Below are 72089 nucleotides of genomic sequence, written 5' to 3'. Positions count from 1 at the left end.
TGCTCTTTTTTTTATGATATTTTCTTCTCCCAAACTTGAATTCAACCTTAACCTCATTTAAATAGCAAATCAAAGGACTATCTCCTAAAACATATATGAGAAGAACTTGAGAAAGAACATTTACAAATCAAAGAATTTATGACAAAGTTCAAGATCAATCCTTGAATCTTATAATGTTCCATGAAGGATGAAATTAAAAAACATGAAAATCATGAGCACAATTGAAAAATAATCTGTAATTTTATTTTAATTTTATAAAATGTTAAATTCGCTAGACGAGCCAATTTGTGTTCGTTGGAGTAGCTAATTTGTGTTAGTTGGATGAGCGGATCTCGCTAGACAAAATGTATGCATCTATAATTTTTATTTTCTATTATTTTTATGTATTTTGGGTTTTATTTTAAGATTTTTAAGTTTTCTTAAAACTAATGTGTCTATATATAGAAGTATCAAAAACTAATATAAACACTTTTGTATGATATTATATACATTTATATTCTTTAAAAGAGATTATTTTGATTAATAGATTAGAACTTTCGTTCTTATCAAAGTTTAAAATCTTTATGAAAAATCTTCACTTATCAGTCTTTTAAATTATAAGGTATATCAAGATCCTAAAACAATAAAACACTATTAAAACAAAAAAATTTAACTTATTAAACTATTACCAAAAATAATAATTATTCAATAAAATGTTAAATAATAAAATTCTAACTTTAATTTTATCATTCCAACAAAAAGTTAAATCCCTAATACAGACAATATTTTAACATTTCAACATTAAGTTTTAAATATAAGTTTATTATTAAAATTAAATTTCAAAATTCTTATCTTAGTTAGTGTTTAAGTTTCAATATGCTTAATTTATTTAAAACTCTTATACTTGTAACTTAATGAAGTTCTATGTTAGCTTTCATTTACATGAAAAGATCATGCTCTTATATATGTATGTATGTATGCACTCGTGATAAATGATTTTCATCCATTCTTGATTTCTGTTTCCAAAAATCTAAATAATTAATTTAATATAATAGATAACAAAACCTTAAGAAAATAATCTAATTAACTTTATGTTTTAAATTGATTTTCATTATTTCTTAATTAGTTGGGTTTTAAATATGTACTGTGCACTATCTTGTTGTGAAAGATACTTAACCCAAACAACATAAATGCTATTTAATGCATAATCATGGTAAGAATAAGTTTTTCGGTGAAGCAAAATTTGTAGATGACTATATCATTCAATTAATGCACAACTAATATTGTACACTAGTCTACAATATACAGATTTTCCTATTATTAACTAATCAGAAATTGTTCTATGATGTAATTATTGCAAAAATAGCAATAATTTTATTATCAACAAAATTTATAATTAGATAATAGGATATTTTCTATGATAGATACATACTCTAATCGAAATTAAAAATATATTATACAAAAGTATGTGTAGTAAACATACTGTGGAATCAAGGTGATTACTGAATAGAAGTTGTTCATAAATATCACATATTTGTTTAAGTATTTACAAAATTTATTTGCATATTAAATTCAGTCAATTTTTTTTTTAACAAAATATAAGTATGTTTTAGTAGCAATAGTTTGAGTGAAACTGAATGTTCATATAATTTCTTATTTTTAAAATTTATATATAAACTAATTTAACTTCACAAAGAGTTTATTTTTTAAGATATTTATTGAAAATTTTATGCATAAATAGACTTGATATATTTAGCTTAATAAACCTTAAAAATTTAAATATTATATATAAGGATAATGATAATTTGATAACAGTTTTTTTAACATTTTAAATCATTTATGTTTTGGTTTAAAATTTCTCACAGTCAATAATAATAATAATAATTATAAACATATAAATCACATTATAACACACGTAAATAATATTAAAATATTTTAAAAAATGTTATTAAATTATCATTTCCATATATATATAATCACGTTAAATATTGAGTAAACTTTTTCATGATTAATGATGTTACGAACTTGAACTTAATTATATTATTTTTATTATCTTAGTTAGAGGCTTTGATAGCTGAATAAAACATGAAACTATTGTTATAAATTTAAATCCTTTAATGACAGTTTAAGGTCCTCTGTCAAGAAATGCTGTATAGAGTAAGCCTTGATGATGTTCATTTCATCTTACATTTTCATATCTTTTTAAAGCAAAATCAGTAAAGTAAAATCACACTCTGAATGTAATCTTGCCATCCAAATTCATGTTACAATTCCCAAAGCAAAAGCCAAAGATATCTTAAGGGGCAATGTTGTGTAGTTGTTACGTGTGAAGGATGAAGATAAGAAAAAGAATAGAACAGGGGTCCCATTATTCCCTCCTTTTCTTTCCTTCTCCAAATCTATATAAAGCAGCAACATTTGCATCAATGTTCACCTCAACTCATCCATCAAACCCACACACCTCACCTAGTAGAAGTAACAAAAGAGCCTCCCTCTTAAAAGAATACACAGGTATAAAAAGAAGCCATTTCCCACAAACAAAAACTACCAACAAACCTACTTCTCTCTTTTCAAGCTTTAAATGAGCAAACAAGAGTGAAGGAAAGAGAGAAGCACACCATTGTTGGTTTGAGATACTCATAAATGGGGAAGGGAGAGTTTCATGGAGGGGTGTTGATGCTGTTGTTTTTCTGGGTTTGTGGTGTCACAGCCTCTGTCACTTACGACCACAAAGCCATTGTGATTGATGGAAAGAGGAGAATTTTGATCTCTGGCTCCATTCACTACCCAAGAAGCACTCCTCAAGTACACACTCCACTCCAAATTTTCATCTTGGCTGCATCAAAATTTGTTTTTTCAACCGTTTCTTGCATCTGTTTCACTTTCATTTTTCCATTTTCCATTCACCCATGCATCTTAAATCATGTTCGTCATTGCAGATGTGGCCAGACCTCATTCAGAAGGCCAAAGATGGAGGCCTTGATGTCATTCAGACCTATGTTTTTTGGAATGGTCATGAACCTTCTCCGGGAAAAGTAATGCAAATACATTTCCTTAATTTATTGTTTCTTCATGGCTTTTTCCTATTCCGTATTCCTTAAACCACAGTTCGAGTTCTTGTTGAGAGAGATGCTCACATTTAGTATCTGACCTGATAAAAAATTGGTTATGAAAGGGAATACTTGTGATTGTTGTTTTTACTGATCAGAAAGTTAGAAGTGGAAAATTCTAATTAACCTTTTATACAATTTTGAAAACCTGCAGTACTATTTCGAAGATAGGTATGACTTGGTTAGGTTCGTGAAGCTAGCGCAGCAAGCAGGCCTCTATGTTCATCTCCGCATTGGTCCCTACATATGTGCTGAATGGAACTTTGGGTAATGATTTTAATGATGTGAATGTACACCTTCTTATGAGAAGGGAAAATTCCTTGGTTTAAAGAAGGAAAATAATGATTCTTAGGAATCACTCAAAGGTCACATGCTCTGTTTTCTGTTCAGGGGATTTCCTGTCTGGCTCAAGTATGTTCCTGGAATTGCTTTCAGAACAGACAACGAACCGTTCAAGGTTGGTGTTTTTATTTTGGAACCTCACCAGTTTTAATAATTTGCTTATTCCTATTGGTTGATTAAAAGCGGTTTAACGAATTATTAAATCATATGACCAACCGTCCAAACTTTTGTCATGTTATGTGCAGGCTGCAATGCAAAAATTCACAGCGAAGATTGTTAGCTTGATGAAAGAAGAGAGGTTGTTTCAATCCCAGGGTGGTCCAATAATTTTGTCACAGGTAAATACAAGACTATGTTTGTATATAATTTTTTGTATTGTTGGTTTTTTCATTTTTTTACTGAAAAGTTTTTGAGCCAATTAGAATAAAGGTAGTGCTTAATTTGGTATTTTATAATTGAACTGACAGATTGAAAACGAGTATGGTCCTGTGGAATGGGAAATTGGTGCTCCTGGAAAATCTTATACGAAGTGGGCTGCTCAAATGGCTGTTGGTCTAGACACTGGTGTTCCATGGGTTATGTGCAAGCAAGAAGATGCTCCTGATCCTGTTGTAAGTTACTCTTTCTTCATCCTAAAAAACGTTTTCGTGTGTGTGGAGTTGGATTTCAAGATGACTTTTTGACTTTTTCTCTCACGTGATTCTTATTCTATTCTGCTAAATTTGAGTGACCCATTTAAAAATGGTGGTGGGGTTTATAAACACTTTTATGGCTGCTTTGATTGGGATAAGGTTGCTGCTTTTACCATACCATGATATTTTTGCTATTCTCTCATAAACCCATTTGACCCTTTTCTCTGTTTGTTTCACCTTTATTTGGAGAAGGTTCTTTGGCCTATCACACGGTTTTACCAACTTCACTTTTCTCTTGCTTCTTTTGGTTGTTTAATAAGTGCAGTGGTTGATTTGCTGCTGTCTCCTTTACTCTTTTTGAAAAAGAAAATTTGAGAAAGTGCAAGATTTGGTTTCAATTGTATGTTTAATGAGGGAACGCTTGTGTTTTCTCAGGCAAATTGATTCCTCCCCGTTTCATCTTTGATCTTACTCTCTGATCTGTGTTAATTTTCTGACTATGATAATATATAGATTGACACCTGCAATGGGTTCTACTGTGAAAACTTCAAACCCAATAAGAACACCAAACCCAAAATGTGGACTGAGAATTGGACTGGCTGGTAAGTCCCAACAAATTCTACCACGTATGTTTTGTTTTTTTTTTTTTGGTCGAATAGTAAGTTTGATTTCTCCCTTTGTGTAGGTACACTGATTTTGGTGGTGCAGTCCCTATTAGACCAGCAGAAGACTTGGCATTTTCAGTTGCAAGATTCATACAAAATGGTGGTTCATTCGTTAATTACTATATGGTATGTTGGTTTATCCATTGTGAATAGTTCATAGTATGTTCTACATTCAATTCATGTTCCAGAAACTTTGTTTTGAGTCTAATATCTCATTTTTTGTAAACCTAGTACCATGGAGGAACTAACTTTGGTCGGACATCTGGTGGTCTCTTCATTGCCACTAGCTATGACTATGACGCACCCCTTGATGAATACGGTAAGAAGTAAAGATAAATTGTTTGACGATGATGAATAGTAAGGCACGTTTAAAAAGCTCTTGAAAACATAGGGAAACTTTTGGCTAAAGTGATATTTGAGGGAAAAGAAAGCAAAGTGCACAAATTCACTTTTGGGCACCACATGGTAAAGCTGAAAAACATTTTCACATCAGCCTGAAGCTTGTTCAATTTTATCACTGTACCAGGACTTCAAAATGAACCAAAATGGGGGCATTTGAGAGCTTTGCATAAAGCAATAAAACAAAGTGAGCCTGCTTTGGTATCTACAGATCCTAAGGTGACATCGCTTGGATATAACCTTGAGGTGAAGTCCCTTAGCTGGTTTGTGATGAAAAACAACAGAATTTCCTGTGCGATAAAAAATCATTTCATTCCTTTTGTTGATATGATCTTAGGCACACGTGTTCTCAACCCCTGGTGCCTGTGCGGCATTTATTGCAAATTATGACACCAAATCCTCTGCAAAAGCTACGTTTGGAAGTGGACAATATGATCTACCACCTTGGTCTATCAGTATTCTTCCTGACTGCAAAACTGTTGTTTACAACACCGCAAGGGTAAGAAAATATTGCTGACTGAGTACACACGAGTTTTGCTTCTTTTTATTTGTTTATGTCCAGATTTCACATTGACTAAACGATAATGGTAAGATAAGACTTAAAGAGTTCCCCTCAAGCTGCACTTGAACAGCAAACAAAGATTATGGTGTTTTTGAGCAGAATGTTTTTGAAGTGTGAATATTTACAAGATTTACCAATTTTGTGTAGGTTGGTAACGGCTGGGTGAAAAAGATGACTCCTGTAAACAGTGGATTTGCTTGGCAGTCATACAATGAAGAACCTGCCTCATCAAGTCAAGATGATTCCATTGCAGCAGAGGCACTCTGGGAACAGGTCAATGTGACCCGGGATTCTTCAGATTATTTGTGGTATATGACAGAGTAAGTATCTTTCAATCTATCAAACTTCTCAAAGAAAAATTATTATACATACTAACTCTATCCTCTCTCCATCTAATCAAATTGTTGTCCTTTTGTTCAGTGTCTACATTAATGGTAATGAAGGTTTTCTAAAGAATGGTCGATCTCCTGTTCTCACTGTAATGTCAGCAGGCCATCTGCTACATGTTTTCATTAATGGTCAACTTTCAGGTGAATAACATTGTTATACCTCTTTTACCTATTGTTTTTCTATTATAAACTCCAGTTTTGCAAATTAAACTTCTGTATGGTTGCAGGAACTGTGTATGGGGGATTGGGGAATCCTAAATTAACATTTAGTGACAATGTGAACTTGAGAGTTGGCAATAACAAGCTTTCTTTACTAAGTGTTGCCGTTGGTCTCCCGGTTAGTTCTCCATTTTCTGATATCTGAGTTTCCTATAACATTTTTAATTTGTTGAATTGTAATATTTTAAAATCTTAATGATATTTTGTATTAATTTAATACCAGAATGTTGGCGTGCACTTTGAAACATGGAATGCGGGGGTGTTAGGCCCAGTCACTCTGAAGGGTCTAAATGAAGGAACACGAGACTTGTCCCGACAGAAATGGTCTTACAAGGTTTGTTGTCTTGTTTATATCATTGCTCATGTGCAACATTACAAGGTTTAACAATAATGCGGGTGAGCATTATCTAAACACAAGATCAACCAGTTGATAAAAGCTGAGGTGAAGATTAAACAGTAAAGATACTATATAAATAGATACCTATAGTCAATACACGTTGAAACAAAAGTTCATGAGAAAATTGACATTGTGCCATTCTAGGATAGACAGGAATGCATTATATCATTGGATATTGAAAACTGTGGACAAATTTAGCCCATGTAGACACTAAGAAAAGCTTCAACTGAGTACATGAGCAGATTTGGAGCAATATGCAAAAGATATGCACTTCTGCTTTCGGAAAGATGCAGCAATGAAAACTAAATTTATATGCTATTGGACAGGTAGGACTGAAAGGTGAAGCCTTGAACCTTCACACTGAAAGTGGGAGTAGCTCTGTTGAATGGATACAAGGATCATTAGTGGCTAAAAAACAACCTTTGACATGGTATAAGGTAAGAATAAATTTTCAACAAATGTTGCATTTCTGTCAGTGTTATAGATCATTCGCCTCTATCTGCATAATCATTTCATGCCTTAATGTCCTTAATGTTTTTAGGCAACTTTTAGTGCACCAGCTGGCAATGACCCATTGGCTCTAGATTTGGGTAGCATGGGAAAGGGTGAAGTATGGGTCAACGGTCGCAGCATTGGTCGCCATTGGCCTGGATATATTGCACATGGCAGTTGTAATGCTTGCAACTATGCTGGATATTATACCGATCAAAAATGCAGGACAAATTGTGGAAAACCATCTCAGAGATGGTGAGGATTTGTAACTTATTGTCTAACAGTGAGTTATGTAAAAGCTTGAATATCACCGAGCTTATGTTTTTGCCTTTGAACAGGTATCATGTTCCTCGTTCATGGCTGAACTCGGGTGGTAACTCCTTGGTCGTGTTTGAAGAATGGGGAGGTGATCCTAATGGAATTGCTTTGGTAAAAAGAACCTAAAGTGTGATATCATGATGCTCTCCTAAAAGGGTATCCAACTATTACTTTTCTTTTACTGTTTTCCTTGTTTATCTCTCTGAATACTGATTAAGATAGACAACTAATTGAAAACCTGGTCTTTTACAAAGCCCCATGTAACTTTGTAAACCTTAATCCTTTCATGTTCCAATCTTTCCTAATTATTAACACTGACAACATATAGAAATTAGTAGATAGACCATTTGAATTTGAAATTCTCCATTTTTTCTTAATCATTTTCTTATTCTTCTCACTATTTTTGTGCAGAGCAGCATTGACCAGCAATATATATCTTATAACTAATGTCTAGGAATCGAAGAAAAGCTCTCAAGTGAGTCCTATGCGGTTAGGACCCCGTGATGCAGCAATTTACCAAATAAGTGTGGTTCAGATGTTATTAGGTTAAGTATACAAAGTATTTGAAGTTCATCATCGGTGCTCCATGTCTTCTGGTTGTTCAAGTATACCCTCAAAAAGATTGCCAAGGCCTATTCATGCATTGTCTTCCCAAAAACAAAAATGTATATAAGAGAAATTGGATGCAAAGACTGTGTACTGTGTACATAGTCAGGCTATTGTGCTGAATATTGCTCCATTGTACCAGAGGGCTTGTGTCAATGAAGATTGAGCCCTTACACATTTATTTAATTTACCATACAAAGGAAAGAATTGGGCACACAAAATGTGTCAGATTACTATTACATTCTGCCAAAAAACAATTGTGTTTTCTCTACTTAAAAAAATACTATGTAACAGATTGAAAGAGTTATAATAAAAGATGTTTCCGAATGTCAGTATTTATCTTATTACATCATAACTTTATGCTATTGTGTTTTTCATCTTTGCTGTACAAAAGATCAAAACATAATATTATCTATATTACATAATATACACAGAGCCTGGTGTGATGATCATAGACTTACTCAGTTCTGAAATCTGAGGATGTCAAGAACAAGGAGAAAAACATGGTACGATAAACACGAGAACAAAAGTGTAAATATATGCAATGGTCTAAGTGTTTTTGAAGGAAGAAAAATAATGTTTTCTCAGCTGAAAATGCAACCTGGTTTTCTGATTCTAAAGTCAATGATATATGGTTTTTTGCTGTTAACAAATAGCAAAGAGCAGAAGGAAAGGAATCTATGAATCACAGACATGGACACAGGAGACTATCACATGTAAACTGACATGACAGGAACATAGATACTGCTACACTTCTAATCTCCAAAACATAGAGAAGGTGCAGCACTAAATAATCCAATTCTTCTATCCATCGTTCAAAAATAAAATATCCTTTTAACTTACATTTATTTAAAGACAATTTTAAATAGTAAAAGAAAAATTAAAAAGAAATATACATAGGAAATGGACAATAAGAATCTAGCCTAATAAATTTCTGACTTTCCAAGGTCTAAAAGAGGATCAATAGCACATGAAATGTGAGGTGGAGGAAGGAGCACCAACAACATCTGTGCAGACGTAACATCCACCATTGGTGTTTTTGGTTTGATCACTCACCCAGAGATGAAAAGACAGGGATTCAAATTTTTAGCTAGACAGATTTATATATGATTTTTCTATTCAAATTATATGCAGATGCCAGAAATAGTTGAAAGCTTTTATTAGTTTTCTACTTTTAAATTAAAATAAATTTATACTTTGATTAACATTAAATTTAGAATTAATGTTTAAAAGATAAATATTTATATGCATTTATGCTAAAGTGTTGTTCTTCTTTGTTTTTTTCTCTCTCTCCTCTACTCCACATAATGAAGAGCCAAAACTTTGAGTTAAGGAAGACAAATAAAATATTTTTATTTTTATTTTTAATGTCAATAAAATATATAGATTATTATAAATAATAGTTATATTAGAAAGGGACAATGATATTTTAACCACTCTTTTTTAACAACTTTTTTATAACAGGATACGTGTTACAATTCTATTGGTCTGTTTGAATTTATTCTAAAAAAATATTTAAAACGGACCAATCACAAACTATCACGTATGCGTTGTCAAAAAATTGTCAAAAAAAAGTTGTTAAAGAGATTTTTCATTAAAAAGATACGTGTTAGAACCCTAATAATGTGTTTGGTGAAAAAAAAAGTTTATTTTGTTATAAAGAAAAAGGTGTGGTTCAAATATTTTTCATAAAAAAAAAATCTCTTTAAAAAATATGGTTCTTACTTTAATGAAATAAAAACTTAAAATGAGTTTTTAAGTTTATTCACGTAATTCTATCTTTTAATCTCCAAATAGCGTGTAATATCACATTTTTTTATTTTTTATTTATTTTTTATCAATATTAATTTCTCAGTTTGAATACTGTCCATAAAGTCTTGGTTTTATGTTCAAATATTTAAATTATTTAATCATATACTTTTAAGAGGTAGTATGGCTAAATTAAGGGAGTGAGAATAGTACTTTGGGTTTCTATTTTGGGCTTTATCAATAGCATGGCGAGGTGAGCTTTGCAATTAAGGGTGTCAATAGAAATCTGAATAACTTCCTTTTTTTTTTCATTTTTACGAAAATCTGAAAGCTTGAAGCCATCTTTTTGTTCAATTCTTCTTCCTCTTCTTCCTTATTTTAAAATTTAATCTACAAACAAAAAAAACAAAGCAATATTACAGAACATCAATCATGCATATTCTTCTGGGTAAGTTTTTCTTCTTTCTTCCATTTTCATCTTTTCTCTTATATGGTGTTCATGCATGGCTAAATGCTTGAGATTGTGGGAGAAATTCAGTTTAATGCTTGAGACCTTGCTAAAATTTAGATATGAGTAGTTTAACATAATTTGAAGTACTTTCAAGTTTGGAACATTTTATAGTACAGCAATATTGGTTATAATATGAATTAAAATTTATATGACTATGTTGAAAATATATATTTAATATATATTTTATTTAAATTAGTTTCAATTTTGAAAATATCTTTATATCATTGATACATATAATATTTTTTACACTTATAATAAAATCTTAAAATATTAAAGAACAAATTAAATGTAGCCCATAAATTTATTACTTTTGAAGTGTTAGATTAAGATGTATAATATTACAAATTGCTATTATGGTTGATTTTTTTCAAGATAATGATGTAATAAATGATTTCAATGCTTAGATTTCCCTTTTATGGCATATGAATGATGTATAATATATCTACTTCCCCTCAAAGATAGGAATGAAGAGTCAGAAAACGACAAGTTCCACAAAATTCCAAGAAACTATGATGAAGACCAATGTAATATTATCAATAAAAACAAAGAAAAAGGTTAGACTTTTCTTCAAAATAATAATTAATATACACAATCATTAAATGTGTGAGAGAGAAGGAATTAAATAAGGTTACTCTATCGAATAATTTATATATAACAATAACAATTTATTAATTTTGACTACCAAATTTTTTTTAAAAAAATGTTGAACAGACCAAGTTTAAAATATTTTTTACTAAAGAAACTAAATTTGAGAATACAAGAAAAAACAGAGCGTAAAATTACACAACTACAAATATTTGTTTTTTTTATATAAATATTGTTTTGCATATCCTTAAGCTAGTATCGAAATGTTTAATTATTGGATTAATAAAAGTTGAATAAACACATATTTGAAAATAGTTTCATTATTGTAGTCATAATTATAAGTTTCTTTTGGAATAGAGAAAGTACCCAAAGTTCTATGAAGCTAAAAACTATTTGATACTTTATCACTCAACTTTGATTTAACATATGATATGTTTATTTAAAATATAAATAAACAATTGTTGTTTAATCATGTAACCATTTGAATGTATAACATTTAAGATAATAATGCTTCGTAAAAATCTTAGATGAATAAATTTAGTTTACTTATTATATACGAACTGTGCAAAATATGACTTTACTAAATTTGAAACATGATGTTACAAATAGGGATAGATAATCTAGTGGGAGGAATATTTTTATTCAGAGAATAAATTTAACCTAAATAACTATGTATATATTACTATACCATTCTTTTATTTTGTAGAAAATCAATTTTATGGTATAAATATTTATAGTATTTTACCATAAGGATTTTGTATCAAATAATTTCGTCAATTGAATTTACTTGACTCTCGAAAGTCTATTTTTATGTACTTGTCTGGGATATAAAATTTGAATAATTGGATAATTAGTATTCTGATGAACTACGAAAAGTGATGTAACTTTTTTCACGAAAATTAACAAGAATTATAATTTTTTGTATTTCATCTTCTCAAATAAATTTATTATTATTATTATATACATATTTTATATTGTTAAATTTCGTCTCTGTTTCGGATGGATAGAACTAGTCTTCAGAATCTCCTAAGTGTCTAGTCTTCGTGTACACTCCTACTCTCGCTGATTCAAACTGGTCGGCTACCTGATAAAGGGGCTCCGACGCTCAAGTCAGTTTCCAATTCCACTTTATAGAGATAGAAAGAGAAAGGACTAAAGCAGCATAAATGCACATTAAATGTTCCTACCTACTTTTACCTTTGACCTCTATTTATAGTTTTTGTGATGGGCCGATAATTAGCTTTCCCTAATCACGGCCCAATGTCGGCCAAATGTCTCTAATCCTATTTAGTTCATTAATCATGATTCAATACCGATCTGGCCATCTGCCGAGGGCCGTCGACATGGGTCACCGGACGTCCTTTCCTGGGAACGTCTGGTGGGACCGGACGCCTTTCCCAGGAAATGTTAACAGGGGTAGACGGATGTTATCAAGAATCGTTACTGGAGGTGACCGGACGTCCTCCTCTTTGTTAGTCGAAGGAATGGCCGGACGTCCTCCTTAGTACAGTCTCTATTTTTTAAAACATTCTAATTTTTTATTTTATTTTTCATCAGTTAATCATTTTAATATTATTGTTTATTGGGTTAAATAAAGTTTTAGTTTTTGAACCATAATGCAAAATTGAATTTTTTTCTGTTATAAATTTTGATATATAATTTAATTCTCAAAATTTAACAACAAGTAGTAGTTGTAGCTATAGTCACAAAAAAGTGTTCAATTAATGTATCAAACAACATTGTTATATATATATATATATATATATATAGATGTTGACACATGTATTTATGTCAGTATATGAATACATAGATGACAATGTTGTTTATTAGACTAACAAATCTTTAACCTTGTTAGGTATCGTAACATTTCATTTTTATAGTATACTAAAATAAAATGTACACATATGATAATTTACAAGGAACTTGAGGTTATTAGAGCAGGAAATTTTATCTTTGAAGAACAAAATTTATCTATCATATTGCTTCTCTGAATCAACTTTAAAAATGTCCATTTCCTAAGTTCACACCGATTAAGGTGATCATTGCTAAAGAAAAAACAACAAATAGATACACAAACACAAAATCAACTGTAAGCTAGATACAAAACAATTCATATTAAACTTAAAGCATTTCATACATGAATCAAATATAACATAACTCAACCCAAACATCTTAACATGCAATGACCTAGACTGGACTATCTAGATTTAGAATGAACGTCGAGCTATTGCGGGTTGTGCGCTTGTGGTGGCATCTACTGTTTTGCAAAGTCATTGCCCATGGGTTTCACCTTACCACACCCACAAGATTAGTCTCTAACGCATCTTAGGCCATGTTAGAAGCACCTAGACTAAGACCTTCTGCTACTCTCACCATATGTGTCAATCTTCTCTACTTAAGAATGAATGGTCATTAGAGTGTCAGGATAACCCCCAAGATTGAGATCCCTACATTCATACTAATGATACTTGAAACCATCCAATAATAGATTCCTCCTTGGAACTCATTTCTTAACATTTCCATTCAATAAACAAGTAAACACATCACTTCATATATCCCTATAACACTCATAATAAATTATTACGCATGCATAAAAAAACCCAAAACAGTGCATCAGAAAACAAAAAGACAACCTAAAAACTGAAAACCCAAATAACTGACTAAGGGGCACTCACGCGCCAACTCTCTGGATTGAGGCGCCAAGAGGACACCCAAGGGTTGCTCAACACCAACCCTATTGGAATAGGGCACCCAGGGAGCTCAGGGGGAACTCGAGCCCCAAGATAGTAAATTGTACACTTCCAAAATTGAGCTTTGATGCACTTAAGCTTTGTTCTAATGATCAAATGGATTCTTTACACACTATAATTGATGGAAAATCACATTTAGAATTAAAGCAAAGTACTCCTTTGATCATTGGACTCAAAACTAGGTGCACTCAACCATTTGACAACTCCAAATGCACCTAAACTCCAAACAACACCTTTTAACTCACACTTTTGCCAACTAAGGATCCTAACAAGTCATAAATGACTCAACAACAGACTCCAACACCTCAAATCCATTATAACTTCTATACTTTAGATTTTCATTATTCAGAACCCCTAACAATGGACTAAAATGTGAGAGAAATACACCATAAAAAGCAAGTATGGTTTGGCCTAACTCAATACAAGTTCTAAAACACTTAAGAACTGACCATGAACTACTAGTTTACTCGTCTAACTATTTTCTCACAAACTCAAGTATCAAAACCTCTAAGAAAATGAACTAAAGACCATACAATATACCCCTTATTGGATAGAAATCAATTATGCATCATATTACTCTTAAAACATCACTCAAACAAGTTCTAATTAACATCAAAACAGATCAGAAATCCTAGATTTTTTTCAACTCTTAACTCAAAAACTCACAACCACAACTCTCAATTTGGACCAAAAACTAACTATCACTGACCAAAATCTAACTATCACTCAAGCAAATAGTCTGAATACCTAAGTTTAAATTTAATAATTTTTCATAATTAAAATTAAACAAAATTATGTTTATAATTCTTAAAACATATTAGTCAAAATATGTTATATAGTTATGCCTACCATGAGTTTTTAATTAAAAAGAAAAGTTAGTAAATAACATAAAAATTATGAATATGATGAAATGATTAGTTACTTGATAAGGGAATAAGTTGAGAATTGAATTGTAAAGCTAGTGCACTTGATATAGATCATAGAAGTACACATGGGAGTTGACAATATTGATGGAAAGAATGAACTGTGAGTAGTATATGTCGTTGTTGGTTTGGTCCTCTCCTCTTTGCAAGGGAACAACACCATATATATATACCACATAATCAACAACACAAACCGATGGTAAAAGTATTATTAACAACATAGCACATAAGAAGAAAGAGTAATCTTAGCTTCATTTTATTTTTCTCCCTAGATATGGCAGGAAAGGCAAACAAGAAAACTGATAAATATCCACTAAACTCCAAAAGCAGCTCCATGGAAGAAAGCGAGTTTGTGGCTCAAGAATCCTATGCCTACTCTTCACTTCTCTATACGCCAAAACCTCACATCAACATGCCAAGTACTTTGCTTTTCATTTCTATTTTAACTCACACCATTCATTCATTGCCCCATTCATTAACCATTTTCTATCTTATATTAATATTATGTATCAGAATTACTAAAGTCAAACACAAATCTTCCATGAGTAGTCTTTATTTTTTTTACATACAACTCTTAAAAAGGTAATCAAGTATTCAAAACTAATAAATCTATGCAGTGAGGTATGTGTATACATAAAGATAAGGATGGAAAATGGTGAATTGGTTATGTATGTATGGCATATGTTTTGGATTTGACGGGGTTGATATGTGTAAAGTGAAATTGGTGATGTAAGAGTACAGTGAAACTCAGCAACAATTGAGGCTTTGTATCAATTCCAACACAATCATTCTCAAATGAATCCCTCCCTGTCAAATTATGGGTCTGAATCACCTGTCTCTTACTCATCAAAAGTAAAAACCACCCAACAATCCTAAATATATAACACACTTCATCTTCTCTCACTCATTATCATCACACTCACAATATCATTAATTATATTCCTCTTTTAATCTTGTAAAAAATGATTAATCTTTTGTTCTCTACTAGTAAGTATTCTTCAGCAGACACGTGATACTCTGTGACTGGTGGTACCCTTTGGATTCAAGCTCCAATGCAGGGAAAATTTGTCTCGAATGCTGAGTAAACAATATAAGGGGTTTTGACTTGTGAGCTATTAGGCTTTGATAATTGTGCATAATGTGTGATTAAGAAAACGTTAATGGTAAGAATCTGATTGAATAATTAAGAATTAGTAAGGTTATTGATTTTATTGAAGATTTTGATTGTGATTTCATTTTATATGGTTGGATGAGTTGCCCTTAAGTAGGACAGTGCCTTAATTAGGTAGTACAATGGGAGAAAAATAGTGGGGTAGTGTCCAACTCCAAACATATCTTCCCTCTCTAATCAATCTATGATACTAACGTATCTGCACTATCTTTTATGAAGATCCAGAGAAAATGTGGCCTTTCCTTCATGCCATGTTTCAGACTGTACTATGAACATCAACATGGCTACCTCAGCCTCATTATAAGAATAATAATAATAAAACTATGTTATAAGGACATGGATCTTATAACCATGAGTTTTCTAGTTTAATTTTGAAGTCAAATCCCGTGATATGAAGTTTTCTCAATTACATTTCATAAACATCAGTTTAGTAGTTTAATTTTGAAATATATATTTGTTTTTTACCTAAAGAAGACTGCAAACGTTGATACTTATTAATAATAATAATAATAATAATAAAAGTAAGACAGCATTGAAAAGAAAATAACTTATTATTTTTTTAAGAAACTTAAAGTTAAAATTGTCATTCATTAAAGTATTTTTAAGTACTGTAATTTATAAAAATGAATAGTACGTCAATTAATTAAAATAATAGGTAGCTATTATCATGTTGACGTTGCACACCCATCACAGTTTACCAAGATTCATGCACTGTGCTCTGTTCTGTTTTGTTCTGTTCTCTTCTGCTTTATCTCTCTTCTTTCATAGCAATTATATTATAAAGTCTGCAAACCGTTGACCACAAATATCAAAGATGCTTCTTGCTTCTTTGCTTTGCTTAGATATTTATTTCCTTCAATATCTATCATCTATCTTTAAATTCAATATACTAAGTTTTTCTTGGACCGTACAATTATTATTCAACTTTTTTTTTTCCTTTAAAGTGTGCTATCTGCTTACAAGCTTTGAAATAATCTCATACTCTTATCTTATGCACCACACAATTAAATAAACACTTCTACTTCAGTTCATGTCTCTCACTAAATATTCTTAAAATGAATGTTGTTTGAGAAATTTCCGTTCTTTAAAAAATATCTAGACAACTTACTGTTACATAAATGAAATTGGCAACATCTGCTGTGATACATCTACTGTTTGTTGACAAGTGTGTTTAGAATACAGTTTGATCTGTAAATCATAGAGTTTAACAGTCACGTAGAGATTTTTACTCTATTTTTCAATCATGGTTGGCATAATTTTTGGGATGATTGTTGTACAACTTAGTAGATTACTTTATAAGTTATTTCAATTATTTAAAGACAGAGTGATAATAGTTGGGCAGAATGTTTGATCATGGCAATTTCATTTGATATGTCAGAAAACTATGAATAAATATGATTGATGTCACACATGAGCCATGTACACTCTAAAGAGCTTGATAAAATTGTCTACTGATTGGTGTAATATTCCTGCATGGTTAATGTAAAACTGTCAAGTTTTCTGTAACATGAGTAAAATATAATGGGAAGAAGAGAAGAGAAGAGAAGAGAAGAGAAGGGAAGAGAGGGCTAGTGTAAAGAATAAGAAAAACAATAATACAGTGAGTGATGGGAATGAAAGTGTGCAGCAATTTGATTATAATTGTTGGATTTGTGTGTAGGGTGTCCTCCTTAGGACTCATCTAAGGACAGTCCATCGGTTGATCAGGACCATTGACTTGTTCAGTTGGTGGGCCGTCCCTAACTCTATTTACATGTGAGGTTGGTGAAAGGCACTATCAACCTTTTTTATTTTTTCTTTCTGGTTTATTTTATTCTTATTTTCACATTTTTTTCATTTCTTTCACATCATGAAATGTTGTGTTGTGTTGTGTAATTTCCTTTGATTTTCCCCCCTCTGGTAAACCCCTTCCCTCTCCATAGCATAGGTTGTAGTCATAGACATTAGTCTTATAGCTCAGTGCTCAGTGACTGTCTCTGAATTATTACTCACTCGTGGGCATTTATGGCTGTGGGACACACCTACCCATCCCAATATCAATTTTTAAGTAACACTTGAGTGACATTCAACCATTTTGAATTTGCTTGTAATTCTAGTAGTAGTTGCTGTTGGGGGGTGTTTGTGTTTGCTTTCTAGCTAAAGGAAAAGTAGACCCCTGTCTTTATTAGGAGGGATTAGTAATTAGTAAATAGTACTAAACAACAACTACAAACAACGTGAAAAACTAAAAAGATGTCACTACTACTTCAGATAATGTACTCCATAAAAGTTTCAAATTGTGCTGACAGTTCTACTTGTAATTTTATCACAACCTGATGTTGTAGAAAATTATTGGGGTGGGTCACTGGGTGAATTTTAAAACCTGGGTTGCATATATTACCTCATCATGAAAAACAGCAGAAGATTTTTACATTTACTATGTCTCTGAGTGACTTTGGATTATATTGATTTTCTTTCAGGAGATAGATATTTGGTAGTAGTAGTAGTAGTAGTATTGTGATAACAATTATTTATTTACACTAGTGAGTTAGTGATTGGCATCACTGCACCCCTCAAAAAAAAAGTGCAAGAAAAAGGCCATTCAGTGAGGAAGCAGAGAGGCCAGTTATAAATTGATTGTCAGTAACTCAAATCTCACCTTCACAGTTCACACCACTTGTGTGTTGTTGTACCACTCTGTGTCTTGTTTATTTCTCCCCGTGTGTGATTAGTTTTGTTGTTTTGCTTTGCCTGTTGTGAAAGAGTGAAAAGCAAAGCTATCTTCTAATCTTGTGAGTAGTCTGTGAAGTAACAATGGTGGTGAAGAAGCCACGGATAGTGATAATTGGAGCAGGAATGGCAGGCCTCACAGCTGCCAACAAGCTCTACACTGCCACTGCCTCAAAGGACTTGTTTGAGCTATGTGTTGTGGAGGGTGGAAGCAGGATTGGTGGCAGAATCAACACCTCAGAGTTTGGTGGTGACCGTATTGAGATGGGTGCTACATGGATCCATGGAATTGGAGGCAGTCCAATTCACAAAATTGCTCAAGAAATCCACTCACTCCGCTCTGACCAACCTTGGGAGTGCATGGATGGGAACACTGATGAGGCCATCACCATTGCTGAAGGTGGCTTCCATCTCCACCCTTCCATTGTTGACCCCATTACAAAGCTCTTCAACAACCTCATGGAATATTCTCAAGGGAAGCTCAATGAAGCCACTGCAAAGGGTGAACTTGAAAGTTATCACAAGCTGGCTGCTTTGGCTGCTAAGGTTGCTTCCAACAGGTCTGGTAACAACAACCTTAGTATTGGCTCTTTTCTGAGACAAGGCCTGGAGACTTACCAGATTTCAAAGGAGCAAGAGGAGGTCAAAGGGTGTGGGGAGTGGAGCAGGAAGTTACTTGAGGAAGGAATATTTGGAATGCACGAGAACAACCAGAGGACCTATACATCAGCTGATGACCTCTTGACACTGGATTATAGTGCTGAAAGCGAGTACAGAATGTTCCCAGGTGAAGAAATCACAATTGCTAAAGGGTACTTGAGCATAATTGAGTCCTTAGCTTCTGTGTTGCCACCTGGTTTGATTCAGTTAGGTAGAAAAGTCACAAGGATTGAGTGGCAGCTTGATGAGAGGAAGGGTGTGGAAAATGGCTGTTGTTCTTCTAAGCCTGTGAAGCTGCATTTTTGTGATGGCTCCGTTATGTCCGCTGATCATGTCATTGTCACAGTTTCACTGGGAGTGTTAAAATCTGCTATTCGTGATGATTCAGGTATGTTCTGTCCTCCTCTTCCCTCTTCCAAAACTGAGGCAATTTCAAGGCTTGGCTTTGGGGTTGTTAACAAGTTGTTTATGCAATTAAGTCCAAAACATGGAGGAGGGAAACATGAATACCAGCATGAACATGTAAATGAAGACTCAGACAAAGGGTTCCCTTTCCTGCAAATGGTTTTCCATTCACCTCAATCTGGAACGAGGCACAAGAAAATACCCTGGTGGATGAGGAGGACAGCCACCCTTTTCCCCATATACAACAATTCTAGTGTCCTCTTGTCTTGGTTTGTGGGGGAAGAAGCACTAGCACTTGAGTCACTCAAAGATGAGGAGATCATAAATGGAGTTTCATCCACAGTCTCGTGCTTTCTACAGCATTCTCAGTGGCAAAAGGGTTCCAGTTCACATAGATTGTGCAATGGGAATGCGAATTCTGAGGAGAGATCTCAAGAAAATGAGGTGAAGTTCAGTAAAGTCTTGAAGAGCAAATGGGGAACTGATCCCTTGTTTTTAGGCTCATACAGTTATGTTGCTGTAGGGTCAAGTGGTGATGATTTAGATGCAATGGCCGAGCCATTGCCAAAAGATAGCAGTTGTCAGCCTTCTGCTTCTTCTCCACTTCAAATTTTGTTTGCAGGGGAAGCAACTCACAGAACTCATTATTCCACAACTCATGGAGCTTACTTCAGTGGTCTCAGGGAAGCCAATAGGCTTCTTCAACATTATCATTGTGTTGGAATTTACAATAACTAGTTTCTTTTTTTTTTTTTTCCTCCTTTTTCTCTTAAATTTTTTGAACATTAATCTCTATGATATTATTTCCATTTTCATTTTAAAAGTCTTCGTTTCTCTTTAAGGAAAGTAGAGTGATTTGGGAAAAATCAATATTAGAAGGGGGCAAGATGAATAGTGAGATGGGGACCTTTAGATGTACTACTTGAAGTAATTTTTCCCCAATATATTCCTTTCTCTTCATTTATGAGTGTAGTTATTTTCATTTAATCTCCTTGTTAATCTTCAAAAGAAAACCAGATGAGATTTTTTTATGACATTCAGGATTTGAATTTAGGGACTAGAAAGCTTCAGATATGCAATGCAATAACCACCATCTCCATGTGTGTGTCTCTCTCTGGCTTCTCTCAAAGGACAGGATCCGCCAAACCCGGCTCTTTCCAGCTTGGAATCTCCTCATTAGTTCTATGAAATGAAATATGGCTTGTCAAGTGCTCAGGCCTATGTGTTCCTGTCAGTTATCAACTCTACTCAAAACATTGATGCTACCTTTATGAGAATTGCTCCTTGATGTGATATAGATAGAGCTCCTGTAATTAAGTGCTAAGCAGTTCAGTTCAGCTAAATTCAATTCATCCTTGTTCATTCCATTCTACATGTAAAATCAAGTTTAATTTCATCAATGTAATGTAAGGCAACAAAATGGATGACTTTCTATGTACATATATATTGTTTATAGCAATAAGCAAAACCAATGAAATGATGCCGGTTGGGGCTAGCTAGCTCTGATGTATGTATGACTTTAATTTATACATATGTATATTATCCCAAACCAAACACGCACTAAACAAGTTTGATTACAAAGAAACAAAGGGTACCATGAAAGTCCAAAAGCATTGATTTGTTTGAGTCATATATATTAGAGGTGTGTGGGAATGAGAACTTGGGACAATAAATGAGCTGGCTAAAACTGTATACGATTCACATGAAAATGGATAGAGGCAGCAAAGGTAGGGTCCCATTATGCACCCCTCCCCCTGCCCCCATGACCAGTTTCGGTCGATCAGACCAATAACCAAAATGTCCTTTAACAATGAGACAGAATTGTAGATGCTTATAGCCATCTGATTGCAGTGATCTTTTGTGCAGAAGCTCTCTTGGTCAGGATTCATGAAAACGACTGGTCCCATTCTTCTGCCTAGTAGTACGTATTTTGGCAATAGGACAGACATACATATATGTAGACCACTTTGCTCCAAGTAACAAAATCACCTACCTACCAATTGTTATTCAAACCAAATCCACCATCATTCATACTTGTTACTTCTCCCTGGGGCTTACTTCATTTTGGCCTCCTTTGACACCCATGTTCTTGTAGAACATCCCCATGTTGCAATAATACATACTTTCTGTCATAATGTGTCTGTCATTGCCAACTTCTATCTTCTGTGCTTAAAAAATTTCACCCCTTTGAATTTCATGCATCTTGTCAAGCAAACAACGAACCAGTTCCTTCCATCATTCTTTTTATTAGAATTAAAAACAGTACTTGGTATGTCATGAACAAATGGAACTTAAAAATCAGTTATACTTAGGTAAGTAAAAGTGTTTGATATTGTGAATTAGTAGTATCTTTAGGATAATGATTAGGAAGGAAGACCCTTTTGGTAATAAAACACCAAACAGAAGTCACATGGAATAACAACCTGTTTTGGGGTCACTAAAATTCTGGCAATGGCTTCGTGCATTTGGTTGATAAATGCTAACGGATTATCTAAGAATATCTGTGACTGTAAGGTCAAATCAAGTGCAATGTAAAGTGAGTATTATTGTAAGATTTCCCAAGGCCCTCCCCGTTCCCCATTTCAAGTTTTTAACTCCATCTTCCCCCTCCTTTTAAAAGAATAAATAAGGAAAAGAAAAATAAGACACTGAAATGGCCCACTTGTTCTCTCTTTTTGCCTCTTGTGGGCTTCAATCACCCTTTGATGATTGCACACCACAGACCAATCTGTCATCTAGTCCTTGTTTGATACATAAACCAACAAATAAGAATCTACATTCCTCACCTGCTAATCTAACATCTTAATTACCAAAACATCACCCTCTTTCCATTCAATTATCATTATGGTCACACACCTTCATTGGCAATATTTAATGCTCACCACCACCACATGTAATTGACCACAACATCTGAGGTCTATTCCGGTATAATCAAGTTGGTGTGATAATTACCCCATTCATGGCTCAAAATCTTTTGAAATTAATGTGAAATCTTTTGAATTAAGAACAGTCAATGCCACACAATCCTACTCTAGGTTTAGGGGCTGCCACTTGATTTGGTTCAACTCTTGTAGGACCATTGAATTGACTACACGTGCACATTGGAAAGATTTCATTGTAAGGAGCTACACCACATATTTTTACGATACAAACAGATAGCTAAATGGTTTTTATGATTCAATAAAATTCAAGTGTAATGTGATCTAGCCCTCTGAAAATGATCATTGAGCATAAATTTAACATAAGGGCAGACAAATACCTCTCATTATTGTACTCGTGGCCCTATCATGCACTTAGTACAGCAAGGGAACTGATTGAGTCACCAATTAGAATGTGAATGTGAATCACATCGTGAGACTTACTTTACATCTTTAAGCAGTGGATGTTGTAGAAGTGTTGATATAATATACGTACCACTCAACTCCATTGCTTCTTGCTTTTCTGTTTATTCAGTTGGATGTACTTTAATCATTCTCTTTCACAAAAATTATGATTCTTTCTATCATATTCACCTTTGGACAAACATTTCTTTAACTTTACGTGTCCAACTTCTTTATCATGATGATCCTGCTTTTCCTTTTTTGCAAATCTTAGATTAAAAGTTTAATGATAGATGATTAAGAGGTCTCCATCCCTTTATTCTTTCTAAATGAGAATAACGTTTTTTCATTCCTAAAGAGCCAATGATGACAAAGAGGAAGATGACAGATTTAAATAAGTTATCACATTGGGGATCTGGATTTTTCTTTAGGAAGACCTAGGTAGTGATAGGGGTAGACCCTTTTGCAAATAATATATAAAGAAAGATCAAGAAGTAGGCCACTTAAATCTTGAGAATGGAATCTTTGGAGTAGTCATATTCGTAGCCTAGCTAATAGGTTTGTTTTGAGGTTTCCCAAATTCTTTTTTGAGCATCACACTTGAAGGGGTCGATCCAACTATTTACTATCTTTTGCCCACATTCTCTTTCATGATGATTGAACCAAAGCTACCAAAGCATAATATTTTATCTGGACATGTCCGTGACATGAGAAGGACAATCCTCCTTCAATATGTTCTTTTGGCAACTCATCAACCAAACACTGCCAAATGATAACGATTTCAGAACTAAAGTTCACTTCTTTTTCCTTTTCTTTTGTTTAGGAGAAGTGTTGAGAGAGTGAGATGAGCTATATACCAAAGATTTTCTCTTTTCTTACTGCTATTATAATAAAAAGGAAGTAAACTTTGAGGGTCTGAAAAAAGAAAATGACTATTAATTACCATCACCTGAGAAGAGGTTCTTCTTCAGATATGCTAACACAACCTACAAACAACTCACTATAGTTATTACCTGTCTGTCTGTCTCTTTTACCTGGTAATAGCTTCTGCACAAAACTGTTTTCTTATCTTTTACTTTCTTTTGTAGATCCCATGAGCTTCAAGTATATAATTTTGTACAACCTAGCTGGTCAACTAAGATGTCTAGGATGCAACAAAAGCTTGTGAAAAAAATAGTACATGACAAGGACTTCACAGACTAAAGATTTTTTGTTTGATTGAAGTTGGATTAGTATCTTAATCCAATATTCTTTCTGTCTAATACTTCTATTTTAAAATGAAAAAATAATAATTAATTCACCTTCTTTTCTTATATTTTATTGTTTTTTCCATTGGTTGCTGAGGACTAAAGGATTAAAGTGCTGCATCTTCTAATTAAATTATAAAGTTAATGACAAATATCAGATATCATCTGAGATTTTTGTTTGTTTGAAATGAAAGAATCTCTTGACAGTGCTTCTAATTCAGATTATTATGGTAAGTACTTAATACTGAAGTTGCTTCGCCAAATTATTCCCAGTGTTGTGTTCTTACAATAATTAGCTACTTTTTTAGGATTCCTGCAAAGAAAATCAATCTGTAAAGTAATACCGACAACATTATGTCAGTTTATGCTCTTCTTAATTATAGCAAAGGGAGAGGTATCTACAACCAGAATATATAGGATATATTTATTATTAATCAAAGTCAATATACATAGTTTCATTAGTTATAGCAATAACAGCACTATATTATTACACAAATATCCTAATTTATCATATCATCTCCTTAATTATAATTTTTTTTGTTGATATTTATTTTTAAACATAAAGGCTCAAAAGTCGATAAAAACATCCCTTTGCTATACTATAATATAATAATGAATTTTTTAAAATAATCTAAATATGATTAAAAACACATAAATTTATTGTATTATTATATATCTCTAGTTATTTTGTTATTATTTTTTATTTGTATTTTAAGTTAATTTATATTTTTTTTATTATAAATACAATACATTATTTGTATTTTCTATTATTATATATCTCTAGTTATTTTGTTATTATTTTTTATTTGTATTTTGAGTTTATCTCATTATTTTTATTATAAATACAATAATCTATGTGTATTTTATACAAGGGAGATTAATTCCAAACCTATTTTTCACTATGATTAATATGATACCAGAGTCAGTTCAGAGTTTGTCGTAACAAAATTTGTGTTTGTTAAAAATATTATTTCATCCACTATCAGGCCGTCACAGACCACTTATTAATATCTAATCTCACGAAATTTATACATTGAAAGTATGTTAGAAGTCTCGCATAGACTAGTAATAAGATCAATATAAATTATAAGTGAAAACCTCACCTTATAATTTGGTTTTGTAGGATTGAAATAGACTCAAATTTAACAATTTTGTATGACTTGGTGTGCCAAAGCAACATATTTGCCAACATTTGTTGACACATTCATGGAAGTATTAGATTATGAAACATCTTATTTTTATCTTTTATGTTTAATTACTTTATTATTATTCTTTATTTGTATTTTGGACTTAGTCTATATTTTCTTTATTATAAATACATTAAACATCTTATCTTGATATCTTATTTTTATCTTTTATGTTTAATTACTTTATTATTATTCTTTATTTATATTTTAAACTTAGCTCATATTTCTTTTATTATAAATATAATGTCCTGTGAGTGTTTTCTACAGGAGATTAATCTCAAACCTATTTTTCACTATGTTTAACAAATACCTTAACCACAACAGCAGAATATAAGGATTTAGACTACGATAACAATAATAACATCACCATATAACCACAAGGGTATAATTATGTTACTTTACACCTAAAAAGAAATATATCATATGAAAGAGATTTACATTTGAAAGATGATTGTTGAAAATAATCTAAGTGTGAATGAAAGTCTCGGATAAAAAAAGATAATAAACACTATATAAAATAAAAAAAAATCATAAAATTATTGTTTTTAAAATTAAAAGTGGTGTTAAATGTTTTATGTGTATTGAACTGATATCTCCCACACACATGATAACACTCATTCTTACTTTTACATTCAAGTTTTATAGTTTTCATATAATTTTATTCACTTTGGTGTTGAAAGTTTTCTTTAAATAAATCCTTATTTGATATTTAGACTACCTTTTTCTATAACTCAGCATAAAGGTTTTACCTTTCCAACAATTTGTCCTACTAAAGAATAGTATTTACAATTAACTTGATCTTTATAGTGTTAGATATTATTATGGCAAAAGAATCAATTCAAACAGTGAAGTGTTAGTTCACTTATGTTAGTTCATATACAAGAACAAGAGTTACAGTTGATCAATCATTGAGTTACAATTGATCAATTATTTCAAAGAAGTTAATGGACTTTCTGAAATGAACTTGAAAATAAATACTAGAAATAAGAAATAATCTAGTAATTAAATTACTCACTCCTATTTTTATATGATTTATAAATTTATAATTACATTATAATTCAACACTTTTTATTTTGATAGCTTTTTTATGGAAGAATTGTGTGGCAGAATTTAAAGAGTTTCAAAAGGTAACAGTGAAAATTGAGTTTCACACTCTGAAATAAATTGGAACATATTTGACCAAATACATAATGAATAAATATGTTAGAACAAAAAAGATTAAATGTTTTTGTTATGCATGTGAAGTACAATTTGAGATTAGACAAAAGAATAAAGATAAAAAAAGTAAATACAATTTTATGTGTTTGTCAAAAACTGAATCTAATGATGAATAGATGACTAAAAAAACAAATACTTGTTTATTTATTAATATTCTTTTAGGCTTGATTAATAATCAAAGTAAACTTTCAACCAATTATTTAATTAGATGTAACTAAATCCTAGCACAATGAAAATTAAATGTAACTAAATATTGTAATTAAATTTAGGATTCTTTTTTATTTAACCAAATTGTTTACAAATGAAAACTTCAAGAGTTTTTCTTTTCATTCATCAAATCTTGATCATTTCTCCAAACACATAAACTTGAAACATTTCACAACATAATCATGTTTTGAACTCATTGTTTGACTACTACACCTTAACCAGATACCTGTATAGATTTTTATTAAATATATGAAATAATTCGCAAATTACCTTTAAAAAGAAAAACTCATCTCTTGGTTGAAATTTTTTTACGAACAATATCTCCTTTATTTGGATGATAAGATAATGCTTTTTAACCCACAAAACCTATCAAATCAAATTTTGAAAACGTTTTTAATAGATGTCTCAGCTTCATAACTCATACTTTAGATTTTATATATTACAATATAATAGACGAAAGGGTGTTGCAAGCAATGTACAAATGTGACTTTGAACTATACTTTATCATTTAGAAGGGCCTTTCAGACTAATTATTCATCAGCTTGTGTCAAAAATATAAATTGAGTGAAAGTGTTTGTGATATTTGTATAATAATTGCAAAATCTATTTTCAGAATCTAAAATACCATCATCTAGCCATGGCTGCACACACAAAACATAAAAGCAACCGATTTGCCAACCAACTTAACTTCACAGGATCATGGATTAAGAATGCATATTCGGTTCAGTGGTTGGAGGATTGAACAGTGTGCACAACACGAAAAGGTTCATGAACAGAAACAGTAAAATTTAAGGAACACTACACCACAAACACTTGTCAGTTCTACGTTAATCTAAGTTTCCCTACTCCAATCCCATGTGGGTGGTTTTTGAAATGCTGAGAAACATGAATCACAAATAAAGATTGAGTTATACAACAGCAAGAATAACCGAACTCTTTTTGCAAGCGAATAATATCATTTTTCAGACTTGGAAGCGCATGCCACCACATGAGATTTGAATTTCTCCAGCTCCGCTAAAACCTCTTCTTCTGGTCTGTAGATCAAATCACTCATGCGCCATATCTACACAAATGAGTTTGATGGATCAGACAGGCAATCATTAAAACAAACTCATTACTACTTACTAAACTTGAAATACCAGAAGGGCTAGCCGGTTCATTAATGAGTCTAACTAAACTATTCAGAAATGTAATGCACACAACCTGCTCTGGCCTTTTAATTGGAACGTGAGAATCATTCACATTAAAAAATAAATAAAAGTCAAAAATGGCAAAGAAAACTTGATCTGCAAAATGCATATTAATCCCCATTGTGCCCAATAAAGGAGAAGGAAACAGTCTAGTCACAGTCTCACCCATGCCAGCCCTGATCTGCTCTACTATGAGCACATCCTTACATCCATTATCCAATTAAAAAAACAAATACCAGGACAAACGCAGAAATTGTATGCAAGTTACTGTGTATGAGTTCTTGGAAGAGGAGAAAGATGAGTTGCTGTTAGGGTACTGGGGCCGTGAATAGTAAAAAATCACGCTTGCCCCATTAGGTCTAGCCTCAACCAAACAATTTGATCATGCCACAAGCAAGTTGCTTTGTTTCCAAAAGCATAAATCTTCAATTATATAAAATATGATACAAATAGCCATTTTCTATGACCTATATTACGTAAGTTGAAAAGTGTTTTTCATACCTGCAATGTGCCTCCTCCACCAGTACTTTCACAGTCATCAGAGACGCTAACAATTGTCCATGGATCATATGCATTCCAGTGAAAATCGACTACTTTATCTCTGCATATAATAACAAAGTTTATACGTTACAAACAAAAGTAAGCCAGACTGGGGGTGAGAGTTGTTAAATAAATATTTTGAAAAAAAAAAACGAACAAATTCAGAGTATTATTTGGCAGGACTACCAAAATATAGAAACAGTCAAAAGAAAGCTGCCAGAGGATCACAAGAATTCCAAGGATAACATATCTTAGAATATCAGTAACTACAGAAGTCCAGAAGATTTGATATTGCAAGCTTGCAATCGATGGACCATAGTTGACAGTATTATCAAAGAAAAACCCCTTGCACAAATTTATGTTTGACATTGATACAAACTGGATCAGAATTAGAGAGAAAAACTTCGATTAACAGAAAAAGTGAACAGATCACTTGCAGGATTTTGAGAGATCTGGACTCTCCCTCACAAATCATAGATAAAATTACCCACAATCCCCCTCTCAACCTTTTTTCTTATTCATAAGCAACATTATTTCTCTAATTATGTAACTAACCAAGGAGGTTACTATCAGATATCCAGCATTTCGTCAAATTTTTTACCAAAAGATGTCATGGAGAATGACAGGAAAGCATTGATAATAGGGAATCGGCAACATAAGCATCAAAGAAAAACTAAAGATAATGTAACATAAGAAACTGTGAAGCAACAGCAGACAACGAATCAAACAAGAGGTTCAAATATGAAAAATGTTGCTTTTGGCCTTGGCTAAAAAGATAAATAATAAAGGTTGATTACAATTATATGATTGGAATAACGAAAAAAAAAAATTGTGAATGGTACCAGAAAAACAAGTTTCATACCTATGACCAGCATGTTGGAAAAACAACCCTGGAGGAGCACTTATTGATTTTCCAGATCGCTCTATCTTTTTACCAACCTACATTGCAGGAAAAAAAAACAAGAGACATCATGAGCAGTTGACACCAAATATTATTTTTGGGGCAAGAAAATGGCTAAACTAGATTGCACCTTCTCATAGTCCCAAATGTTTAAGAGACCATCCTCAGCTGAACTTCCAAATACAGATGATTTGTCTGGAGACCACTGAATAAAAAAACAGTGATTCTCATATATTACAGTGCAATAACAATATAATACCAAGGAGAATAAAGAATTATTCTTCATAAACAAAAAAGTATGCTCAAAATTACCTGAACACAAAGAACAGCAGCTTTGTGACCCTCAAATTTATGGATGGGCGACCCAACTCCGTTAGTGGTGAGATTGCGACGATCAAACATGCGTACAGAATTATCTGCTGACCTGTAGATAAATGGGAACAAGTCAAATACGGATGTGAATCATCATCAATTTGTACATGATAAGATCAAAAAGGTAGTTTACATGTCAAAGCAAAATTAATGACAATGAGAACTGTAAAACAGGAAAACATACCCAGTAAGAATCAGATTATCATCATGTGGATTCCAATCAACACAGTGAAGATCAGCATTATGAGCTTTTTCAACCTGTTACCAAATTCATGAAAGAGGAAAAAAAATTAAAAAGAAAACAAAAAACAAAAAGATACCTCACAAAAGATATTGTGTACAAGGGTTCTTATAACCTCAATGTTATTATTGCATACTCGCAATCCAATGTTTGGAATAAACTAAAATATAAAAGGAAAAAAATTGTTCTTTTCACAAAAAAATTAAATCTGCAATAAAACAGGAACTTAAATAAAATAATAACAATAATGATAATAATAATAATAATAATAATAATAATAAATGAAAACAAATTTAAATAAATGATTGGAGTACAAAACAATACCTTAACCACAGGGCTAGACCCAACACGTGCATCCCATAAGATGAGACAAGAATCATCTCCAACACTACAGAACTCCTGTGCACTTCAGCATGATCACAATTATGTCAGGAGAGTAAGGTTATTAACCAAATATGGTATTTAGTTTATGCTGCAACTATAAGTACAAACACACTAGATCCCTCAAACAGAAAATTAAAAATGATAATATAGAACAATCCCCCCCACTCTCAAAATAAAATAAAATAAAATAGAAAAAAAAAGAAGTATAGCTATACATTAGTTAATAGTAAATGATAAGGAGTTGATGAAGAAAAACAGAGGATACCCACCCTAGACATCACCCTAATGCTTTGTTTGGCTGCAGATAGAAAGTGTACAAAAAGAAAATGGAAGGAAAGGAAATAAAGAGAAAAGGCATTGTTCTCTTCTTTTGTTTGGAAGAGAACATGGTATAATTCCTTTATTTTCTCAAGTAGGCATCTATCCTGAAGCACAGCAGAAGCTACGCAGTAAAAAGTAGGCAAGTTACCTGGATGGACAGAAAGTCACATCTTCAACAGTATCCTCATGCCCACAGTAGATACCTCGTGGCCCGACAGAAGGGCTTTCAGCAGTTTTATCATTGGCTTCTCCAGATTTAGAGTTTGGCTTGATAATTGATCCACCTGTGGCAGCAGATGTTATATGGTCCTCAATACTCCACAATACCACCGTTTTATCCTTTCCTGCAAGTGTAAGTTTTTACTTTCAGATATAGAATTACTACATCAAGAAATAAGCACGAATTTAATAACCTAATTCTTTAATAGTTAACCTCCTGAAAGAACATAGGGCTCAGTTGGACACATAGCAAGAGCAAATTCTGCATTATCTTGGTGTCCAGTCAATATCTGCAAGCGAGATTATACGTAAATATATCAGGAGCCAGCAACCATGCCAAATAACAATAATGATGCATTAGGAGTTTCTTATATAATAGATAATTCAAGGGTACTAAAGCAGGTGGCCACATACTTCAAAGTGGAGGGGCAAATTTGGTCTTGCTTATTTGAATTTCCATGTTTTTACCTAAGAAGCATGGATGCATGATGCATTCTCCTAGGTCTTCACATAAAATATAGGTATGGGATAGTGGATACTTATATCTGATACCAATAAATGGGGATATCATCGATATTCAAGTCACTTTTATTAAGAGGAAACTGAATTGATTAATCTTGGCCTATTACAAAGCAACAAACTCGTAGATGTTAGCACCAGTGAGACAAATAAGGATGCGCAACAGACCATGTCATCCTGGATTGACTAGTTTGTTTATTGTATTTTCATAAAAGAAGAATATTATATAAATTTTAATTTGGACTTTATGAATTCCAATTATATAATTATTGTGTTCCATAAAGTATTATGCATATCTATATATGCATCATAAAGATGTTCCATCTCCCTTATTTTCAAGAATATCCACATCGAATGCACATATCAGATCATGTATTTGCATCATAGGCCTTCGCACCTATGACCTGCTCTAGCCCCAACAATGCTACACCCACTCTTATATTCAAAATAGCCACAAAAGTATCATGTCTCGTGACTTTCAAAGAACTGAAGCATCAGATACATGTCAGATCATATTTGTGGAACTGCACTCAGGGTCTGTCCTAGCCTCAATAATGTTACCCCTATTTTCTGTTCAATTAAGTTATATCCTAATATAACTAAAAAAAAGTTAATCAATACAACAATCAAATGAAACTGCAGCATAATCTGACTCACATCAGAAGATGCTAAACATAAATAAGAAAGGTCATTTTTCTCACAAAATAAATAGATATGAGTATTTATCTGCTTCATTTTTCTCACATTCCAAAATAGATTAATCTTTTTTAGTTGGAAGTATTTAAGCAATATTAAAGCCGACTAATACCAAATCAGGCCGAGAGTTTGTAGCTCCAAGGACAGCATGACGGTTAGGTTGATTCTCAACATCCCAAACAAGGACCTGATATTGAAAGAGTTATATATAAGAAACCAGAAAAATCAAAGCAAAATGTAAACTGTAAAGTAAAGTTCTTACATCAGGGCTATCTGTATGTGTTGCCACAATCTTGGAATTTTGTGGTAATTCCCTAATTCTGTTCACCTACAAAATAAAGCCATATCAGATCATACTCTGATAATCAAAAAGATGGAATGTGAACCAAAATACATATATCATTGATGATGGGTAGCATTAAATAAGTAAAAGACCAAGGCAGATTAGGGAACAATTATTATCCCTTCTTCATTGTTCACACGTGTTTCAAGTGCATCCAATCTTTAACTAGCCCATCAATGTAAAGAATGCATCCAATCTTTAACCAGCCCATCAATGTAAACAATGCATCTAATCTTTAACCAGCCCATCAATGTAAACAATGAGTATACCTCGCCAGGATGTATGATGGTCTTGAACTTCTTCACAAACGGGGACCGTGCCTCTTCATTAAACTAGAAGGGGTAGACAAACATTTCTATCAGCTTAATCAAATTTCAAACATCAAAGTAATCATTAAAACATGAACAAGGCTTTAGACAATGGTGATCATGTATAGTAGTCTTAAATTGTGGACAAAAGTGGTCCCAATGGCAACCATAAAGACACAACAACCTTACCAAAGTCACAATTTGAAATCCTCCCAGAAGGAACATAACATGCACAATCATAAAACAACAATTCACCTGCGAATTGTGCTCTGCAGCCACATAACATGCACAATCATAAAACAACAATTCACCTGCGAAATGTGCTCTGCAGCCGCAACTCTAGGCTTCACAACCTCGCAATTCGCAATCACCAGAGTATTTGGCACGCTACCATCAGTCTTTCCACAAAAACAAAAAAACAAAAATCAATTTTTCAAAAAAAGAAAAAAAAAAAAAACAAAAAACACTCTTCCTCCCCTATATAGCAACCAGCCACAAAACTCAACAGACCCATTTCACTAACACAGTAAAGACACAACAAAACCGACTCCCATCACTCAAAAATTAAAAAAAGGATCAATTTTTAATTTATAAAATAAGAGTTTGCCTGTTCGGAAAGATAGAGCCGCTGGCGATTCTTGTAAGTGGCTTGTTCAAGCTGAGGACCCCACCTGAAAACCCAAAATTAGCATTAAAAAAATTAGATTTTGAAGATTAAGAAAGGGAAAAAAAGTGAAAACCCTAATGAGGGTTACCGGCAAGAGAGAGAGGGCCAAACAAGGTTGTGGTTAGCAAGCCAGTCATAGAGGACAGGGACGAGAGACTTCCATTGCGTGTATTTCTCATCGACCGAAGGTTGTTGCTGCTGCTGCTGTTGCTGCTGATATTGCTGCGTTTTTCTCCCTTCCTTTGTCTTGGAATGTTCATCTTTCTTGTCATCCTTTGGCTTAGGTTTTCGACCCCTTGTCTCCTTCTTCTTCACCACACCTTGCTGAGGAGGAGTCTCCATCTCAGTTCTCACTCTTCTTCCTTACAAACTCTCACTGTTCTGTCTCTCTGCTCTCTTTCTGCTGCACACCTACAAGTCAAAAATAAAACTATTAAACCTCATCTCACACACTTGATTTTATTTATGTAAATATATAAATAAAATATTTGGTAAATTGTTTTTTATTATTTTAGTCATTATTAATTAATAAATAATTATAAATTAGACTAAGGATTCATATTTTGTACATTTTTTTATACACTTTTCTTTAATAAATTAGTGGAGATGGAAATGAATAAACTTGAATTTGAGTGATTTGGATATAGAAAAACATAAATGTATATTTGTGGGTTTGGTTGGAAAGTAATTGTGGGAATGTTTGGTCCTAGATATTTTATTTCATTGAGAATTGAAATCCCACTAATTTAATATGTGTGAAACTTACAATTTGCATTGGACATTAAGTATGATGCATAGATCAAATTTAATTATTTTAGAAATTTAAAAAATAAAATTGTTTACAAAGGATTGAAAGAAAAAATGTTAATCTTAATGTTATATGTTTGAATTTAAGAAGGAAAAATAAGAAAGTTGAAATGAAAATAAAAAACTAGAGAGAATAAAAAATTAAGAAAAATAAACAAAAAATCCAAAATAATTTAAGTAATGAAATAAAATAAAAAATTTAAATAATATATTAATAAAATGACTAAAGTGTCAATGAAATGAAATTGGATTTTAAAAAAAATATTTTATTTATATTATCTACATCTGTGTATCAACTTGCAAAATAATTGCAATCAATAATAATAATGTAAAAAAATAGTTTTTATAAATATAAATTTAAGTTAAAAATATAAATTAAAGTTAAGAAGAGAGTAGAATTAAAATGAAAATTCATTATAAAATAAAATGCTAGTAAAAGTATAAATTATAACATGAAAATAAGTTTTTTTCAAAATAGTAGAATTTGAATTAATTAATTTTATACTAAATGAATTGTGTTATAATTATATTACTTTAAATAGATGTTATAACAGTTAAATATATAAAACCAATTTGACATAAATAGAAAATAATTTGTGGACTTTATAAATTAAAATATGAAGGGAAATAAATGTAATAGTGTGTACAAAAATTGATATTACATTATAAATTTGTGCAAACTTATCAAAATCATCTTACTATTGAAATTATGGTCTAATAATCCAACATTATTGTCACCACTTAGGAAGTCTTTCACAATCAGAATGATATTCACATGCTTATTAATTCTATCATATATAGAAACCATTGAGATTAAATGTACTTTAAAGTAAAAGTCAGCCATTAATATCTATATTCCAATCCAGTAGTTTTTATTTCTTATGTTTGATATTACTTATAGTAAACCAATCTCTATGTTTTATTTTAATCTAATTCATTCACATCACTGCACATATGACTAGTTTTTGTCACTCTCTAAAGTTTGAGTGAAATGTATTGATATAAAATGCAAAATAAAATTATCCAACCCTACAGTGACAAAATACAAATTCAAATGCAAAATGTTTTTTCATAATTGTAAGAAAGAGAATATTTTTTCTTGTAAGTTGAAAATAGTAAAAAAATTTAAACCCTATTGGATTTTTTATAGGTCTCCTATGACCTCTCCTTTAGGATTGGGGTTTTCTCATGTTTTTATTTGCGCGAGAGAGATGAACTCGTAATGAGTTTTTGTTTCTGTGTTTTGTGATGTCTTTGGGTTTGCAGGTTGATGAATTTGTGAAGAAGGAGACTTCTTGAGATGAAGGATGCGTTGGTTCTTGCAATTACTCGAGGAAGGAGAAACGAAGGCGCTGGAGCTCTCACAACGTGATCTCGTGGGACGCAAGGAGTTCGCGATTCTGGGTTTTGTGCGACTACTGTTTGCGATTCAAATGCAATTGGGGAGCTCGAATACGATTTACGATTCTACGTTGATGGAGATGAAGTAGTGTCGTAATGGCACTCGTGACTAAGGTTCTAGGGTTTTGCAATTTCTGGTCTTTATTGTGTATAGGTTTCATGGCGCAAAGAAGGATGAAAGAGAAGGTTGCCATGATTGTGCGTTTTGAGCTTGAACGGTGCTGACAGCGGCGAGTTCACGCTACGAAGGATGGCGTGGTGGCGGTTTGGTTGCACCTTCCATGGTAGTTGTGGTTGTTGGTGGCATTGTTGTGCTGGGTGAGAAACAACCATCAACAAATCATGAAATATATATTTCACATAGTCTGCTCTCTGAATATGTCATGTAATTTAAGATAATGGTCATGTATTAAAAATTTTCCATGTCAAGCTTCCACCTCATGAGAAACTTAAAGTTGTTAATCCAATTTAACGGTAAAGAGTCACCTGTTTCATTTTTTCATTTTTAGAAACTCGATTGAAAAAAAAATTAAGAGATTTATTGAGAAGATCCAACAGAAATAGAAACTGTCAAAATGGTCTAACCTAAAAAAGAAGGTAATAAGTAGAGTGAGATGATATTTTATAGTTTTTTGTATATTTTTCTTTAGTGAAATATTTTGTTAATTTTATTTTCATTATGTTTTTATTAATAAATATTGTTACAATCATCTTACTCTTTTATTTACATATATATATATATATATATATATAATTTTTATAAGGATAATTTATAAAAGATTGATTCACATAGCATAAATTGTGGATCTAATTGTCATTATTTGTTAAGGTGATTTTTTGTATAATCTATTTTGATAGAAAAAAGAAAAAAAATTCTATAGAAAATCTTGTGGAATTGATTAGAGCAAAAAACACAAATATGATTAAGTTTATATTTCTTCTTCATCAAATTCTTTGATGAAATTATCTTTAAGATCTTCATCACCTTCTTCAAATGAAAATTTTGCATCAAAGTTGTCATAAAAAACTAAATTATAAGATCAAATACATAAAAAACTAAATTATATGATCAAGTACATAAAAAGAACTAAATTATAAGGTCAGATACATATAAAATTTGATAATTTAAACTTGTTCTAGTTAAGTCAGAATTTTCATCATTACTTTCAACTTAACCTTGTTCAATCTTAACATTATTTATTTCTTTAGATATTCCTTCATGGTCTAACTTAACATAATCAAGTGGGAGATGAACATTTTTTTTAATTTGTATATTTTTCAAGTTATACATCATGTAAACTAAATCAGTTTTTTCGCTTCAAATAATTTTTTTTATGAACCTATAATTAAATATGACATATTAGTAAATATATAAACCAAATAAAGAAAATTAAAAACCTTAAATAACTTGATTAATTTGTTATTTTAAACTCCAATTATACTTATACCCACAAGACCTACCTATAAGTTAAACTCAAAAATTGAATAGCAAACATCTTTACTTTAAAGAATTTTATCCCTAAACATTATCTAAGAAGCTTATCTTTTCTATAATCCTTTGCACTTTTCATAGAAAAAAAGTATTTTGGCATTGTGAAAGCCATTAAGTCTTGATTCTTTTTTTCCTTTTTACAACATCATTAACCAATTTTTTCATACATGTGTACAATCCCTTTCACCTTAAGATCACCATTTGTAAGAATTGATTCATAATTCAAATCGAAACTAAGGTAAGACAGTTGCATGCAAAAAGCCTGTAAATTCTTAACCTCTTTTTACAACTTTCATCATTAATACTTTGATTCTTCAAGGATAGGCATTTCTTGTACTAGCATGATGATGTTTGAATATATAAATTCTTCCATTGAATATTTTCAGAATCAAATTTCTGGAACCGAATTTCTAGAATCATATTTTCGGAATACATGAACTATATTTCATTGATCTCCTCCTCTAAATACATTCAACATTACATTACTGATGCTGCAACTGCAAAGACTACACTTTGTATGTTGCATTGCATTGCATTGCCATTGGGTCTCAGTAAAGGCCATCTTCAGTCGTCTTCTATTTTCAAGCTAGATTTGCATTGCTTGCTCTCTTCAAAGAGTTAGTATAGTTACGTACACATGGTTTTGCTGGTTAGCAGAGAAACATGTCAACACCACTTTACAAGTTGATTGTATTCTCTTGTCAAACTTCAAAGGCCTTAGGCAGGGAAGAGCAATGCCTCTAGCAGATTTCAGAACTGCACATGAACAAAGTGAAGGAGAGAAGAGAAATATGCACATAGCAAGTTCAAAAATTGCAATTTGGCTCAATTGAACCCTGGTCATAACTTGAACATAGTTCCATGTTCACTGACACTACCGCCAGAAAGCTTTCTAATTATCTGCCATAACCGTTTGCTTCTTCCAGTACTAAGAGGACCTGAATAAGAATGCCTTCTAAATGATCCTGACACTCGTTTTCCATATCTTGCGGATGATGAGCTGAATAACTCTGATGCCAACAGCCCATTTTCAATATCAACTCCAGAATCATAATTGGTGGCTGAGGATTGCCCTTGAAAATTATCTGACACTTGTCTAGAATGACTGAAATCAACTGAGGTAGAACTTGAGCCTGTTTCTCTTGCCTCATCACATTCATTGCACACTAGTTTTAAAGCCTGAACTACCTCACCCATAAAAGGACGGTCTGAAACCTCTGGTTGTACACACATAGAAGCAATGGCTGCAACTTTAGCCACACTATCAGAAGGCACGTCAGGTCCCAGAGATGGATCTGTTATTGCTTCCACTCCTTCTTCGCTCGAGAGCAATGGACGAGCCCATGCAACGAGATTCTCTTGACCGGGCGGTCGTGACATGTCTACTGGTTTTCTTCCTGTCAAGAGCTCAAGGAGGACAACACCGTAGCTGTAAACATCACTTTTCACAAGAAGGTGGCCGGTCATTGCATACTCCGGAGCCACATAACTGAAATTGTTTTTCAAATATTAAAGAAAATTTAATCAGGGAATGCATAATAGTATAACAGCAAATAATTAAAATAGTTTTCAACCAATAACTAGACGTGGTTAAAAAGCAAATGGCTACAGAAGCAAATGTTCTTAGACATGGTTAAGAAATTACTTCATTTGACTAAATTGATAGGGTTCTAGTTTTAAAGTATCTGATCAATAAACCCACACAAATTTCTTATGTAAGTGATAACATAAACTAAAGAGGTACTGATATGAGGAGGTAACTTGTACATGAATATATCCAAAGAAAAGCAGGTAAGAAAGAAGTCTGTTACCCAAAAGTTCCCATTACACGTGTTGATATGTGTCTGTTCTCCTCATCAGCTGCTGTTCGGGCTAATCCAAAATCAGATACTTTTGGAGTAAAATCATCTTCCAGCAAGATATTACTAGACTTGAAGTCCCTATGTATGACATGAGGACTTGAATCTTCATGCAGATAAGCCAGTCCACGAGCAGCGCCAAGTGCTATCTTTATCCGAGCACTCCAATCAAGGGGGCTGCTTTCCTTGTCCATCCCTACCAAAGAACAAGATCAAATGTAAGAAAAATCATTAACTTAATTATTGGAATGGTATTTGAGCCTAAGTTAGTTAGGTACCATGTAAATGGGATTCCACACTGCCATTTGGAATGAGTTCATAAACCAAGCACCGGAAGCTGACCTCTGCGCAAATACCAATCAATTTAACCAAGTTTCTATGGTGAAGCCGGCTAAGCATCTCTACTTCAGACAGGAATTCACGGTCACCATGATGATCCTCTCTTTTCAGAACCTTGACTGCCACTTTTGTCCCATCTTCAAGTACACCACTATAAACACGCCCAAATCCACCTTCTCCAAGTACTCTGGAGTCATGGAAATTATCTGTGGCTTTCTCAATGTCATTCATGCTGAAAGTCTTAGCAGATCCTGCATAAGCAGCAATGCTAGACCGGAATGATGTTGAAGCTGAAGCAAGCCTGCCTGCAACTGCTGATCCAGCAGCACCTGTGAAATTCGTAAGTTTGTTTATTAATAGAAAAAAAAAAGGATAAAACAATCAATCTGACACAATATTAGTTGGTTAGGAGACATTAGAAATTAAGGTCAATTATTTAATTTCATTATACCTTGAGAAAATGATCTTAGTTGTTAAAATTATTGCAACTGGTCTTCTCTCTTTCTGCTTAGAGTTTCCTACTATTGTTTTCTTAATGCTATTAGATGAGGCAAATACGAAGTATATGGTCCATAGTTCGTAATTTCAGGATTTCTCTCTCTCTCTCTTTTTTTTTTTTTTTTTTTTTTTTTTTATAAAAGATCAACCAAGACAACGTTTATAACATGAAAAATGCACTACTTGACCAGATTTCAAGACACTACTATTGTATTACCTGGAGCTTTGGTAAGTGGAGGAGACAGAACATGTGGGGTTGATGCCAGTTTACTTGAATGATCTCTGAACTTGAACAAGGCCCAAGCAGCAGCAAAGCATAAAACAACTACTAGAAAAACTGAGAGAGAAATAACAGCAATCATGCCCTTGCTAATTCCACCTTTATGCTGCCTCTTTGATATGTCAACCCCAAGGGGCTTTATGGTCCTACTGTTATTGCCACTGCCAGAATATGGACCGCCATCAACAATTGTAATGCTTGAAGGAGGTAAAGGAGGAGATGGAGGCAAACCTATATTGAAAGAACCACATAAATTTCTAACAAGAAAAGTCAGGAAGAGGATACAAGACATTCAAAATTTATATATACCTGGATAGCTCACATATAATACGTCATAATCACCAAAGTAAGAAGTCTTTATAGCAACCTGTTTATGCCAAAATCTCTCAGAAGTAAAAAAGGCTGTAGTGTTATCAAAATTTTCCCCAAGTGGTACCAAATCAATGAATACAATAGTTTTATCAGGTTGCAGGTTTGCTGCATCAGCTCCCATAATGCGAACTTGACTTTGCTTCATGAAAACTCCAATGGCAATTTCAGAAGCAAACTCCGAAACCAAAGGGAAGAAAGTATACAAAGAAACACTAAGGCGAAGACCGACTTTCATGGGCCACACACATTTGCAAGGTGCACCAGGTGGAGTACTTGTATAAGGATCAGAGCAAACCAGTGATATACAATCTAAAAAAAATGAAGAAGAGACATTTATTTTTCAGTTTGATGAAGACAGTAGGCCAAAAAGAACGTACACTAGCAGAAATAACTCTTTTACCAGAGAGGAAACAAATAAAGCTTTAACAATTAACTAACCTTCATTGGGAGGTGGCGGTGGTAGTGCTTGATTCCGAGGCTTCTTAGGGCTCTTGGAAGAAGGCCGAAAAGGAGATACCTCGGGAGGATGAATTGGAACTTGCAATAATAAACACAATGAATGGATGCAAAAGGGTAAGTAGATGGTACTGAAAAGACCAGATTTCTAAAATATTTGCAATGAGTATACAAGTTTAGTCTTTCTTACTTTTGGTTGAATGAGGGAGTATTTTGAAGGATGGAGAAGGAGCTGGTGAAATCTGGCTTACTGGTGACTGAAACGGGGAAACTGTTGAACCTACTGTGAACAAAAGTTTCAGTGATTAAATTTCCTGTTATTTCTTTCTTTATTTATTTATCAGTCTAAAAGAAGAAATATCTTATAAGCTCACCAAAACTTTTTAGGTACCTGTGTTCAATGGTGACGCAGCATGTTGTCTTTGCCGACTTGCTGGCAACCGTGAGGGAGGAATTGGTTCATCTACATAAAATAACCAAGCAAAAAGTAATATATTCAATTGCAGTAAATTTCGGAATTTGTGTAAAACAATTAAATTGATCGGTTAATAAAACAAACCTTGGTGTTTTAAAGTGGAAGGAGAAACTGAATACGATGATGCAGGAGCAGGGCTTCTGATTGTGTTTCTTGTGTGGTGATGCTTATAGAATGTGGTTGAAGGTGAAGATGCAGGAGGGTAATCTTTGTTAGGAGATGGTTCAGGAGCATAGTGAAATTGCCTTGCTACATGTGCAGAAGGAGGAACAACGACATAAAAGAAAATAATAAAGTTAACTTAGTATGTGTGCATAAATATATTGGTTTAGTGTGTGTTTTAATAATTAAAATTACATTCCTTGTTTTCTGTATTGTTTTCCATCTTCTAAAACTTTAGGTTTGGATAGTAAATAACTGGAGATGATAAAAAAGAATGTTGTGCATAAGGTTATCTTAAATAAAGTAAAACTACATTTCCATTAGAATTCAAGCTTTATGTCAACTCTGTCTTTGTTAGACTTAAAAAATCGTTCATGTGCTCCTTTGCCCACTTTAAAGAGGGTTGTTTTTTCACATGATATTGGAGCCTCTATGACAAAGAGTTTTTGAGTTCAAAACTTTGCTATTTCCATTGAATATGAAATAAGTAGAATTTCAATTCATGGTAAAACGTTAATGTTCCACTTTTTAAGCCAAATGAACTTGTGTGAAGGAAAGTGATAGGTTCCTGGATTGGAGACCTATCTACAATGCACTCACCCACACATATACACCAGAAAAAGAGTATAATCTGTATATTTTCTATTTAGTATAACCACGACACAACTATAACAACTTACAAGAGAGCCAAATTCTCTCTCCACAGGATGGACGTGATCCTGTCTACCAATATATCAATTCCAAAACGTAAAATATCCCTCACCCCCCTCAGCTCTTATATAGGAGCTTTATTTCCCACCCAAACTAATAATACTAACAATACAGTTATAACTTATAACTGCTTAACACCTCTTCCCCTCTTTATTCCCTATCAGAAAGCGTTTAGAATAAAATCTTTCTTGGTCTTTAACCAGCAAAGGTTTTTGGAACAGTAGATTTTTGACAGAATGGTTAGGGTAAACTTGCTTTTATTCAGGCTGTTAGTACAATGAGCAATCCTCTAGTTAAGAAATGGAAACTCATAAAAAGCAGTTTAATATTACTGTATACCTTGAGTAGGGGAATGTACTATAGCGGGTAGTGGCTTTGGTGTTTTGTATGCAGGAGCAGAAACCGGTTCTCCACCTCTTTTCCAATTGAAGCTTCTAGAAGGTGTTAATGCTGGAGAGACAACAGGTGCTGCATCAAATGTTTAGTGCCAATTAAATTCCCATCAATTGAAGAAGGATTGATCCTGTAAGTTGAATAGGCAATCCTCTAGAAGAATGTGTGACTCATCAAAAGTAGTTTAATGTTACCATATACCTTGAGTATGGGAATGTACTATAGCCGGTAGTGGCTTTGGTGCTTTGTACACTGGTGCAGAAACTGGTTCTCCACCTTTTTTCCAACTAAAGCTTCTGGAAGGAGTCAATGCAGGAGAGACAATAGGTGCTGCACCAAATTTTTTGTGCTAATTAAATTAATACACAATAGAACTAACAACGCTGAAGAAATTATTGTATTCCAATGTGGTAAAAGATGCTCCATTGTAAAGATATATGCTAATAATTGTAACTAAATTTATCTCAGTGATTGCATATTCTTTTTCATGTTTAGCAACTTTGTGGTTTTAGCTCCTTGGGATTGAGGTGTGTGAAGCGAAAAAGCAAGGGAGAGTCCACCCTTGATTTGAATTAAAGTATCCCATGGTTTAACCCAATGTGGATGCACCCTTTTTCTCATCTTATAGAAGATATAAATCACAATGTTGATAATCTTTAACATTTGGAATTTAGGTTTAGGGTCTAAGTCAATCTTATAAATCTGACTTGTAAAATAAGGACTGACTAAACCTTAGAAGCACCAATTAGGCCATATTGTTTATTGATTTGGGATTTCAAATGTCTAAGAGATGATGTTCAAGGGGTCGGATTCTAGGATGCTTCACACAACCATTCTAGTCAAACCCTCCATAAGTATCCTTTCTTGAAGCAATGGTAACCAATTCTAATAAGCTGCAAGTAAAGCGAGCTAGAGGTGACCACAATTGTGGTTATTTTCCAACTATTCTATTATATATTTTGAATTCATAACTCATCAAACAACATTTTTCAATAAGTTCATGATAATTCTTTTATTTTTCTACATTGCATGTTGCAAAGATTAGGCCTGTAAAGGAAACATTACATATCAGTCACATTCTTTTGTTTTTTATCTCAATTCAATTTTCCAGATATATAATCCAATCCTCGCTTCATAACTCCTTGTCATGTGAGGTTAAAAGGAAACGAAAAAATACAAATTGTTAATAAGATTGGTTTTAAACCTTCATTATTCGAAGAGTAGAAAGACTATAGATGTGGAAACGAAAAGATTAAATCTTTAACAGAAAAGAACAACTGTAACGTATTTGGAAATAAAACAACAAAATCAACCAGGGGAGGGGGGATAATGATACAAAATCCTTTCTCAAAATTTGCACCTGGTGATTTGGATGGAGAAGCTGCTGGTATGACTGGGTGGACTAATGGTGGATCTACTGGAAATGGACTTGATGGTGTAACTGATGCTGCAGGGATACAATAAAAGAAAAATTAATGAGACAAGTAAAAGGGATAATACAGATATTTTAATTTATACCTTCTTTCATCAAAATAAGGATACTAATTTTGGTAAAATGGGTGGCCTATTTGTTGGTTATTTTCCCTTTTCTGTGTGATGATGCAATATATTTTGTGCTTTCATGAAAAAAGTTTAGAATCACAACAGTTGAATTCTACAGAGAATTATATAGAATTAAACATACGTGACATTTTTTGTGCTGGGGTGTGAGTGTGACCATTATTTGCAGTTCCATTGTGAAGATCAGGGGGGGAATTTCCAAGAGTTGGTTGACTAGCAGACGAATTTTTTGGCAAATTTGTAGGAGGTTGTGCAACTGGGGCTGTTAAAAATGGTCAGAGAAACAAATACTTTAAGTCAGTATCAACTGAAAATTGGCAATGAAAGAAAATAAAAACAATTATAAACCCTCAAATAGAATTACCGTGTGAAACTGGCTCCAATGTGTGACCTCTGGGAACAGTTGGAGGCCAACTTCCATGTTCAGTTGGCTGACTCACTGGTGGATGTTCAGGAAAACTGAATACTAAAGGGGCTGTTGGAAATGCATTAGGAAAACAGACTTTTGGCTTAATACCAATTACATGTTGTTAATAAAAAGAAGAAATTTAAGAAGAAATCAGGAGACAACTTTTTTACTTTCATCACATGCCTGGTGAAATTGGCTCGGGGACGTGACCATTATTTGCACCATCTCTATGAGGCAAACTTCCATTTTCATTTGGCTGGCTTACTGGTGAATATTTGGGCAACTGTGTAGAAGGTATTGGAACTACGGCTGTTCCAAGTATTCAATAGAAAAGCATATTTTTAGGTCAATACCAACTGGAAGTTGGATATGATGAAATAGAAAAACCATCATTCAGAATACCAACTACATGACAAGACTTTTTATCACACACCTGGAAAAGCTGGCTCAGGCTTGTGACTCTTGTTCCTCTCATCAGTCTTAGGAGGCGAACTTCCACGTTCAGTTGGTTGGCTGACTGGTGAAGTTTTTGTCAAATTCCCTGAAGGTACTGCAATGGGAGCTGTTCAAGAAGTGATAAAAGAGTTGAATTTGGGTTATTCTTAATGGGAAGGTTCCCCCAGAAAACAAATTTCTCAGTCATGTACCTGGAGCAATTGGTGTGAAAACAGGAGGACTAAAAGCAGGTGTTTTGCTTTGAGGTGGACTTAGTTGTATGGATGGCGAAACGTTCCCTTCTGCAGTTGATGGTCCAAGAGCACCATTATACGGTGGTGATGTTGATGTTATGGTGCTTGCACCAGGACTAGGAGATATGGATGGTTCAGAATCTCTTGTCTTCTCGGGAGTTGGAGCTGATTTAGGAGGTGGTAAAAAAAATGGCCCTGGATGGTGAAAACCCAAGTTTTTGGTCAGATAATCGCAATATAATCAATCTGGTGGACTAAAGGAGTGAGATTACCATTTGGTACTTCTTGAAGGCTTGGTGCAATGGTTCTCCATGGTTCTTTTGGGTGTATAAAACCAGGTGCTTCACTTGGGGAAGGATTCACATGTATGGTTTTTGGAGATGGGGATATAACAAACCCTGGAAGAAGGAACAGAAGTGTTAGATACCAGAATAAGCTAATAGGGAGAGTTCAAAAGGCTTAAAATTCAAACTAATTTTGTATGATATTATTAGATTTGATTTTAGATTAGATTAGATATACCATTAGGATCTGAAGGTGATCTTGGTGGACTGCTTCCCCATGGCAGTCCAAGAAGGATAGGAGCAGGTGCTTCTCTACTAGGATGAATGACTGGAAGGAATGCTGGAGATGGGGATATAATAGACCCTAGAAGAACATATTATCAATTGGAAGCCAAAAGTTCCATGGGAGAAAAGAAAAAAATATCAACTTTCTTTTCTATCAGCAGGATTAAAATTATCAAATCTGATGACTTATGCTCATTAGTCAGGGTTTAGGGTTTGGCCTCACATCAGTTATATCTTGATGAAAAATTTAACATTTGGAAGCTAGGTATTTCTCTTCTGTCTTGTTTTTCAGGCTAGTTTGTACTGTGTGTGTATTAGGAAAACTAATTTTGAAATAAAAATGAAGGATTGTGGTTCAATTGAGAGAAGGAAGAGTTCCGAAATCAAATTTCTGCCCCTACAAATTTAAATGTTGAAGGCCATTAGATTCTTAAGGAACAACACTAGCTTCTCATAATGAGCATTTAAATGGAATTAAGAAATCAATGCACAGGCTAAAAGTACCTTCACTAGATGAACCTCAACGGTTTTAAAATGATCATGGTGAGGGTAAGAAATCAATCAATATGCCAAAAGTAGCTTCGCTACAAGAAACCCTCTGGCTTTAAATATTCTGTAAATTACAAGCTACGATTTTCTTAAGCCAGTAAATCCTATATGCATCTATTTTTATGCATAGCAAATGATAACTCCTTTTTTGAAGCAATGATCACAGACAGAAAGAATCATTAAGTATCTATCAGCTGAATCTGTACTAAGCAGCCAATGTATTTTTATTCTAATAACACAGGCTCACAGCAAAACGAAGGGTGTAACCGAGGGTTATAAAACTATTAGAAACTTGCCTTTTGTTTAATATATTCAAACCAAAATAAGACTTTGTAGGCAATGCAAGAGTACAACAGAAATAGGACATCAAATGCCTCCTTTGCTTATCCTAGTTCTGAGTATAAAGGTTTAATTAGATACTCTTATAACAATTTTAAAAACATACACTTCTAACCAAAGCATAAGTGCGTCATAATCTATAACAAACTCAGGCTAAAATTTCTGAAGAAGACAGTAACTTCAACAAAGCGTTCTGATAACAAAGAACGTACCTTGAGATCCTTGGAATGCCACAACAAAGCCAATGACGCAGAGCTTCAACAGCTGCAGAATCAGAGCCAAGATCACCCCCATCTCCAAATATAACTTCTTCAGAAGTGAGTGAACAGAGCAACAGGACAATAAATAGAAGAAAAATAAAACTACAGCTCTGGAAGCTTATTACTTGAAGCAAGAACAACTAGAGGTTAAATTGAAGAAGACCCACATATAGTGACACCAAAGCAATGAGAAGGAAGGTTATGGAAGAAGCCAGAAGAGTCTTTGGTGAAAAGGGCAAGTGGCAGAAGAAGTGCGTCTTGAGAACAGGTTGAGCTCATGAATTGTGAGAAACAGAACTGAGAGTCTTCCATGGCAGAGGTAGAAGAGATTAGAAACTAGAAGGTTAAAACTTTATCCACTGGAGTTGGTAACTAGATCAAGTATAAAATTGATGCAAAGCAATAAAAATAAGCACTTTGTGTATTCCACAATCCACACACACTTCAAGGAAACTCAAGAAAGGAAAAAGTAACAGCCCCTTCTCAGAGAGAGAGAGAGAGAGAGAGAGGCAGTTGGGGTGGGACAGACAGGTTCAGAAACAGAACACAAGAGTCTTATTTTTTGTATTTAATAAATTGTGTACTTAATTTTTTGTCTGCTAATTTTCAGTGGGAAAGTCAGATTTAAGCGTTGTTGTCAACAGAGGATAATTACCAAACATTACTTTGATTTCAGTTCAATGGAGGTTGCCTAGTTGCTTTTCCTCTTCCCTTTGGGCAGCTCTTGGTGGCCATCTTCAGAAAGTGATTTATTGAGTAATAAGGTGTGCCATGTGGCAAAATCTTAATCCGATCCCTCTTCAATCTCCCCCACATGATCTCATATTAATTAATGCTTAATTGACTTCTGCCACACCCAATAAATGGTCACCAATTAAGTTATAATGCTATGATCAATTTTAAATTGCTTCTTGTTTAGGGAAAAAGTACAGGATCCAGTGTCCAACACATGCTTCTGCATCAGAGTTTTAAGGCCAGAATTTCAATCACATGGTTTTGCTGTAAGAAGGGACTAATTCATCTCTCTACACATCATTTTTTTATCCATTGATACGAATTTATCTAGGTTGATTATGAACTTTCTATTTAGCAGTATGAGTTTTCTTTTTGTCATTTCTAATGGCAGTTCATGCTGCACCATTCTCTGACTTTTTCAACTTGGATTATTGCCTAACTATTTGTCCCTATGCTTTTGTCCAGCACCCCAGTTGAAATTAAGGGCTTTGATCTGGTAAAGAGTACAGTTTTAAATCAAATCCTTATTATTACTAATGTTCTTGTAACGTTAAGTAACTTCTTTGGTGATGTATTGTAACTTTTTTAAAAACAGAAAACATCAACCCTTCATAAAAAAATTCAAGTTTTATACCCTTTTTTGCCACTGTTACAAAGGTGATATGTTCTGTTTCCATTTCTAAACGTTTTTCTTTTCTAATGATAAAGAAAGCTTATGTTCTGATAAGGGAATCAGAGCGATAAATTGTTGTCCCCAAACTACGCATTCTTGACAGATGCATGTGAAAAATAACCGAAAGAGAAAACAAGTTGAACAAAATTTAGACTGAAATAAAGACAAAAGCATCGCTATTTGTAATTGATGAACATGAAACAAAGTGTTTTTGTTTTTGAGAAAGAGAGGCATTTCTTTTTGACCAATAACAATTCAATTTTATTGTTTCTTAAATAAAATATTAAGATTGAAGTGGTGTGATTTAAAAACTTAACTCATAATGATTTTTTTAATTAAAAATTCATGTTCCTTTTAATATCTCATTTTAATAGGATAATACTGCTTAAATAAAAAAATTTATTATAAATATTTAAAAATCTAATCATTCACAGTATATTTCATGTTAGTATCTATAATCCTTCTATAACATAAACAATCGATTCATTACCTTTCAGATAAAACTTCAAATTTAATTCATTATCTGTTCACACTAATATATAACAAACAAAAAATAATAGAGCGTAAGCTAACATACAAAAAGAACATTATATATTCATAAAACATGTATCGCAATATAATGCACTCTAATATCTCATTCAGATGTAAAATATAAAATCAAATACTATTCTTTAAGTCAGGACTTCTTATCACTTTCAACCCTTTAATCATTCTTCTCTATATGAATTGAATGGTTAATAAAATATTCAAATAACCTTCAACCCTAATCTCGAACATCAATGCATGTATTACACAACAACTCAAACTTTCCTATGGAAATCTTTTTTCCAAAACAAGCACACTTTACTTAATTTGTATAACCATTATCTCATATAAAATCCATTTATCGACATAAAACATAACTTAACAAATTTAAGACATTCATAACATCAATACACAAACATTTATACACATATATACATCAACAAACCATCATAATATGTTTATACTCCTAAGTAATTTCTTTGTAGGTAAATCATACCTATCGAACAAGTTTTTATGAAATTCTAACCATGATAAGAAAAGTTTTTTATACTCCTTAGTGCCATAGACCACCACCCAACGCTACTCAACTAGAGACATCTTTGGAAAGTTTCCACCCAGTGCCATTTTCTTGCCCAACTAGCGTAGGGTTGGTCAAGCAAAAACACCATTGAAACTCACAGAATTTAAATCTTGGAAGTTGTGCCCAACCAAAGTCTAACCAGAGAACCATTGGATTAGTGATGCTCGACGTTATCAATATCGTTTGGTGCCATTTCAGAAAACATATTTCCTCCTTTGAGCTTCAACTAGGTAACTTGTCACCTCTTGATTAATTCTCACTTCATAAATGTTTTATTTTCATAAAATTTTGTATTCTTAACTTAAATAAATCCATATTAGTCAATTAAAGAATCCCACAAGAGTACTTTTAGCATCACATACATGTTTCTTATAATTCAAAAGCCACCATCACTAATTCATGACAAATTGCACAATTCAAATAATACATGTCACAATTGACAATAATTCATAACTCAAGCTTAAATTACACTCAAATTACAACTAATAATTAAAGCATACAACATATAAAGATTGTAAATTTAGTTTCTTTCACCGGACAACCCAAACAATTTTGCACAACAAAAAACACCTTTAATTTCACAAAATGCTTTATCTACACATAAATACATAATAAAAATAATAAAGATATATCATTATAATCACTTCTCACCTGATATAAAAAATTAGAAAAGAGACATACATATAAATATATTTTTTTTATAAAATATTTATAAAATCGTGACATTTTTATAAAATATTTGAAAAGATATTCAAAATCTCAATTAGATACATCCCTTAATTATATATAAAATTATGAAATACTCCATATAATAATATAATGATCCAAAATATAGAAGAAACACATAGGTTATTATCATGAAAAAAGATATAAAAGAAAAATAAAATCTTACTAAATGTTGACAATCTTAATTTTTAATAAAAATTGATGATGAACAAAGTTTATAAATATTTCATACTAATAACCATGACTGTCAGAACCAAATTGAACCAGCGGATTTGACCAATTTGGTTAACAATTCACAAAATCAACGAAAACCTCTCAAATTGGCTAAGAAATTTACATTTTTAACTATTTTCCTAAAATAGATAAAAATGAACCCAAAACATTAGTCATTTTTTTTTTCATATAACTTGCTATTGTTAATAAATATTACAGTCTATTATTTAATTTTCAATTTAAATAAAATTCAAATATAAAACATATATTTTATTTTTATATATACATACACACACACTAAATGTTAAAAAATTATACATATTTCTTTAAATTATTTTGTATATTTGTAATTATCAAAGAAGTAATGTTGTGAAAACGAAAGATCTTAGATTAAAGTATTAAGTCTTAAATAATCTTAAATAGGTGTGATTATGGATTTATTTAGCAGTTTAGTTTTAATTAAGAGTGTTAATTATAAGAAAGAGAAAAACAGGATGTGTTAATATGAGAGAGTGGGCAGCATGAGTGATGGTTTCCTTGGATTTTAGGGCAAAGACAATGACATGAAGAAGGTGGTGAATCTTTTCTTGTTCACATGCACCATTGCACCATAACACCTTTCATAATGGTAGGGGTCCATTCTCACACATTTTCTTTCACCAACTTCTCTCTCCAACCATTAATTTATGTAAGTGCAACTCATAGACCCCACAAAGGGATCATCACCTCTAATTTATGGACACTAAAGACAACTAATCTTTAAGACTGTTAATTTAAAATTGAGTATTTGAATCCTAATAATATTATTTCAAAATGACAACGGTTATTTTAATTTATAGACAACAGTTTTTTGAATCGAGTTATATATAGATGAGGTAAAAAGTTTACGATAATATTATGTTAATAAATTTTTTAATAAAATATTTTGAGTCAATTATTTTCTTTAGATTAATTTTAGTGTCGTTTTGTTTTGAAATTATATCACAAGGTGATGTTTCCTTTTCAATTATATATAAATATACGAAATTTGAATAAAAAATCTTGCCTAAAGATATATAGGCTTAGTTCCATTTAGAAAAAGTAAGAGTAATTAAAAAAACAATTCTAAAAATAAAAGAAACGTGTCTTACAAGATTGATATTTCATTAAGTATAATTATAGTTGTAATTTCAAATACCTTTCGTTTTTTACTTATTATATATTGAAGAAGTGAAATTCACACTCCCACCACCAAACATTCTTGGCAACCACCAACGACCTTCACGTATCAAAATAGTATACACATTGATGTGAAGACCATGAAAAACAACAAACACGATGGTCCAATTATTAATAAAAACAAAATATGTGGTGCCTATTTCACAAAGTGGAACAAATAAATACATGAAAAGTTTATAAACAAAGACCATTCTCAAATTCCACGTCTTTAATCTCACTAAGCAAAGCAAATAAAATGTCACGTGGTATGTGGAAAAGGACACACGACAAAGAATATAACCACGTACACATACAACATGGTCCGCTTTGTCTTTTATACATGTATACTCTTTTTTTTTTCTTTCTTGATTTTCAAGTTCTAAATACTAATTTAGATCAAAAGAAGTAAACCTTTAAGTTTAATTCAGTGTGAAATTTTCAATACATTCATTTATATTGAAGTATATGATATTATGTTAAGAAATAGACTTTATATCTAATTCAACCTTACAATATCAATTTGTAAAATAAGATTTGTACTAATTTATATATTATAAATTGAACTTATCTATAATTGGTACGAAACTTTTAACACTCATAAAAAAAATATACATGTTTTTCTTTTTAAAGTTAAAAAAAAAGAGTTCTAAATAGAATGTGACATTATGAATGTTTGGAAATGTTTTCTTTGGAAATCTTTGTCTAATTTGTTGTTACTCACTCCACCATGTTACTCCCTTTGATCCACTCAATTTTTAATCCATTGTTAGAGTTTCATTATTTATATATATATATATATATATGCTTGTTTGCGGGGAGCTAAACCTAATCTTTTGATATAAGGTAACAAGCATGGAAGTTAGCAAAGGAAGAAGGGGACCAAACATAAAAGAGTTTGATCCAATGCTTTGAAAGCATGTGCAAGAACTTTTTAACACAGAATTCTTATATCACATGCATAGCTTTAGGATCTTCACTTTTGCTAAGGCTGAAAGAAGCACATTTGAAGAACATTCCCATGGTTGTTGAGGTGGTTCCTTCCTACAATGCTCAATTCCGAAGAAACCTCTATAAAATAATTGATATACTTTTAAAAGGAAATATAAATAAAATTATAAAAAATATAAAGTATAATGTAAATTAAATTAAATTTTAATTTTAACTTTTTTTATAAATAATAAATACATGTAAATAAAGGTAGAATGGTACCACATTCAATTTGTTTATAAAAAATATTAAATTATTTGTTATTCATTTCTTACTTATATTTGTTTGAAGTATTCATTTATTATTTGTAGTAAATTTTATCTGCACTTGCGAACATGAATATTATGTCATCCTGAGTATTGTATTTAGGTTAAAATTATGCTAAACAGTAATTATCTTTAGGCAAACAAATGTAGGAGGAGAATGTTTTCAGCCCAAATAAATGTGGAAGGTTAGTGATTTGAGCTTTAGGCCTGCCAAAGCCCATGGCTACTTCAATTTAACAGTATTTGGGAATGGTGAAATTTGTAGATAAACAAACACACATTTTCTTTTTATCTCATTGGACATTTAAAGCTAAGACCAACATATTGAGCATGTCTCCAAGTATACTTTTTTTGAAAAAAAATTAATATGATAACCATTGATATATTTCATTAGTTTAATATGATGCAAAGTATAATTATTATTTAAATACAACAATTTTAATTTTTTTTCATTTTATTTAAATTTTATTAACAATAATTAATATGTATATATATAAGTACGTCTTTTTTTAAATATCTCTCGAATATACTTATCAAAGAGAAAGTTAATATTATAACATGAATTTAACCTCTTAAAAACTAATTACTAAGAGTGAATAAGAAATAGAAAATGAAAAGTTAACTCAAAATTACTCATATATTAAAATTAAAATTTTAAAACATTGTATCACTCTCAATTCAAAAGTAAGGTAACTATATTAGTTTTATTTATTTTTATACAATTTTAAAAATTAGGTGTGGATTAAGGTTCATTGGCCTCTCCATTTCACTACACTGAAATTTTTTATAGCATTTCATTAAGGATTCTTCGAAACAAAGCTTAATTCTTTTTATTTTATTTTTCTTTTTCTAGTTCACTGTTCAGAATAATTTTATATTGAGACAAGTAATTCGAAATTTTGGATTTTGATGAGTGCTAATTCATAAATTTAATTTTATATTTATATGTAAAAAATAAATATGGCGTTATATTTAATTTAAGATCTTAAAAATAATATTTTTTTTGTAATTTTTTCTTCTTATATTATATCTCTTTGATTTCTATTCAACTTAAAACGTATAATTCTTACACATTTAAAATGTTCACATAAATTAATACATAATATCATATTATTTATAATATCTATTGTCTCTATAATAACATTTATTTCTTATAGGTATTATGCTGAATTTTCTTTTTAAAACAAAAAATATTTAAACTATCTAAAATCAACAATTTACATGATAAACCGAAGAAGAATTAGTGTATAATGTTTCAAGTTTTTAATAGATACATATCTGTACATAGTCAAAAATCAAACATTGTGATTATTAGATTTGCTTTACTTGACGATAAATGGTATCTTCAAAGAATTTATATTATGTTTTACACGTATTATATATGTTAATTATCATCTTTTCCATTTCTAAATCCATCTTTATTATTTGGAGGTGATGAGTATTTACTTATACCTGTACGCGTATCTTTTTTTACTAATCTAATACTAATTAATTAATTTTCATAAAAAATTAAAAATTTACAATAAAAAGATATAAAGAACTAAAAAAAATCAAATATTTTTTGTATTTATATTTTTATCTAGTGAATACAGGTTTTTTTTTTTTTATCAAAATAAAAACGAATTCAAATAATTTCTACGTAAGTTTATTTGCCATGTTGAAGAGTAATATCATATCATGTGGGTTGTACAAAATAAAATATTTCATTTTATTTCCACAGAAAAGAACAAAGAAGAAAATTTCGTAGCCGCCACGAATATGGATCTGTGTGCTCAAAATGTTCTCTAAAAGCAATTCTTCTTAAAATCACGTTTCTATAATATAACACAATAAATTAGGGTTACCTATGATTTCGAAATATATGAGCTCATTTGGAATGAGTGTTACTATATTATATTATTTTTTAGATTTTGTGCCGACCATATTTCATAACCCAATTTCTACAAACTTTGATGTATTTTAAAATTTTGAAGTACTTTAATTATTTATAGTTAAATACTAATTTCGTCACAATATAGATTTATAAAATAGAAACTTGTATGAGTTGATTTCTCATCCCTACAAAATGACAATTTCCCACTGGATGGAAATATCAGCTTTTTTTCTTAATTAAATTCATTTCTTAATGTCGTATCATTACCCAAATTCCAAACCACTCATAATTGCAATTAACAGTATCATTCAAAGGATGGATGAGTCAGAATTGTCTGCAAAGGAATAAAAATGACAATGTTAATTTAAAATACTCAAACCTCAAAACACCCTAATGGATGACTATACGAAGAGTCACAATATATAATCATTAGAAAAAGAAGAAAATAAATATTATGATATATATTTATTTATTTTGATCTTAGGGTTGTATATGCATGGTTTGAGACGAGGTATGTTTGATTGATTAAAAGAGAAATAAAGTAATGCAGTTTGAAGGATAAGACTGAGAAGAGTGGTTGAAGTATGGTCAACAATAAAGAAGACAAAACCTTGTGTTGAGTATGAAAGATTAATTATGTATGATATCAACGTGCACCACCGACTTTTGCGTCATATTATACTTTGTGCTTAAATTTTCTACTAATATTTTCTCACTAAATATTATATTAAATAATACTTAAATATGTTTGGAACTAATATTTTAGATTTGCAATACATATTTATCAGTATGTAGGATATTCTTATCAGTGAATAAAATTCTTAACAAAAATATGTTTTAAACATATAAACCATATTTTAAATTTATGATAAATAAATTATAGCGTGATACTTGGTTAATCTTAACCAATAGTATAACTTCATTTAAAAATACTGAAACAATTTGTTTATAATGTAAACCATTTATTTAAGTAGAAATATTAATTAATCAGTTTGAATTAGCACAGCAGGTGATGATTATAGTAAACATAATAGTAAGATGGTTGTTAACAATGTTGAAAAGAATAAAGAATAAGAACAAGGTGACGCATGCACTAATGAAGAACTTGACGTTTTAACAAAGAGACCAGACAGAAACTGACGAATGCATGAAAGCAAACGTTAAACCTTCCTTTTATATAACAAACAACACACTCTTCCTTTTATGTAACAAACCACACACTCTTCCTTTTATATAACAAACCACACACCCTTCGTTCAATTCCCACAGTGCCAAAAAACAGAAGAGAATCTGACCCAACAATGAGTGAAATAGCAGCAAGAGATTCTTCAGTTTATGGTGCCATGGCAAGTTGGTTCACACCCTCCTATCTCTTCATCTTCATCAACCTTGTCATTGGAACCATAGCCATCACCTCTCGTTTCACCACCACACCAAAACGCCAACGCCAACACCAACTCATCCGTTCTCCCTCTTTGCTTGACAGATTCACATCCTTCAACTTACGTTATCACAAACATCAAACCACAGCAACGTTAAAGCCTCACGACGTTGTTGTGGAGTCTGTCCAGACTCTAGACTCGCCTCGGCCGGTTCAAATCGGTTCCTTCGATACGACTGAGACCCGAGAAGGTGATGAAGTTAAAATTGATAACTCACCCCAGTTGGACCGGATTAGGTCTTTTAGTTTTCGTAGAACAGAAAGTGAAAGATCCGAGGCGGTCCAAAATTCTGACTCTGGAATGAATCTGGTACGAACTCCATCTTTGTTGGAGCGCGTTAGGCGTTTTAGTCTGGAATTAGGTAAAGTGGAGAAGGAAAGTTGTGACTCGGTTCAGCAGCAATTAAGCCGTGCTCCTTCCTTCCTGCAGCGGCTTAAGTCCTTGACCTTTGACAGAACGGAGTCCGAAGCTGAGGTGAGGGATGGTGGGGAGTTTGTGGAGGAAAGGGAAGAAGAGGAAGGAGTGGACGCCAAGGCTGATGATTTCATCAACAGGTTTAGGCAGCAACTCAGGTTGCAGAGGCTTCACTCTATTCTACGATGCAGGGATATGCTCACACGAAACTCATAATAACATTTGAATTTAATATTATTTGAAGGAGAAGATCACCTTTTTCCAAATGTTTATTGCTTCAACACCAAAATTTAGCTACCTGCTCTCTTGTTTGTAATCTCTATTTGTAAACCCTTGCTGTTTTGGTATTGTTATTCCAAAAAAAAAATTAATAGCGATAATCTTTTCAATGTAGACAATTTTTAAAGATGAAGTCTGAGGTTGTTTTTTCTTTGTTAGTTTCTTTCCAGGTTATTTATTTGTCTGGATGTTGGTCTCATCACTTGTACTCATCAGATGAATTCTAGGTTCCAAAACTATCAGAAAATTATAATAATGATAAGAATTAAGGAAAGAAGAAATAAATTATTGACTAAATACCGTTCACCAAGACGACCTAATTGAAACTTCAAAAGGAAACAAAATTATAGAAAAGTAACATAATTTTTTTATTACGGGAATTCCCGAGCTCGTTTCTATAATAGAATTCCCCAATATATATATTTGGCATAGGTCTCTTAGGAGTCTTCTTCAACCTTTGGCGGGGCTCCATAGTCACTTAGACTTACTTTACCATTATCAAGTTTATCGGCTGAATGTTGGTCAAAAAGTGTTTACAATAAGTACTGCCTTTCGGATTATTAAATACTGCATATGCACAATCACGTGTTTAAGGAGGGCCTTAAAATTCCACAGCATTTCATTTTAATTACATGGCCTAAATATTATTTGCTTTTCACATCAACCAAATATATAGTATTATAAGACTTCTAGCAGCATTTGTTTTACTAACAATTGTATTCATATAACCAGTATTACGTCATTTTCCCATTTATAAATTGTTACGCAACTCAACCATTGTAAATAAGTGTATTTTAAAAAACTCAATAGACTTCTGTTGGAAAATTTTGTTAATATTAAACTACAAATATTAATAACTCCTGCTGGCGTAGGACAAGGCATTGAACACATAACTTTTAGAAAACTCATTAAAAAAATCCCACTTCAAATGTAAAAGTTATGGCTATTAAATTCTAAAATTCATTGTCTACCATAAAAGAAAAACATAATGTAATACCACCGTGTTTAATAGAGAATAAATAAATGAAAAAATTCTTTTAATAATATTTTTTTAATAATTTTTTATAATATATATGTGACAGTTTAATTAATCCGTTTCAAACATAAATTTAAATAAACTGTTGTCAAACAATTGTTTAAAAAAAAACATCAAATATCAGCATCCTAAATAAATAAACCTATATCAGCTTCTACTTTTATAGTGTACAAACAATTCAAACTTTCACTAACAAGGGAGGCGTTCAACTTTGAGTGGGACACAGAACGAAATGATAAATGACACAGATTAATTTATCTAAATTCCCGTTTTATGTTCAGAATCCATAGCCTGCATTATTATAAATTTATGTAAAAGGATTCTGCGACTGGCAATTTAATGCAAGCAGAGCCTTATCCCCACAACTTATATATATGGCTTAAAACCTCAATGAAAATACAAAATTGATGAAAAGGAACCTTTCCTTCCTCTTGCCTCTTTACACACATCACTAATTAAATTATCGTTAAACTAAAAGTACACATGCCGATGTCCATCGAGACCAAACTATGTTTTTTTTTTGGGGGGATATGGTAAAAAAAGGGGACATTGGGGGATTACAGTAATATTGAAGAGTCTAGCAACCAGTACGAAGTTTTAATGCCAGGATATCAAAATCAAGCAGCTGGAACCTTTCTCCCATCTTCTATAAAGAAAATTGCTGTTTCTGGAACCTGCAAAAGGAAGGTATATTTTCGATCATACGAGATTTCAAATCATTTAATTCCAGGTCTCCTACTATCTTGAAATTATTCATAACAAAGAAAACATATGAAACGCTTTTCAAAGGATTCTTTGAGCTAACTAGAGAATACTTATATTTTTGTTTAGACTCATCGATCAAAATTGTCAAACAAATGGGGTCAGTGATACATGCCAACAAAAATAGATATAGTCTCACTAACAACATCTCTTTCAATAAGAAGCAGGCCTATCTTAGCCGATGATATTCATATAAAAACAGATGCATCTTTACAGCTAATGCTTACAAACATTTTCATCACCAAATTCATCCATCAGTACTGAAAACAAAATATTAACCATATCATGCATGAAATATGTTGGCTACATTCAGCCGTAGTATCATAGATGAAGGAAATGTCCCACATATCATAAAAGATGGTGTCAAAGATAGATTGCCGATCAGAAAAACATATTTCCTTGCTCAGTTTAATAACCAAATTAATATATACATCGGTCTCCCACAAGAGAAGAAGATTATAATGGAAATTGTGTTACTGAAACTTGATAATTCTAATTTTCCTTTTTAATTGTTTCTTTTAATCACTGTCAACAATACATACGTTTAAATTAGATTACACAATTACAATGCCAAACAACCAACAATCAAAATTACTTACATCAGGCCACGTATCTGTAATGAATTCCACGATGTCATAAGCTATATCCCCTTGAACATCAATTTGTTCTTTCTCAGTTGGTCCCTAACATCAATCAATCCACAAAAGTGTAAGACATTATATCCATATAAGAACCAAGAGTACTAGGTGTTGGGATCGTAGTTGTCAATCCCAAATACCAGTGCAGAGGAATTGTCCTCTTAAACACTATATTGCAGAATAGAGGGTAGCAAGATAGCCACTATTGTAACCAATTAGAAGAGAGCACAAGACAAGGAGATGAAAGAAATGTTTCAGAGAGATTAAATAAAAGAACACGGACAGAACGAAGTAAGGCCGAAAAGATCACGGTTAGCCAGATTATCTAAGGGACGATAATAAAAAAACTATGGATAACAGGGTGTTAAATGACTAAGAAACAACGGTGTCAATTCTTATTCATAGAAGGGGGATTCATTCCAAATTGACCCCCAAAAAACCTTAAATAGCGCTGTTTCATTATTTAAACAAGTTTTTGTGACCCACTCTAATAACACTCGCTCCATCTGCAATTTTGCATGATTTTGTCCACTATTGCTGCTGCAACAGCAGCTACTCCAAATTGCAACAATATTCCACTTTTACCGCTCAATGACACAATTCCCCAATAACACTGCTATTTGGCGATATTGACAACTATGGTTTGGCTTAGTTTATTTTGAGTTAAAAAGTGTTTTCTTTAGTAAATTGGTAATCAATTTTTCGGAAGAAAACAAAAGAAAAATCCCATGAAAAAGGGTCACAACATGCATTTTATGAACACCATACAAAATTTCAGCAAACCTTGACAACAGAGGCTCCTGTAGCAAACTTTTTCCCGAGTTTCTTGGAAGCATCGCTGAGCTTGACACCTGAATGCAATAAAAGAAAAAAAAGTTAAACTCCAAAGCACACCTATGTAATATTACCTCAAGTCTATGTTTGTCTTGATACTGAATAGAAAGGGATGAAATAAAATGATGTTAGTTATAACTTTTTGGGTTGTTTAAGATGAAATGAAAAAGGAGGAGTCCATATTATCTAATTCCATCCTATAGAATAAAAATTTTCCCTTATTTCACCATGAAACGTCCAGACTGGTTTGACAAGTTCATCCCAATTCATCTTTAGATTCTACCTGTCCTTAAGACATCCAAATAATGCCCAAGAGAATAACAGAAATAGCTCACCGAAAAGCTCCAGGCCCTTCACAGTGGTGATACACTTTCGCTTGTTACGAACAACCTTTTCAATAACCACCTCTTGCTTATCCTGAAAAGAGCAAAATCACATCCAATCACACCAAACGACATGAAACTATGACATTCAGCATCATACAACAAGTATATTCACTAGAGAGGCTTAAATAATTCCAAGACATGCCTTCTTCTTTATCTTCCCACCCGGAAGACGCTTCACTTCTTCTTGCTTCGGTGCTGAAACATAAAAACCAACACACACCATCAGAGAATCACATTGACTAAGCGAGAATCACAAAAAACTCATGTCATTGAAAGCCAAACAACTCATCTAAATTAACGATCACACAATAAAATACAAATTCTAAAATTTACGGAATATCAACCTTCTTCAATCTCAAGCACACTAAACAAAAGTTAAAAATAAAAATACCTGAGGAAGCAGCTCCATCACCAGCTCCTGACGATATACCGGTACTTTGCAGCTTATCAGCAACTGTATCAGCTCCCTTATCATTTGCCTCTGCGCGAAAAAGAAAAAGAAAATAACAATTCGCATTTCAATTAAATCGGAATGATCGAAATAAACATAAAAAAAAGAGTAAATTGGGGAATATTGAATTTCTTCTGAGAAAGAAAGAAAGGAAAGGTACCTTTAAGAAGATTAGGGTATAGGTCAGGGACGTTTTGGATTAACCAGGGTTTGCATTTTTCGAAATCGGATCCAAATTCGCAGTATTCGGGAGGCAAACTGCACACCCCACAGTACAGCACCCGAACCGGTTGGGGTTTCTCCGCCATTGTTGTTTAAACACAAGCTTGCAAACCCTGCTTTACTTTTGCAGTTTTCTTGAGAACGAAAACACTAACAAAACGGTGCGTTTTCGCAACGCAGCTCTAGAGAAAAGACGATGGTGATCGATGGCCGCGGTGAAGGGAAGGGACCTTGATGATTCCCTGGTACGGTGTCGTGTAGGGAGTCTCTCTATTTAATGAAAAATAAATAAATAATTTAATTAATTGCACTTTTAACCCCTTCTGCTTTCATTTGTGTCAATGGAGTTAGTATGTATCTTTTTCGGATATTATATTTATAATTATGAATTTCTAATTCCCCTCAAATATATTAATGTTTATATATATATATATATATATATTGTTTATTTAATGTTTAATAATAATATTTTTATGGTTTGATCAAGATTTGACAAGTGTGATTTTTATGACATAAGTGGTGCTTGGAGGCAAATAATAAGAATAAAACTAGTTTTGGAAAGAAATAAGAGAGAGTTTTTGTTTGCACTTCTTAAATACTAAAGCACACCCCCTCTCCCTGTGCTTTGGGTTTCCTCTATTTTAGCCCAACTTAAAAGCCCACAAGGAAGCTCACCTTTGCTTTTACTCACCTCACCATTTATATAGACACCGCAACTAACACCTTATTAAATAAATTTAATTTAAACATATATTAAATTATAGCTTATATATTATTTGGTACACTTATTTATTGCAAAAAAAAATTCAAGTTCATATGTAAGTTTTAATATAACTTAACATCATTAAGGTGTAACTTTCTAAGTTTGGGCTAAAATGTAGACAAATATGTTGTGCATCCACTAAAATAGTTACGACGGTAAGATAAAATTGAATATATTTTTCCCTTATTTCCATGATACTTATAATCCTTTTGAGTTACAAAGTAAAACTAGTTTGATAAATTTAGAAGAAAAAAAAGAGAGTTTGAGTTCAACTTTTCTATTAAATAAATACTAATAATTATTGATAAAAAAAATGTAATCTCATGTTTACGTCTCTAATTATCTATATAACTAATGTGAATTATATATATAATTTAGAAAAATTTAGTATTTTCAACTGAAATGTATTAAATTTTATATAAAACATGAGAAACAGAATAAATAAATAAACGGACCTATCAATTCTAATCTCTTATATTAATTTTACTTACCATCATCTTCTTTATGCGTTGTCACTTCTATCAACTTCTCAAGTCTCAAGATTTCTGTGCAAGAGCGTTTCTTTCAGTATCTCTCAATATGCCGTATTTCATCATCCATCTTCGGCCCGAAATTACTCCCATTCTTTCCCATCGTCTTCGAATAAGATTTGAGCACACAATCATTTTGCAAGGAATGATAGTATTTCGAGTTATATGCAACGTGGTCATCCATTTTGTCACTCTACATATTGAGTCAGCCACCTACGACTACTGGACCAATAATCATTTTTCACCTTTCTATCAATTTTTCCTTCTCATTCATGTTTACCTATTAATGGTAAACCTCACCAGCGACGTGGCCGTGGTGTCCGAGGGCCACTTTTTCAGTTTTCAATTGGCAGATCGTCACTTTGTACGGGTGTCGAAGACGTTCGTGACTCCCTGACGTTCGTGAATATGTAGATATAGTATAACGTACAAAATTATGTACTTTATAGTTTATTTTTGTACGTCATAAAATATGATTTTTTACTAGTGAAAAAAAGAGAGTTTGAGTTCAACTTTTCTATTAAATAAATACTAATAATTAATATTTTATTGATAAAAAATGTAATCTCATGTTTACGTCTCTAATTATATATAACTAATGTGAATGATACACACCTTAAAATATCCCACTAAACACTAAAATCATTAAATTTTCAAAAAAAAAACATCAATTCAATTTTTTTTTTTAAAAAAACTACATAGTTATATTTTGGTACTATAAATGAAAACATGTAATTCTAAAGTCAATATCTTGTCATCGCTAAATATTCTCTTTATATAAAAGAAATATTTATTTTCATTGAAAAATGGAGGATTGCAAATTAAAAATATTATACATTCATTAATACTATTTTTTATTCTTTTATTTTCTTCTAAGAATAGAAAAGTCTACTTTTTTTTTTTTAATAATCATTTTACTTTGAAAAAATCCCTTGTCCTGGTGACAATATTCTTTTGGGATCAAATCGAGCTTTTCTATCCGCAAAAAGTTTCCATTTTGAGCCAAAGTGTTCCATCCATTGTTGTTGAGTTTTGTTCCCAGTGAGATATTCCGTGATCTTAATACCAGCATCCTTACAAAACTCTAATATTTGTCGGTTCTGAGTCTGATATTTCTCCAGCATATCCATCGAACTTGTAGAACGCAAAAGACTTAGAGCGTAGAAAACATCTTCATCTGGTGTAACTGGTGACATCTTATCATCCCACCTGATAATTATTATAATGCATGTTAGCATGTTACGTAATTTAATTTCATAAAACTGATTATATATGTCATGTATGGTATACTTATGAACTTACTTGTTTCGGTTCAGTGGGTATATCAGAGAAATTCCGCTAGAAATGTTTTGCTTAAGAATAATGTTCTTGAAAACACCTTCGTTAAAATCTGAGATTCGAGATCTTGGAATCCAGATGTTCAACCAGGGGTGAGGAATTTCCCAAAGTCCTTTTGACCTTAGAAATAACTCTTCTGCGTAAACTCTATTCAGAAACTCCTCGTACGATGCATCTTTTTTGAACATAAATGTTGGTACGAACTTTAACCCTTTCACCAAATCGGCCACATCCTATTCAAGAAACAGGAAGATAAATAGTTAATTTAGTAAAACATAGTGTTCACACATGATGAGTTTGTTCCAATATGTTTTGATATATTAAAACGAGTAATGAAAGTAAAAGAAGTTCCTGAGAACATGACAACCTTGGCCACGAATGCTTGAGAGTTGCTGTCATAGTATTTGACAAGTTCTATGATGTAAATTATGCCATTTTGAGTTACCAGTGAAGTTATTCTTTGATGGTCAGAATCTGGATAAAAGGAAAGTTCCAGGGGTGGCTGACTGAATAGAAGCTTGCCTTCTACATAATCTGCTGCAGTACTGAAGGAGATTAAATGTTCTTGGTCGCTAGAAAATGCACTGAAGTTGTTGTAGAGCAGATGGAGCCATTTCACCTGCAAATCTTATAAAAATACCTCGTTAAAAGTAAATAAATAATTTTATATCTATGTTTTATGTTTATAAACCAAATTAAACATATTCCTATTCTATTCTACATGAGACTAGATATTGATGAATAGTTTACTGATATATTTAATCGATAATAAATTTTATTAGAATATATTCTAAAATCTTTAAGTCTAACTCTACTAAGTTTTAAAATGATGTTTACCTCCTCTTATATTCTTTCTAAATTAGTCTTATATTTTAGATATATAATTAACATTTCAATTAAATGATTTATTTTATATATATGTTTCAATTAATTAATCTACAAGTTTGTTTTGCACAAAAAAAAATTATAGAAAGGAGAGAAAATGATACTTGCCCTGGTTGGTGCAGGTCCTAGAGGTATTCTGGCTCTGGTTATTACACCAAATTGACCTAATCCTCCAAGAACACCGTAAAATAACTCAGAATTCTTATCCCTGGAGCAACTCACAAGCTCTCCTTTTCCTGAAAAAAATATATAGTTTGTCTTATAGACAATTGAATATCCATTTTATTTTGCATTATATAATTAGATATCTATGTATGACCTGAGAATCGTATCTGTTAAAATACTGATTGAGAGTACAACAATGGAACCGCTAATTAATTGGTATTAATGTAATAATGAAACCATTTACAAAATACTATTAAAAAAATATCATAATTTAATATAGTATTAAAAACTAAAATAAAACATTTAATAAGTCTTTATCATTTAAAATATAACATTAAATAAAATGTTTAATAACATCTAGGTAGGTTTAAAGTTTAACAATACATAATAATATTATTTAAAAAATATTATGTTATAGCTAAGAGATAAATACTTTACATAGGAAAAAAGATAATATTATCTTAATTTTTTTTTATTAAAAACGTTTTTTTTTCCTAAATAGAAACATTTTCTTAACTCGTTGTGAATTGGTTTGATTCAAATGGAAACCTTATGGATGAAATAAACTGAATACTAGATCAATTAAATAAATAAATAGGAAAATAATATGGAGTGCATCATTTAGATTGATGAGAGAATAAGTGTTCACTTTGAAAAAATTATATTTAGACTCAGTATAAGAGATTGGTCGACAAGATATAGTTATATGTGAAATCTTTGTATTATATATATGGTTGCAAACTTTCTTTCATTTTTTTAATCATGAAGAGTATTGGTACATATACCGTGAGATCATGTGACAGTTACATTTAAGTGTTTATTTCATATTTTTAAATTTTCAAATTGTTAAGTTTTATTATGCTTAAAGTCAATTTATATTTTAGTCTATATATACTTAAACATAAGTGACAAATTTGGATCAATGGATTTTTTTTAATGGCATAATTTTTTTTTTTACTTTTATTCATTAAAAAATTGAATTTATTATAATTAATTTTATAATTCCAATTCAATGAATCAATTAAGCTATCGCTTAATAGAAAATTGATTAATTCATTAAACTCTCTATTAAACTATCGCTTGATAGAAAATTGATGCAAATAAATATCAGAGAACAAAACAAAAATAATACTTTGATAGCGTTGAAGTTGATAACAAGGTGAGATTTGAGAAAGTGATACCTGTGACAACATCGAGTTGAAGAACATTAGAGATCTGAGGACCAAATCGAAAGGCTTGGCCACTGATTCCAGCATTTGACAGAGTTCCTCCAACACTCAGATACAGATAATCAGTCCAAGATAAAGGTGTGAGTCCACGTTTTAGGGTTGCATGCAACACATCAATCCACAACACTTCACCACCAACATCAGCGTAACAATTCAATGATGTTTTTCGACCACAATTTGAAACCGAAATCAGTGACCCTTTGAGGTTAGTCATGTTCAAGACCACCCCATTTCGTGTCTGGGCTTGCCCTAGAAGGGAGTGAGCTTTGCCTCTGGTGGCTATGGTGAATGGAGTGGGAAGAGAGTTTGAGAAATTTATCAAACTTGAGATATCACTCACAGAAGATGGCTCAAAAACTTTTAATGGAGTTTCATGAACTATGTGGCCATAATCTGTTGATGCCAGTGAAAGGATTTCAGGGTCACTGCTAAACTTTTTGGCTATTTCTTTGGGGATTTTGAAATTTGCTTGTGTGATGCTAGATAGACATAGAACAGCCATGGCTATGGAAAATGCTAAATTACTCACATCCATTTTCATTTTCAAGTTAAATTTCTATGTGAAATTGTTTTGAATTGGACCTATATATAGATTAAGGGATTCATACAAGTTATTATGTATTCAAAGTTCATGTAATTGCCACGTAATGATTGGTGTTGAAAACGATACAAGTTAGGTTAATTTTTCAAATACTTGTTAAGCCAATTGCGTTTTTTATATTATATAATATTATAATATTATAAATTAATTTATTCTAAAATATTAGTTGACATTTAGATCTAATATAGAAGTTAACGAATTTACTCTGATTAGTTATAAAGGGATTGCATAAGTCTTTTTGCAATATAATTTTATTTATATTAAAAAGAATCTGAGATAGAATTAAGTTTATTAAATTTACAAAACTCGTCAGATTCAAATTATGAACTTATTTAAAATATATTTCAAAGATTAATTATATGCATAACAAAATATTTTCAGTATTTTTTTTAAATTTTTCTCTACCTATATGACTTAATTGTGTAATTGAAATATTTTACCTAATACTACTTTTATTTTTCAAATTATATCATTATGTTGGATTACTTATTAATTAATTTAATTAATACTCCCCTAATACTGTATCAACAAATGAAATGTATTAATTACTAATTAATTCTGAATATTCAGTAGACAATAAAGGTATATAATTAATCTTTTTGAAGCTTTTTAATTGTTAATATTTATTGGATTCATTGAAGCACTTAATTAGCGATGGTTTTATTATTCAAAATATTGTATTAACGTACATAACAAATTATTTCTCTTTCATGTTTGTTAAAGCAAAAAAAAAAAAAACATTTTTAACAAATTGGTTTTGTATAATTTATGGCAATTAATGAGGACTGGTTATTAAGGAATTTTAGCGTTGAGAAAATTTCTTAAACCTGTGGATGAAAACAAGTATAAGTAGCACCATGATAAGGTAAATTCAAACATTTGAAATATATATATATATATATATATATATATATATATATATATATATATATTTATATTTTTAGTCTAGAATAAAAAGGAATTTAATAGAAAAATATTAAATTAAAAAAATTAAGATAAAGAATGACAAATGTGGGATTCCTTTCTACCAAGAGATAAGGTGTCATGTCATTACATTTTCTTCTATAATGTGAACACTGCTGGAATTAGACTTGTTGTGATAAGAGGGGAGAGTTCACTTTGAGGGTTGTTCAGAGTGGTGTTGCAGATTGTAGAAGAGGAGATTCTTGCCGCAATTCTGGTTTTGTTCTGCAGCTATATTTTGGTTTTGGGTTAGAGAGGAGATTTATATTTTTGATGTGGAAGTCTTCTATAAATTCCTTTTTGTAAAAACCGCAACCATTATAGTGCATTTGCTTTCGGGTGGAAGGACACTGGATGTAAGCATTGTTGGCCGAACCAGTATAAAAACCTGTGTTTGATTTTCTCTATCCCTTATCTTTTACATTCCAGTCGACTCTATATTTTAAGCAGTCAACTACTTTTTTTTTTGCTGCATACATTTTCTGATTGCTTGCATTTCAAGAAAGTTCAAAAAGTTTATACTTTATTTTCAAGATTGCGAAAGGAACTTATTTTTGAAACATCACCAATGGTGTAAAAAGAAGCCTACTTGTTTTCTAACAAAGTGAACTTCTCTTCTTCTTTAGAATACTTGGAAGTGAACTTTCACATCTAAATAATTTTAATTATTTTAATGTTTAGTAAGAATCTTTCTTGAAACTTTATTAAACTCCATAAACACCATATAATCTCTAAAATGAAAATGAGTCTTTATCAAGAAGACTTCCAGTTCATTTGATAACATAGAGTGTTAGACGACCTTAACGATTAAATAACCATAACATTAGACAATAATAAAGTCCAACAACCATAACTTTAAAGAGTTTTTTTTTTTTTTTTTATAACTTATGCAATGTGTATAATGTTAACAACTTGATTATAATTGCCTAAATAAGTTATTTTGCATCTATATTTATTGATTACAATATCTATAATAATTTATTTATATGAAACTCTTTTCTATTTTGTTTTTGTGTTCTATTTTTCACTTTAAGGTTTATGAAACTCTTTTTTATTTTATTTTTGTGTTCTATTTTTCACTTTAATGTTTATTTCCAGTGATGAACAACCAATTGTATATAATCTTTTTAAATATATCATGGAATATGTTTTTTTTATATATTTTTTAAATAATTATAACTTTCTTATTTACAAAGTATTATTTAAATAAAATTATTATATAATTTTATTTTGTAATTATGTATTTTTCTTTTTCTAGGTAGAGAATGAACAGTGAATAAAATATATTATAAAAGAAATATTTTTATATTAACTGTAAATTGTGCAATCAAAACTAATATATGAAAAAGTAAATTATAACCAAGTAAATTATAATTACTTTGTAAAAAACAAATACAATCTTTAAAAAAATTATTCAATAATAAATATTATTTAATTAAAATGCGTAAAATAATCTATTTATATTAATTTAAAATATCATTTATACTCATTAATAATTTATATTGTATGATTAAAATAACTATAGTTAATAATGATAGCTAGAAAGAAACTGCTAAAAATTGTCATCATATAAAACTAACAACTATTTTTACAATAATTAAAGGTATACAAATTCATATTTATAGGGATTAAAATTATATCTAAGCATATGTTTTTTAATTCTTAATCAAAATATATTTTAAATATTTATTGAATAAATAAATAGTTACTATTTTACATTATTTTTATATATAATATTCTAAAAATAAAATAGTGTAAACTCAAAAAATTATAGATACTAGGATAATTAAATATTGGTGTTTCAGATAATTTGGTCCCACTTAATAACGGATCATTATGCGCACATAAATTTGAAATCGTATCTTTGACCGAGGTTTATTTAATACGACTTTAAGGCAATTTTCAACAAACATTTTATAATATAGGTCAAATATATAATTTATTCAGAATTCTAAACCTGTATCATGTAACACGACAAGGCTTAATATTTATAAGTAAACATATGTGCCTGAAAAACGTTTCACAAACAAATTATTATTGCATTTAGACTAATATAACTTTATGTGTCTTATGTAATTACCTTCGTAGTAGAAACACGTATATTATTATATATATGTATCTATTTTATTTCTCGAGATACAAAAATAAAATATAATTTTTATTATAATTATCAAAATAAAAAATATTATTAGATTTTAAAAAAATAGTTGTACAGTGAATTATTTTTGTAATTTTTATCTATTAATTATACACATATATATAACTTTATCTGTCTGATGTAATTACCTTCGTAGTAGAAATAATTCACTGTATAACTATTTTAAAAATAGTTACATATATTAGAGAATGTATCCATATATACTGATTACGAAATACTACAATTATATATTAAATAAGTTTGTAAATGTATTATTAAACTAACCTAATTATTTACATGTCTATTCATATATTAATTTATATTTTTAAAGAGTTAACATTATATATTTTTATATATTTTTTATAATTTTAAAAATTTTATTTTATTTTTGCATATGTTTTATCTTTATATTTTTACAAAGTTTGTTATTTATATTTTTATAGTTATATTGACTTTCCAAATGTATAAATTGTTTTTAAGATTTATTTTACTCAAAACTTAATTAAAATTAAAAATAATTATTATTATTTTACTTAATCTTTATTTTTCTTTTAATAAATACACAAGCCAACTTCAACTTCTGCCTAACATGAGTTTAAAATTCAAAATAATGAACTTTGAAAAATAATTTTATTTCAAATGAAATCCATTGTGTAAAAATTAAAAGTTAAAAAAAAAACATTTTACTCAATTTTTACCTAGAAAGCATAAAATAAATTGTTTGTATTAAAATAATCTTACAATAAAAAGAATTTAACTTAAAATAATTACATAGAAAGTAATTCAGCCTAAAACATATATTGAAGATTTATGAGAATAATCTAAGTTGGATTGAGAGAAAAGAAGACATTTGTAAAACGTCTGTGACTAAACATGAAAATAATTATTTTGGATGATTTCGTGGTTGACCTAAAGGGTGGAAATTATAATACTTGCATTAGAATTTGGGTGAGAAATTAAAAAGAGATGTTTCAAAATTGAAGGGCTAATTAAATTTAGTTTTGATATTTAATGTTTTTTAAAGATCATAGGAATATAATCTCTTGGCTTCCCAATCAATCCCGTTATCTATTAATTTATTTGCATTTGAAAATTATAAGGCATTAAGTAAAGTTATTTCATGTTCTTTCGCATGCAACATCACTCCAAGCAGATTTTAGAAGATTTTCTTACTTTTATTATTTTACAAGGTCCAATTTCAGCATCAAAGATTATAGGAAGGTTTTATTTTATTTTTTACTTTTATTATTTTACAAGGTATGTTTTCAGCATCAAAGATTATAGGAAGATTTTTCTTACTTTTATTATTTTACAAATTCCAATTTCAGCGTCAAAGATCATAGGAAGATATTTTTGAATGTGCACCAAAACTTTAATAATCTCTGAACCAAATCACAATATATTGAACAACGTATAATGCATGAACTAATCCATAAAACATTGTCTTAGAATGTTTGCATGTATGTATATGCAGTGTTTCTCTTACTTTGAAGCTAGTTTTAAATCTAGACCTATATATGACCTTAGTTTTATTATTTTACAAGGCCCAATTTCAGCATCAAAGATTATAGGAAGATTTTTCTGGGTGTACACCAAAACTAAATCAAATCACACTACATTCAACAACGTGTCATGCATAAGGTAATCATCAAAATATTGTCTTACAATGTTTGGATGCACGTAGTTTTTTTTTTTTTTTTAAACTTTGCAATTAGACGTGAAAAAAAAAAGAAGTTTATAATTAAATTTTGAATAAAATCAACCTCAAAAATAATTCAAAGATTTTTATTATACTCATCTAATTATTGTATGGAAAATTTAATGCAATTTTTTTTATATTCTTCTAATTAGTGTATAGAAAAACTCGTTTGATGTATATTACTAAACTCGTATAATCAATACATCGATAAACTCACATAATATGTATTACTAGACTTGTTTAATCAATACATTCGTATAATATGTATTGTTAGATTCGTCTAATAAGTATATATTCAGACTCATGTAATGTGTATTGCAATTCTCGTCTAATTAGTGAATAGACAAACTCGTGTAATGTATATTAATGAACTCGTTTGATTTGTGTATAGACAAACTTGTCTAATATATAATGCTAGACTTGTCTAATCAATGTATAAACATACTCGTCTAATATGTATTGTTATA

At 31.5% G+C, this 72089-nt stretch overlaps 7 protein-coding genes across 12 annotated transcripts; 3 read left to right on the top strand and 4 right to left on the bottom strand.

The window, feature by feature from the left end:
* Positions 1-2406: 2406 nt before the first annotated feature.
* On the top strand, positions 2407-8442 carry LOC106761990 (beta-galactosidase-like). 2 transcript variants are annotated; one of them, XM_014645650.2, is made up of 19 exons: positions 2407-2784; positions 2919-3014; positions 3244-3356; positions 3480-3546; positions 3677-3769; positions 3899-4042; positions 4577-4665; positions 4749-4854; positions 4960-5047; positions 5255-5373; positions 5465-5626; positions 5837-6009; positions 6110-6219; positions 6306-6415; positions 6521-6631; positions 7021-7131; positions 7236-7441; positions 7525-7660; positions 7916-8442. In XM_014645650.2, the coding sequence occupies exons 1-18, from the start codon at positions 2623-2625 to the stop codon at positions 7628-7630; spliced, it is 2166 nt and encodes a 721-aa protein (XP_014501136.1). In that variant the 5' UTR covers positions 2407-2622; the 3' UTR covers positions 7631-7660; positions 7916-8442.
* A 9777-nt stretch (positions 8443-18219) lies between these two features.
* On the top strand, positions 18220-21011 carry LOC106762597 (probable polyamine oxidase 5). The gene has a single exon (XM_014646597.2). The coding sequence runs from the start codon at positions 18593-18595 to the stop codon at positions 20309-20311; it is 1719 nt and encodes a 572-aa protein (XP_014502083.1). The 5' UTR covers positions 18220-18592; the 3' UTR covers positions 20312-21011.
* Positions 21012-27422: 6411 nt separating this feature from the next.
* On the bottom strand, positions 27423-33887 carry LOC106762572 (WD-40 repeat-containing protein MSI4). Its single transcript, XM_014646560.2, has 15 exons — positions 33542-33887; positions 33394-33457; positions 33098-33184; positions 32748-32810; positions 32398-32463; positions 32248-32322; positions 31135-31210; positions 30850-31045; positions 30321-30402; positions 29940-30013; positions 29696-29807; positions 29514-29588; positions 29345-29421; positions 28444-28543; positions 27423-27815 (listed from the first exon to the last, which is right to left on the bottom strand). The coding sequence occupies exons 1-15, from the start codon at positions 33793-33795 to the stop codon at positions 27708-27710; spliced, it is 1509 nt and encodes a 502-aa protein (XP_014502046.1). The 5' UTR covers positions 33796-33887; the 3' UTR covers positions 27423-27707.
* Positions 33888-37498: 3611 nt separating this feature from the next.
* On the bottom strand, positions 37499-47695 carry LOC106762000 (receptor-like serine/threonine-protein kinase ALE2). 5 transcript variants are annotated; one of them, XM_022780464.1, is made up of 20 exons: positions 47026-47695; positions 45879-46004; positions 45629-45754; positions 45315-45551; positions 45101-45229; positions 44851-44976; positions 44623-44733; positions 44383-44520; positions 44059-44145; positions 42900-43028; positions 42645-42773; positions 41517-41681; positions 41349-41420; positions 41148-41240; positions 40940-41038; positions 40439-40810; positions 40067-40360; positions 39291-39662; positions 38965-39208; positions 37499-38642 (listed from the first exon to the last, which is right to left on the bottom strand). In XM_022780464.1, the coding sequence occupies exons 1-20, from the start codon at positions 47105-47107 to the stop codon at positions 37994-37996; spliced, it is 3780 nt and encodes a 1259-aa protein (XP_022636185.1). In that variant the 5' UTR covers positions 47108-47695; the 3' UTR covers positions 37499-37993. The 5 variants fall into 5 exon arrangements, with proteins under 5 accessions (XP_022636185.1, XP_014501149.1, XP_014501150.1 ...); XM_014645663.2 differs by having other exon boundaries at positions 39291-39680; positions 41148-41237; positions 47026-47694; XM_014645664.2 differs by having other exon boundaries at positions 39291-39680; positions 45101-45217; positions 47026-47694.
* An 8338-nt stretch (positions 47696-56033) lies between these two features.
* On the top strand, positions 56034-57159 carry LOC106761585. The gene has a single exon (XM_014645145.2). It carries the CDS (start codon positions 56150-56152, stop codon positions 56918-56920), a length of 771 nt encoding a protein of 256 aa, XP_014500631.1. The 5' UTR covers positions 56034-56149; the 3' UTR covers positions 56921-57159.
* A 1195-nt stretch (positions 57160-58354) lies between these two features.
* On the bottom strand, positions 58355-61580 carry LOC106759919 (translation machinery-associated protein 22). Its single transcript, XM_014643304.2, has 7 exons — positions 61251-61580; positions 61031-61120; positions 60782-60834; positions 60589-60670; positions 60203-60270; positions 59381-59464; positions 58355-58693 (listed from the first exon to the last, which is right to left on the bottom strand). The coding sequence occupies exons 1-7, from the start codon at positions 61396-61398 to the stop codon at positions 58637-58639; spliced, it is 582 nt and encodes a 193-aa protein (XP_014498790.1). The 5' UTR covers positions 61399-61580; the 3' UTR covers positions 58355-58636.
* A 1888-nt stretch (positions 61581-63468) lies between these two features.
* LOC106760070 (cytokinin dehydrogenase 2-like) lies at positions 63469-66758 on the bottom strand. The gene is made up of 5 exons (XM_014643506.2): positions 66175-66758; positions 64937-65064; positions 64311-64562; positions 63908-64176; positions 63469-63814 (listed from the first exon to the last, which is right to left on the bottom strand). Exons 1-5 carry the CDS (start codon positions 66755-66757, stop codon positions 63520-63522), a joined length of 1527 nt encoding a protein of 508 aa, XP_014498992.2. The 5' UTR covers position 66758; the 3' UTR covers positions 63469-63519.
* Positions 66759-72089: the final 5331 nt, after the last annotated feature.

This window comes from Vigna radiata, chromosome 5 (assembly GCF_000741045.1).
Source record: "Vigna radiata var. radiata cultivar VC1973A chromosome 5, Vradiata_ver6, whole genome shotgun sequence".
In the NCBI taxonomy this organism is placed as follows: Eukaryota; Viridiplantae; Streptophyta; class Magnoliopsida; order Fabales; family Fabaceae; genus Vigna; species Vigna radiata.
Note: the sequence above shows the minus strand (reverse complement) of the source record. Positions and strands in the feature narration are given on the sequence as shown.

Excerpts from the sequence above, each read along its gene's own strand:
- LOC106761990 (XM_014645650.2), top strand. The coding sequence starts at position 2,623 with ATGGGGAAGGGAGAGTTTCATGGAGGGGTGTTGATGCTGTTGTTTTTC. Across the intron at positions 2,785-2,918 it reads ACCCAAGAAGCACTCCTCAA|ATGTGGCCAGACCTCATTCA; the intron begins GTACACACTCCA and ends TCGTCATTGCAG. Across the intron at positions 6,416-6,520 it reads GTGTTGCCGTTGGTCTCCCG|AATGTTGGCGTGCACTTTGA; the intron begins GTTAGTTCTCCA and ends ATTTAATACCAG.
- LOC106762597 (XM_014646597.2), top strand. The coding sequence starts at position 18,593 with ATGGTGGTGAAGAAGCCACGGATAGTGATAATTGGAGCAGGAATGGCA.
- LOC106762572 (XM_014646560.2), bottom strand. The coding sequence starts at position 33,795 with ATGGAGACTCCTCCTCAGCAAGGTGTGGTGAAGAAGAAGGAGACAAGG. Across the intron at positions 33,185-33,393 it reads GGCTCTATCTTTCCGAACAG|ACTGATGGTAGCGTGCCAAA; the intron begins GCAAACTCTTAT and ends TTTTGTGGAAAG. Across the intron at positions 32,323-32,397 it reads CACATACAGATAGCCCTGAT|GTCCTTGTTTGGGATGTTGA; the intron begins GTAAGAACTTTA and ends TTTCAATATCAG.
- LOC106762000 (XM_014645662.2), bottom strand. The coding sequence starts at position 47,107 with ATGGGGGTGATCTTGGCTCTGATTCTGCAGCTGTTGAAGCTCTGCGTC. Across the intron at positions 44,734-44,850 it reads CCCCGAGCCAATTTCACCAG|CCCCTTTAGTATTCAGTTTT; the intron begins GCATGTGATGAA and ends CATTTCCAACAG. Across the intron at positions 42,774-42,899 it reads AGTACATTCCCATACTCAAG|CACCTGTTGTCTCTCCAGCA; the intron begins GTATATGGTAAC and ends CATTTGATGCAG.
- LOC106761585 (XM_014645145.2), top strand. The coding sequence starts at position 56,150 with ATGAGTGAAATAGCAGCAAGAGATTCTTCAGTTTATGGTGCCATGGCA.
- LOC106759919 (XM_014643304.2), bottom strand. The coding sequence starts at position 61,398 with ATGGCGGAGAAACCCCAACCGGTTCGGGTGCTGTACTGTGGGGTGTGC. Across the intron at positions 61,121-61,250 it reads ATACCCTAATCTTCTTAAAG|AGGCAAATGATAAGGGAGCT; the intron begins GTACCTTTCCTT and ends TTTTTCGCGCAG. Across the intron at positions 60,671-60,781 it reads GTGGGAAGATAAAGAAGAAG|GATAAGCAAGAGGTGGTTAT; the intron begins GCATGTCTTGGA and ends TGCTCTTTTCAG.
- LOC106760070 (XM_014643506.2), bottom strand. The coding sequence starts at position 66,757 with ATGGATGTGAGTAATTTAGCATTTTCCATAGCCATGGCTGTTCTATGT. Across the intron at positions 65,065-66,174 it reads TCAACTCGATGTTGTCACAG|GAAAAGGAGAGCTTGTGAGT; the intron begins GTATCACTTTCT and ends TATTTTTTTCAG. Across the intron at positions 64,177-64,310 it reads CTCAAGCATTCGTGGCCAAG|GATGTGGCCGATTTGGTGAA; the intron begins GTTGTCATGTTC and ends TTTCTTGAATAG.